The 72,089-nt window shown below is 38.9% G+C and overlaps 3 protein-coding genes and 1 pseudogene across 3 annotated transcripts; all 4 read left to right on the forward strand.

Annotated features, from left to right (window-relative positions):
* Positions 1–7,141: 7,141 nt before the first annotated feature.
* On the forward strand, positions 7,142–7,995 carry LOC137733290 (BON1-associated protein 1-like). Its single transcript, XM_068472443.1, has one exon. It carries the CDS (start codon positions 7,186–7,188, stop codon positions 7,720–7,722), a length of 537 nt encoding a protein of 178 aa, XP_068328544.1. The 5' UTR covers positions 7,142–7,185; the 3' UTR covers positions 7,723–7,995.
* An 11,144-nt stretch (positions 7,996–19,139) lies between these two features.
* LOC137734306 (BON1-associated protein 2-like) lies at positions 19,140–21,185 on the forward strand (annotated as a pseudogene).
* Positions 21,186–29,179: 7,994 nt separating this feature from the next.
* LOC137733160 (BON1-associated protein 2-like) lies at positions 29,180–30,354 on the forward strand. Its single transcript, XM_068472320.1, has one exon. The coding sequence runs from the start codon at positions 29,238–29,240 to the stop codon at positions 29,772–29,774; it is 537 nt and encodes a 178-aa protein (XP_068328421.1). The 5' UTR covers positions 29,180–29,237; the 3' UTR covers positions 29,775–30,354.
* Positions 30,355–34,794: 4,440 nt separating this feature from the next.
* Positions 34,795–35,640, forward strand: LOC137733173 (BON1-associated protein 2-like). Its single transcript, XM_068472332.1, has one exon. The coding sequence runs from the start codon at positions 34,857–34,859 to the stop codon at positions 35,391–35,393; it is 537 nt and encodes a 178-aa protein (XP_068328433.1). The 5' UTR covers positions 34,795–34,856; the 3' UTR covers positions 35,394–35,640.
* The last annotated feature ends 36,449 nt before the right edge of the window (positions 35,641–72,089 follow it).

Below are 72,089 nucleotides of genomic sequence, written 5' to 3' on the forward strand. Positions count from 1 at the left end.
GACAAGAAGGGAAAATGGCTAGACGAACTCCTCGGATATCTATGGGCATATCGCACCACCAAAAGACAAGCAACTGGTGAGACTCATTTCTCTTTGGCATTTGGTTTGGAAGCAATCATTCCTCCCAACATCATCGTGCCAAGCATCATCACTTTACTGCCAAGCATTAAACATAACAATAAAGAGATGGCCACAAGCTTAGATCTGGAAGAGGAGAAGCATGAGCAGACCATCACCCGCATCGCATCCTACCAACAGCAGCTCATTTCAAGCTACAATAAAAGGGCCAAGATCCGGTAGTTCCAACTTGAAGATCTAGTCTTAAGAAAAGCCTTCATCACTACTCGCTTAGAAGGCTCCAAAAAGATGGATTCCACTTGGGAAGGTCCATACAAGATCAGTAGAGTAGACGGCAAAGGTAATTACATCTTCGCCACCATGAACGACAAAGAGATAGAGAAGCAATGAAACGCTTACAAACTGAGTAAGTACCATGTGTGACCTCCCACTATATCAAGACACGAAGACTTAAGTAGTTTAACGGGTAACACTTCGCAAGCTGAGGACTATCCAGTTGTCATACAGTCTTTTACAGCTAAGTTATTCGTTCGCTTTACTCGTTTTCAATGAGGAATTCAAAAGTAATTTACAGCTTGGCTTGACTACATGTCTACAACAACTTATCTCTTATGCACTTCAAAAGAAGATCGCGCCCTTTCTTAGGGACTCACCATATGAATTACACCCCCTCGAATGACCAACCATACTCTCTAGTACGAGAGGGTAAACCCCAACACCCACATAGGTCTGCTCTTCAAAGCGGGAAGATAAACTCTACACTCTGAATATCCAGACATGGATGCACTTGGCTGTTCTAGTTTAACTAGATGCACGATGGCTTGCGCCGAGATTCTTAGAAGTAGCCACAATAATCCTTTTCAAGGCTTAGCTAATTGAAGGGTTTTGAGTCTCTTGTCCTAATCCGTGAGGAATCGGGCCCTAGAGACGGATAGGGCACATTACACAGTATGCTCTATGGACGGCTACCCTAGAAACTTAAAGCTGCTACCGAGTGCACTAAGGTAGCTTACGGTTTTCAGAAGACTACCTACGGCATGCCCTTCAAGCAGTAAAGCTGCATCGGACTTATACAACTGCATATTCTTGTGAAAGGCTAAACAATCTAGTGTGTATATATGAAGCCTTATCCACTGCCGACATGCTACGTAGTTGATAAGCTTCATCATTGCCAAGCACAGAACAACCTACACCAAGTCCTAAAGTGTTGTAGAACTTGCTACGCAACCTACGGAATTGGAGAAAGCCATGGTTAATAGCCCGGTGGTTACGTGGATTTGTCTGCTTTTGTAAGTAAGACATCCGACTGCCAACCCTATGGCTAACAACTTTGAAAAAGTTCTACACCAACACCTATGGCTGCGTAGGCTACGCAGGCCTGTCTACTTATAAAAAAACATCACTCCTACGACTGGCCTATAAAGTCTAAAGGTTAGGGCATGAACAAAAGAAGTGAAGATGGAAGAAAGCGAAGGAAACAAGTTTATTAAATTTTCTAGCAAAATTGATAAACAACTAGCAAAGACCGAAAGAGTTCAAGCAAAAGCAACAAGGAAAAACAAAGAAAATCCTAAAGGCTACCTAAAACACTACTCTTTAGCAGCTTGGACATTCCACGACTATTCGATCGCCACACCTTCAGCAAGTGTGATGCCTTCAGCAACGGTACCATCCGGCATTTCACCCTCAGTTGCCCCAGCCTAAGCACTAACCTTTCCGACTACTTCACTAATAGAAGACTCAAAAGTAAAAACCAGAAAACTCAAAGCAGACGGCCGCCCAAATAAATGATCTACTTAACCCAGCTTGTAGAAATCGGCTTGACTCTGAGTAAGCGAAGTCTCGAACCCAGCCTTCTCAGCATTCAATTGTTCATTCTCCTCGAGCAGGCAATCACGAACCTGCTGCAGCTCTTCCACTTCCTTCTTTAGATTGTTGTTGATCTTTAAAGCACCTTGGAGTTCCAACACTTGAGGCTCAAGCCTATTAACAACCTTCTTGAAATGGATCACTTGGCTGCAAGCAGTGATCAGTTCTTCATCCTTTGCATAAGCAGAGGAACAGAATTCAGAGATAGCACGCTAAAGATCTCGAATCTGAGGTATGTAACACTCAATCTCCTTCTTTGTACTTTCATACTTTACCTGGATCACTTCAAGCCTAGCCCTCAAATCCACGATCTCTTAGTGTGCGGTCTCAAGCTACAGAGAAGTAGGGGCGGAGATATTAGACCTCTTCAAAGCAGCAAGCTTAGATTCCAATTTCTTTCTCGGCCGAGGAGTAAGATTTGGCTGCGACGATTCTTGCCACCTCCTCAACAGCCTTGGTATCCTCTTGATGAAGAAGCATAGACTTGGCTGTTAGAATCACCGTTTTTTGCATCATTGCTAGCAGAGCAATCCTCCTATACTCAGTCGTAGGCTTTGCAAATGAACTTGGGCCAATAACTCATTTGACGCCATCAACAAACTTGGCACATATATCCAGTCCTCGAGCAGGTCTAGCTTTAAGAGCACATAAATCTCTACAGCTTCCCCAGAAATAGAGTTGGTGGATTTCTCAAGACTGCCTGTGTGAACAGTCTCATTATTCTCAGCAGACGAGCCAATCTCAGCAGCAGAGAGAACATATTTTGGCACCATTTTAGCAGGCGGGGGCACTTTATCATTCTTCATGGTAGCAAGCCTCTCCAAAGGTGAACTAGACTTAGCCCCAGACGAACGCTTTGGCATAAACTTCAGCACCGAAGACATGAAGAAACTTCTACACTGGGTAATCCTTTCAGAAATTGAGCTAGTAGCCTTTGGAACGACATACGCCACCGGCGCAGATTTAGTAGCCTCATCTTTCTCACCTTTGGAGGAAATTAAGTTAATCACAAGCTTGGGAGCAGCAGGTGAACCCTCACGAGCAGCGCAAGAAGTCTTCGATTTCTTCTCAGCAAGCATTTCTTGGGCAGGCGGGGAAGGCCTCTTTTTCCCACCTTCATTTGTAGCAGGCTCCACCACAGTGATAGAATGAGCCAACACCTCAACCTTGATTTGTTTTATCTCCTCTCTCGGGGGCATGCCACCTTTTTTCCTACGAAGAGAACTAAGCAGCCTATGCCATTCATGATACTCGGAGGGGATACCCAGAGCAACATGCATTTTCTTCATGTCCTAAAAAGTCTTAGGAGTGGAGCCGAATTCTGAATCTACAAAAGCAGCGGAAGACCATCAGAAAATTAAAAAGCAGCTTAGCACAAATACAAAGTAGCCAAAAGATTAAGCAGCTTACTTACCGGATACGAAGATTGTAGGAACATGCAGCTCGGGTGAAGAATTAGACTCCCATTCTCCACTTATCTCCAAAGTCTCCTTGGCCCAGTCATGATCTCCCTTGTTCGAATTATCAAAAAGCCTGTGGCAAGATCACAACTGCCCAACTCTCTCGATGTGGCCTATGTCAAAGAAGTACCAAAATTCATTGATGGTCAAATCTGAGAAAAAAAATTGGCTAAGATTGTGGAATTCCACCATTACACGGACCGCATTTGGAGAACATTGAGCTGGGGCACATCTTATGGAACATAGCACTTCTTGAAAAAATTGCAGCACAGGAAAAGTGAACCCCAACACAAAATAGTATGGGTGAAACTTGATGGCTCCTTGAACCCTATCACATGGCTCACGGCTACTACCATCGTTAACACACTTCACACGCACTCCCGATGGAATGGCATGCCAATATGCCTCGAGGAAGTCTCTAAACAAGTCATCAGAGCTAATCGTGAGTAGCCTTGAAGTAGCCAACCTTGCTCAAAAACCTGCCTTGACGATACAATGGCGGCATGCCATTATCATTCTTGTGGCTTGAGGATGACATGCTTGAAAAAATTCTACAAAGATATGAGAGGAATTCGTTAGAGGCTCTCGGGCTCACTCTTTTTTTTTTCTCCTTTAGGCACGGGCTCGAGCCCAGCATTTTCAAAAAAATAAAAAATAAAAAATAAAAAAACAACAATAAAGACTGAAGCCGCAGAAGCCCAGCAAACCTGCCAGGCCCTACAACCTGACTTATCCTCCCTCGCACTAGCATCCAAGTCAGATGAAGCCACACACGACGCTACCTTGTCGTGGCTTCTGGCTTCCCAAAACCACTTTTTCACACTTCCTCGACCCCCATCGAGCCAATTTCAAGCCCCGAGGTTCCCAAAAAGATTATTAAGACAGGAAAATTAATTTTTACTTAACTAGAAGCAACGAGAAGACAAAGCAAGCAACGAAAGACGATCCTTTGCACGAGTAAGATGTAGAAGATTGCTAGAGAAGGGGGAACAAATATCCTCTAAGCTCTCTATCTCTTGTAGGGTAAAATAAATCGTTCGCCAAAGTTGATTTAATAATCCACTTAAGGTAGACTTAAATAGGCTTTGAGAGAAATTTACTTCCCTTTCCTAGAAGGATCTAGTTCCCTATTAAAGAGGGAATCAACATCAAATAAGAAACAATCCAAAGTTTCCTAAAGCAAGAAAATCTCTACACTTGTTGCCCTTTTTTACGAGCAGCCTAACAGGTGTGGGGGCATTTGTGGAGCCAAAAATAATCAAGAGGCGACACATGGATTTTTGGGCGAAAAGGATAAAATTACCCTTGAGGAACACCGGAATTCCTATGTGCAAGCAGTGGGCAAACATCCCACAATCAAGTCAAAAGTGCCCAAAATAGGTATTTATTCAAAACCTATTTCATCCATCTTCTCCACAAGGTAACCCCCAAAACATTCCTTTTAAATTATGTTAATTGGCTAATTAATGGATTTATTACCTAATTAATCTATTAATGGCCAATTAAATTACCAATTACACCCAAAAAACACACAAGAGGCCGGTCACCTTCTCTCCCAAGGGAAACGGCCATGCCTTATATATTCTACCTCATTTTCTATAAAAAGCTAAGTTTTCACTTTTGATGAAGACTCAAAAAAATTCTCCAAACACTTTTCCCTCAAAATTCTAACTTTGGCATCAGAGGTTCTTCGGCCAAAGTCCCCCCCTCCCCCCAACATTCATTGTGGGCGCGTTAGGCTTTTGGCCTTACCCTAAGGTGTTATTTGTTTTATGGGTGTAATTTTGTCCAAGAACAAGGATGAAGAAATTTGCATCCACAATAGGTTCTAGGATGACATGTCACATCCCGGCCCGGGCCCCCACCACATCCCGAGCTCGACTCCATCGTAGCACGATATTGTCCACTTTGGGCCCTGACCACGCCCTCACAGTTTTGTTTCTGCATACTCACACGAGAACTTCCCAATGGGTCACCCATCACGGGATTGCTTTTGCGCAAACTCGCTTAACTTCGAAATTCCGATGGAACCCAAAGCCATTGAGCTCCCAAAAAACCTTGTGCTAGGTAAAGATGGGAATATACATATAAGGCTTACAAGATCCACTTGCTTGGGCGATGTGGGATGTTACAATCCACCCCCATTAGGGGCCCGACATCCTCGTTGGCACACTCGCACCACACAGCAAAGTGGCTCTGATACTAAATTGTCACATCCCGGCCCGGGCCCCTACCACATCCCGGGCTCAACTCCACCGTAGCACGATATTGTCCGCTTTGGGCCCTGACCACGCCCTCACGGTTTTGTTTCTGGGAACTTATATGAGAACTTCCTAGTGGGTCACCCATCATGGGATTGCTCTCGCACGAACTCGCTTAACTTCGAAGTTCCGATGGAACACGAAGCCAGTGAGCTCCCAAAAGGCCTCGTGCAAAGTAGAAATGGGAATATACATATAAGGCTTACAAGATCCACTTTCCTGGACGATGTGGGATGTTACATGACATCCTTGAACAGAGGTTAGCTAGAAATGTCCTGTTCAAAATTGAATTTTGTCCTTTGAAGCTAAATAACCCTTTCACTTTCACTAATTTAGTTCATATTAATTAGATATACTCTTCTTAGAATACCCAACACATTATTATACTCATAGAAACTTCAATGTCATTCCCCACCAATTTCCAATCAATGTTTACATACATAGTAAGCAATATGCAATTTACTTTTCAAACATTATAAAACAAATTTTGTGCAAAGAGTTTGGGTTTTCTTAACAAATCATGAAAATTCAATTCCGAGCATGACTTGAGAAAATTCTCTAACAACGCCACACGCCCCACGCCACAATGAATTTCCTCCACAATTAGTTGCAAGTGTCCAACTCTTATTCCCCACGTGATAAGTCAATTAGTCAAGTGAGGAGAGATGTGTGAATGTTTGTGACAGTGCATAAAAATATTACCGTAACATTGTATTCGTACCATAAAATTTAATTGCTTATTAAAGATCTACCGTATACTGCATTTTTAAGAAATAAAAAGTAGAAATATAGCCCTATTTTCCAAAAAATTAGTTTGGCAATTACTTATGAAAACCAAGGTTCTAAAGACGTTAGATGCTAGTTGCGCGGCGGACTGGAGCCTAGCACCTAGGCGGATTTAAGTAAACTTATTATAAATCGGATAATAAGTGTTTACCCAAGTATTCAACAAGTCTATTATAATTTATTAAAAAAAAAAAGCAAAATGAAAGTTATAATTTTTTGTCTAAGTGAGAGTCACGACCTAAGTGGGTGGTTAGGTGGGTTTAAGCGAACACCTAAGCAAATATAAGCACAATTTCTTAATTTTCAAACACTTAAGAATTAATTGGACCGGTGACCATTCGCCTATCACCTAAGCGAAACCTAAGTTATGGTTGGCGAAGACTTTTAGAACAATGGTAAAAACCATTTGCTTAGAAATTTCTGTGTCGGTACAAGGGGCACGAACCGTCCGTTAATTACATGAAAGTTTCTCTGCTGATTCCTGAACAACTCAAAAACCCATTTAGAGGTCCAAAGTCAACTTGGAAAACAAAAGTGCACTTCGGCGCGTATTTTTATTTAGTAGTCCAATTTGAATTCCGCAGAAACCAGGTGGCTGTTGCTTTCTCTTTTCTCACACCCTTCCCTCAACACTCCTATATAACCCCTCCCCACCCACACCTATTTCCTCTCATTGCCTCTCACAATTCCCCTAATCTAACACAACACCTTACGCTCACCCTTCATCCACCATGGCAGCCAATTTCCGGACGCTCGAAATCACAGTGATCTCCGCCGAGAACCTGCAATTAGATCGAAAACCCATTAAGACAAACGCCTCCGTGACCGTCCGGACCGACACCAACAGCCAGCTTCGCACCACGGACAGGGACACCGAAGGCGGCGCCTACCCACGGTGGAACGAGAAGCTCGTGCTCGACTTGCCAACGCACTCCAAGTCCATCACGGTGGAGGTCCAATGCAAGACCGCGTACGGCGTCAGGACGTTTGGAACGGCGATGGTTCCGGCATCGGATTTTGTTGGCGCTTATGTGCCGGAGGGTTACCCGCATTTTTTGAGCTACAGGCTGAGAGATTACAAGGGGGAGAGGAATGGGGTTATTAATATTTCTGTCAGGATGAAGGTTCCGGAGATGTACGCTTGTGCAAGTTCAACAACGTCGTCTCAATCGAGGAAGGGGTTTCCGGCGGCTGGGAACCATAGTTTTGGTGGTGGCGTTGCGATCGGAGTTCCAGTTTGGTACGGTGCCTATCAGAAAAATTATTGAAGATCCAAGTCACAATATTTTGTGCGTAAATATTAGAGGATTTAGACTTCTGATTAAGGATTGTGTTCTTGAAGGAAATTTTATGCAACCATTTAATTCATTGTTTTATTTATTTTTGAGAGAAAAATTCGTTGTCACAATACTTTACTTTTGTATGATGCTGATTAAGGGATATTTATGAGTAGTGTTAGGGATACTAAATTTGTAGATTAAATTTGCAAATTAAATTATGTGTTCACTAATAGCAAATGAACACATTTATCAACGTTTAAGTAATAATCCAATCATCAACTTTCATATAATTTAATTTACAAAATTTTATCTATAAATTTAATTTCCCTAAAATTATTGGATACGATATATATCTGCCTTTATACTTCTATATTATCAACTCTTGCATGCAATTGTATGACGATGATTAAAGGAAATTTTATAGTCATTTTATATTCAAATCTTGCATGCAATTGCTTTAGAAAAAGAATATAATGATACACCCATCTAAGCTGCCAAGTCAGTCAATATGTAATATGTGGTTTCTTTGGGTTGTGTAGCGTTTTTGGCATTTTATTGTTTTCGATTAATAAAGTTTTCTATTTCGTTTGTTCGTGGCATGCTTTGATTTTTAATTTGGTATCAGAGCAGTTTAAATACTTTGTGAATGAATCTACTTTGACTTGGTAAACAAACTATCAGTTTGTTTATTTCTTAGTTTCTTCCGATTTTGTTATTAGTCGTCAGTATTATCAAGTCATAAGGTCTCAAATGGATGTTGGCAGGAAACAAATTATTGGTCCTGAGCTGAGTTAAGAGAACAGAGAAATGAAGGAAAGTGATAACTGTTTTGTAGGTACAAATTCGTCAAGATTGAAGACGGCGGATGTTTGCTACCACAAAGTGGTGTTTTCATTGAGAGCCTGATTCAAACACTTGAACAAGACTCTTGCATTTGGTTCTTGGAATGTTTTGTTACGTTGAGAGCCTCATACAAATTTGTCAAAATTGAAGTGGCCACTCAACTTGCCACAAATCGAATGTTCGGGCAATATAATTCTCGGCTTGGCACTCAGGAAAATGTCTTTGCCTGTCTCAGTGTGCAAACGTTCATTCCCGACTTGGCCCACGAGTCAATGTACACTCACAGTTGGGTCTGCATTTCGATGAGCATTTCGGACATTCTAGGTGAAGCATTCACTCGTGGCTAGGCCTATAAGGAGATTCTCCTATAAAGCATTGAAGTTGGTAGCATAATGAACAGAGGGAAGCATAAGAGCAAATAGCGACACAGACGAGCAAGACAAGGGGAAGAACATTATAGACTAACAGGTTAACACCGAAGCCAGCCATAATTTCTGTTGCCCCATCAAAGGCAAATCCAAGATGAGGTACAAAGGCTTGTAGCAGAGCAGCTATGCGGATTCCAGCATATAGAAACCATCTACGAACACCTTTGGAAGAATGTGGCCAATAGGCACAGGTCACCTTTCATTAACATGATTAAGCAAACAGAACAAACCTTGCATACTCTGACGGATGCGAAGATTATTTATGTTTCACGAACATAGCAACTCAGCCCGATAATGTGTCGGGGGCAGATGAATACCGGACGATGCACCAGCCCAACCTGCATGAAAATTCCTCTAACCACCATGGATCAGGAACAGGTTTTGTCCTCATCACCCATGACGGTTCAACAATAGAGAAGCACATTGCTAGTAGCTGAGCACTATAGACTTAGTAGCCTAATTCCTTTTTTTACACATAACCTGGCCTAAGTCGTCGTCAGCTTCGAGGCTCACAGTCGCACCTGCCTGCTCGACGACTCTCAACTATGCCTATCTTGTACCACGGCTCCCCATTGCACCAACTTATGCTCCTTGGCTCCCAACCGCGCCGACTAGGCCCCCAGCATTCTATGCTTCAAAGCATCCAACAACGAAATAGAGCATGAGGCTTTAACTAGCAGCCCTTTGCTAGCGAATGACATATTGGTGAAGAAGCTTGAAATCTATTTCAATTCTCAGCTGATCACCAACCGAGCCTCAAGAGCACACAACAAAAAATCCAAGGATGGCGCAATACTTGGAGAAGGTTCGGGAGCAAGACCTCACAAGCTGAGGATTATTTCAATTGTCTAGTAGTCCAGTTTTCCCCAACTGCATTTAGAACGACTTCCATGCTCTCTAGTACGAGTAGGTAAACCAATTTGCCAACACCCATATGGGTAAACTCTCTAGTGCAGACGATTAACTAATTTCCCGACACTCATATGGGTTTGCTTTCTGGTGCAAAACTCATTCCCCGTCACCTGTCTAGGTTTTCTCTTTGGTGCAAGAAGATAAAGTAATCTCGACACCCATTTAAGTAAGCTCTTTAGTGCAAGAGAGTAAACTAATTTCCTAACACCCATCCATACCTGCTCTTCAATGCGAAAGGTTAAACTAATTCCTCGACATCCATCTAGGTCTGATTTCTAGTGCTAGAGGATAAACAAATTCCTCGACACCCATATGGGTAAGCTTTCTAGTGCGAGAGTGTAAACTAATTTCCTAACACTCATTGAATCTGTTCTTCAATAAGATAGGGCAAATTGCCCACGAATTTCCACACAGTTACACATTTTTGATGTGATTAGGTAACGATTTTCATATCCTACATATATTTATCATGTTGTGATGCAGGCCACGCAGCTCAAATGATCAAATATTTAAAGACCAGTTAAGCAACACATGGCCAGAGGGCAGCAACTCACGATGAACTCAAACAACTCAACGTTACAAGAAGCCAAAGCTTACGACCATAAATGACTCTAAGGAATGTGCCCAGCTGATGATCCTATGGCTAAAAGTTTTGTAAGACGTTTCAAGCAAGCAAAGTTTCAAGAAAAATAAAGATAGAGTAAAGCAAAGAAAGCAATTTATCAAATTTCTAGCAAATTGATAAACTTGCACGAAGGTTGCCAAAATCCAACACAAGCTAAACAAATAATACAACTCAATTAGCAGCTTAGATGACCTTGGGCTCTTTAGTAGCCATCCTGCCTTATGCAACCACTTTGTCTCAGTAGTTTGCTCATCTGACACTTCATCTTCAGTAGCTCTGATCTTGGCAGCTTTATCCTCAACTGTTCTATCTACGGCAACTGAGATATCAAACTTGAACGGTTCTGTCATTCTTAGCAAGAAGCACAAATGTGGCAGCGTACAAAGAGCAAGCTTCGACGCCTCTTTAACAGTCTAATCCACTTATCCAAGTGACGAACTTTCATTTCCACTCTTTATGGTAATGAGTCTTTTAGAAGCCGAACTAGACTTAGCTCTAAACGGACGCTTCGATGTAAATCCAGACACTGAGGGCACCATAAAACTCCTATGATAGGCAATCCTCTCAGCAGTGGTTGGGGCTACCTTAAGAATGACAGGCTTTGCAGGCTTAGACTTAATACTCTCATTCTTCCCTTTAGGAGAAGTCAAATCAATGCCAAGTTTTTCAGCAGAAGACAAGGCCTATGGGCAGCAGAAGAAGTATTCGGCTTTTTCTCAATCGATGGCTATCAAGCAAGTAATGAAGGTTTCTTCTTTCCACCTTCATTGGCAACAAGCTCCGTAGCATCGATAGGACGAGCAAGCGTCTCCTCTTTAATCCGCTTAATCTCTTCTCTAGGTGACAACCCTCATTTTTCCCAACAAAAAGGACTAAGCAGGCAACACCCTTCATATGCGGATCTCCACAAGAAAAAGAGGACATTCAGTCATTTGAAGTCAAAAGAAATTCAACAACAATTTTAAGCAGACAAAAAAAAAGAAGCAGTTCAATTACCATGAACTCTGTTATAACACGCAGCTTAGGCGAGGGGTCAGACTCTTACTTTCCATTGGTCTCCAAGGTGTCCATCTCTTACTCATGATCACCTTTGCTCGAAGCATAAAGCAACTTATGGCGAGACTTTAGTTGTTCTACACCATATGATATGCCTAACTGGCCCGTGTCAGATTCAGGTCCCTAAAAAGAGCTCAACCTCGTGCTTCGTTCCGTACTGCGCCTCAAGTTGCGGCTCCAACTAAGCCGATAGCCCAAGCTATGGCCTCTGCCATGCCACCTCATCAGCCCACGTGACTCTCAGCCCTTGCTAGCTGACGTGCCACATCACCCGATGGTTGCCCAGTGGCACACCACCCAAGAAAATACAAAGAAAATTAATTTTTTGTTACCTTGGTGCAGCGTTGAAAAGAAGAAAAACAATGAGAAACAATTCTTTGTAAAGGCAAGCGAAGAAGAAGGCTAGGGGAAGGGGAATAAATTTCCTCTATCTTTCTCTCTTTCTTGTATGGTTGAAAATTGTTTTCTAGATTTATTTAACCCCTTGCTCAAGGCAGAATTAATAAGTATTGATAGAATTGGTTTCCCTTTCCTAAAAGAATTTATCTTTAAGTCAAAGTGGAAGATCTACATCAAATTGGGAAACAACTCTCTGTTTACCTGAGCAACTTGAGACTTCTACACCTACTGCCCTTTTCTGCGAGCATCGCAGCAAGTGTATGGGCATTTGTGGAGCGAAAAATAATCTCAAAAATCCAAAAGACGACAAGTGGACTTTATCTCAAGAAAAACCAGATTGCCCTCATTAATGAGTAAGGCTCTCAAATGCTCGCACGTGCAGCTCAGTATCCCTGGCAGTTCAAGTAGCTGACTATGACTGCTCAAAACTCCCCTACTCGTGGCATGGAAAAGTCAAAGGTATTAAAGATATGGATTACGTACCAAATCCTATCTTTAATGCAATCCCAAATGAAGATCAACTCCATCAAGGATTTTCTATTCCAATCAATTAGTGATACTTCCACCATTATCCCAAGATATTATCTCCTAATTAGCCAATAGGATGCCGCCATTTGTAAGGCTACTCCCTCATACAAGCCCTAAACACTCACTTTTTTTAGAGAAACTAACTTAGACATCAGAGACCCATTGGCCAAACCCCTCTTTCCCACTTCGTGCGCGCTTGAGGCATTGGTCTTTGATCAAAGGTGTTGATTGTTTTGTAGGTACAAATTCATCAAGACTAAAGATGGTGGATTTTTGCTACCACATGTAGGCCATTCCATCGTATGTAAGACTCTTATATTGATGAATATGCCCACAAATAACACTTGAAAAACAAAAGTAAATAGATACAAATGAAATGTGAATAAAAGACTTATGAAAGTTAATTGATAACTGTGCAAATCAAAATGAAATAGATTAAAATGAAAAGTGAATAGAAGAGAGACAAAAGTTAGTATATACCTCTGGTAAATTATGGATACGAAACTTTAGAACTGTATATGACTCAAGCTCTTCAAAGCTATCACCATACTCCATTTTATCTTGGTCACCAAATGTCTCAGAACTTTGCATCATTTCTCTACATAAATCAAAATCTAACGCAATTTTAGATCATGATATGTCTTGTTTGTAATCATGTACAAAACAAACTAGCATTATGTCTCTTTTATAGTTAAGAGGAAAGATCTAGAATATCATTTTTGAAAAAAAAAAAAAAAGAAAAAGAAAAACAATCGGCATAAATCTGTGTGCAGTATTAAGTGTGGAATTATTAAAGAGACGAGACAAAAACCCACTTCCAACAATACAAATCTTGTCCCCAACTTATTAATTGCCACTTGGGCAGTACTACATGTGTGGGGTGCTATCACAAAGGGCCCCGATATTAGTTAGAGTGGGTTAGGACATTTAAACTCTTCTTGTCTCACAGATAAGTTCAATGTGATATTTCAACATTAGGTTTTCATACGCTTTATTTATCTGGTTTTGTTCCATTAGACACGTTTGGAAATGATCCATCCTTATCTTATATTAATTACTTGACGGTGAAAGAAATCTTCACGAATATATCTTACATGCATTTTCTATAAAGAGATTCAGCCACGAAAAAATAGGACAAATAAAAAAAAATGAAATGTGACATAATTTAGAATTAACATACTATACGTAAATGTAATGTAATATCTTTGTAAAAAAATCCTAATGTTTTTTAGGTCTTTCTTTTATTGAGGGTTAACTACATTTCATACCCTCTATGTTTAGGGTGATTTTCAAAATGTACCACAAGTTTTCAATTTTCTCACATTGCTTCCTAATGTTTTAAAATTTTAGCAATTTAGACCTTTTGTCTAGTGAATCATTTGAATTTTCATTAAATTAATTACATGGTGAGTGTAAAACCCATAAATGAGTTGATATGTAAGCCACATTTATTGCACATTGACTAAAAAACTCATCGATTAATTAATAAATAGACATTTAAATATACTAAATGTGTATATTGATACAATTTTAAAACCTTAGGGGGCGATGTGAGAAAATTGATATTTGATGGCCCATTTTAAAAATTAGCTCTAAACTTTGAGATTGTAAATTGTAGTAGCCCTTGTATTTACTTTGTTTCTAGAATTTTTTTTAACAAATGATAGTGTTAGTGGGTTAAGTTGTTAATTGTTAGGGGAAGAGGGATCGGTGGGATCAAACTCGCACCAGGGTGTATAAACATGATTGTTTTCTGCTACTGCATTAAATCGTCATCTACGTTCTAGAAAATCTTTCGAACGATTCTTAGATGCAATTCGATCCTGACTAAATGTATTTGTGTGAGCGAAAAAGTTGATCAGTAAGCACCTTGCAACATCAGACACAAGAACATGAATAAAAAACCTCCTTCTCTCCATAATCTAACGTTTTGAGTCCAGCTCGCTGCAGCTGTTCAAGTGTGAAAATCTATTTGATCTGTAAGGATCATTTTAATTGACCGAGGATTTGTTACCGTTTTAACCTGGAGAAAGAATGTTTCAAGCTTTGAAGATGCCCTCCAAAGTGGGAAAGAAGTTCCTTCAACTTGCAATGATGGTTTTTCTCCTCAAACCTTATTTTCAATTCGTAAAGATTGAAATGAAATTTGATGGTCTTCCACCAACATCATCAATATTGTCCTAACTTAACTACTTATTACTAGGTGTTGAGTTTTACTACAAAAACCTTGGTGATATCAGAAGTAGAATCTCCCATATATCACCTATATTATTTTATTTTATGCCATTGTATGATCCTATTCTTTAACTGAATCCATATTATCAAGTCATAAGGCTGCGAATCGATGTCAACCCCGTTTATTTTTTGAAAGAAGTAAGTTTTAACTTCATCCCTTGCATGTTGTAGCTCTCTTTTAATCCGTCGTACGTAAGGACTGAGTGACAGAATTAAAAAGGAAAAGCAAACAAACATCCACTTTTAAACTTAGAAAAATTAATTAAAATCGATTAGAATCGAAACCAAACACAACCCTCCACTGAAAAAAGAAAAAAAAAATCAAACCACATCATTCAAGCGTATCTGAATTCACATGAACGCAAGAGATTCAGATTTGTTATGATAGCCAGACATTATAGAATCAGCCTCTTGTGTAGGTGTAGAATCTCATCCTTCTTGCCATAAAACACGAAGCGACAAAGCAACTTCTTAAGACATTATAATGAAGGATAGACCAAACCATAGAGAAAGTAAACGTATCTTCCAAGAAATAAGACAACCACAAAGTAATATACTATAAAACCTAGGAATTTCCAGGAAGTGTTTGAGTCCCAATTGAAATTTTGAGTATGGATAAAAAAAAAAGGACTAGAGGCTTTTGACTTGCCTCCATCCGAGGTTTGTTCATTATTTATTGACGGAACCAATGACACAAAATGGAATAGAAGAGCATGTTCACTGTATATGCGCGAGGGAATCTGACAGCAGAAGAAATAGGTAGAGCAGAGTAAGTATTAACCTTACTCTGATACCATGTAAATTTAGGATCGGCAAAGAAAGTATTTAGCAAGAATAATTACTCTGTTAATGATAGAATAGTTATATACAGCAAAGAAACTATAAACTAGGAACTAAGTTCACTACAGCTATGCAATAAAGGGAAAGAAAATCAATCAAACAATCGCAATATACATTATACATGCCATTGCCTATTCTGTACCTTGATTGCAAGGGATTCTGATTTCTTTCTAACACTCTTCTCCTTTCCATCTTCCTGTCCTCGTGCTCTTTCCTCTCACCATGAAAGGCCAATGTCATGTACTTTAACAGGGGTGTGGGAGGCTGTTGCTTGAGCACTTGAGCATCCTCATCTTCCCCCTGTTGTCCTACATTTCCTTCCTCACTCCATTCATGACCAATGCAATGCTGTTTAGCAGGGGACAGTAACGGCGTCTGCTCAAGAACTTGGACCACTTCGTCTTCTCCCTTGCTCTTGTTGCACAACTAGGACTTGCCGATTGTTTTTGGGGCCCTGGCGAACGATCAAAATGTGCATTTTTTACAATACACGAACATATATAAAAAAAGGAAATATATAAATAGGGCTGGAACCCAGTTGAAGCTGGGGAACGCTAAGCCTTCACACCTATATTATATTACTTGAAGAAAAAAAAATACAATGAAGGGACATAGTACCTATACCCTGATGCGAAAGTATAATCATATACAACCACTCCAAACAAAACTCCTTAAAATTTTAACATTTAAGAAATTGTCTTTTTGCATTTTCTGAAGCAAACTCATCAATTAATTATTATTTTGGTGCCTTGAGGGCCTAAGGTAGACCTGATTCGAAATTACAAATGCTTTCCCAAAAAGTGGTTTGTGTATAAGACTCACTTATATTAGTGAATATGTCAACAAGTGTGATAGTTTTATGGATAGATAAAACTTGAAAGCAAAAGTAAATAGATACAAATGAAAAGTGAATAGAAGAGTTGTCAAAGTTAATAGATAAACCGTAACTGTGAAAATCAAAATTAAATATATTAAAACGAAAAGTGAATAGAAGAGCGATAAAAATTAGTATACCTCCAATAGATCATGGATACGATTATTTAGAACTGCAAATGATTCAAGCTCTTCAAGGCTATCACCATACTCTGCTTCATCTTGGTCATCAAATGCCTCAAAAAATTTCATCATTTTCTCTACATAAATCAAAATCTAAAGCAATTATAGATCATGGTATTCTTGTTTGTAATAATGTACAAAACAAATTAGCCTTAGGTCCCTTTTATATTGAAGAGGAAAGATCTAGAATATCGTTTTCAAAAAATAGTAGGCATAAATCTGTGTGCGGTATTAAGTTTTGATACGCTTTATCTGGTTTTGTTCCTTTGGACACGTTTGGAAATGATTCATCCTTATTTTATCTTAATTATTAGACGCTGAAAGAAATTTTCACGAATTAACTCTTCTGTTTCAATAAAAACAATAAATTTCGATTACCGCTTGAGGGCTTTACTCACTCTACATAACATATAATTGAAAAAGAGGGGTTGTGCGTGAGTCGATTAACGTATGTGGGTGGATCGAACTATCAACTACAAGGGCTTTGTTCCCCTTTTCTTCTTGGATCACCGTTTTGAGTCTTAAGGCGACAGAAGGCTAAAGACGGAAAGTCACTCTATTTACAATTACAAAAAAGAATTTAGGCACAACCTTTTCCATAGTCACGGAAGAGAAGCCTTTGTCTCGCTTTGGAATGAGCTAGAAGCGAAAAAAAAGTTTACATTGGATGTTTGGACTGCTTCATCTTGATTTTGAACATGGAATTTTTTCTTCTGAGGTAGCAGAAAGCTGAGAAATACCAATCTTCGAATTAGGCTTGACAATCTTTATGAGCAGCTACCAGTGTATTTAATGATTTCTGGTGATGAATATATTCTAGCTGCCTTTCTCCGGCTGACACGTATCCGTTTTATTGTCGAAATCTCTATGAGTTGAATGATGTCACTCGAGTGTTGAGCTTTCAAAGGCTTTTCAAGACCATCCAAGGTCTTCATTTTACCTAGGGCTAACTACTTATGACACCCTCCATATTTAGGGTGATCTTCAAAATGGGTCACGGATTTTCAATTTTCCCACATTGCTCTCTAAGGTTTAGCAATTTAGACCTTTTGTCTAGTGAATTATTTGAATTTTCATTAAATTAATGACATGGTGAGCATGTAACCCGTAAATGAGTTGATATGTAAGCCACATTTACACCACATTGACTAAAAAACTCATCGATTAAATAATAATTAGACACCTAAATATACAAAAGGAGTAAATTGATACAACTTTAAAACTTTAGGGGCCAATGTGAGAAAATTGATATCTCATGGCCCATTTTAAAAATCACCTCAAAACTTGAGGTGTAAAATGAAATTAGCACTTTTATTTACTTTGGTTCTTGAATTTTTTATTTATTTGACAAACGATAATATTGGTAATTTAAATTGTTAGTTGCTAAGGGTAAGATGGATCGGTGGGAATCGAACCCGCACCAAGAACTATAGACATGACTGTTTTCCAACATTGCAGTAAACCACCATGTATGTTTCTTGAACAAAAATTTGAACAATTCTTTGATGCAATCCAATGATGACTAAATGAATTCGTATGAGTGAAGAAGATCAGTAAGCACCTCGCAAAATAAGACACGAGAACATAAATAAAGAACCTGCTTTTTTCTCTCCATAATCCAACTTTGTGAGTTTGATCCACTACGGCTATTCAAGTGTTAAAATCTATTTGATCCATAAGATTCATGTAATTCTCCGAGAAGTTGTTCTTAATTTAACCTGGAGAAAGAATGATTCAAGCTTTGAAGAGGCCTTCCAAAGTGGAAAAGAAGTTTCTTCAACCCACAATGATAGTTTTTCTCCTTAAACCCTTTATTTTCACTACGTAAGGGTTGAAGTGGAGTCTGATAGAGAAAATCACGAGCATCTACCTCTGTCTTACTTGTGGACACCTCGCCTAGGCTGTGTTGCGTCTCGATCTACTTAAGGAGCTGAATCACCAAAGTCATATGTTGGTGAGGGCGCTGGTTAGGTCGACAACCTGCTGGGACGGGTTTTGTTCACAATTTCGGGTGGAAAAGCTCAAGTGATGGGCATCTACATGAGTAAAGTGTAATGAACCGCAGGGGCAAACTTGGACTCTAAACGGGCAAACCTGCAGGAAAATAGGGTGAAAATATCTTTGGTTCAGACGTCGGTATGATGGCCATAATCGGTCTTGGACTGGTTTGGGCCATGGAGAGAGTAGTAAGAGCGAGTCGTGGAGCGGGGCAACCAGCCTGGTTGGTTGGGTCATACGCTAGGCTCGCGCGTAGGCCACCTACCTGTGGGTCTGCGTTGTAATGGCTGTGGCTTGAGTTTAGGCCTGCTGCTTGGGTTATTTGGCCTGCTGCTACAATTACTGCAGTGGACTGGGTTTCCTGCCTTAACCTGCTGTGGCAGCTGCTCCAATTTGGGCATCTCGCCCTAGGTGGTGATGGCAATGGCAGCAAGGGCTACAGCCTGTGGCCACGTGGTGGGTGCTACATTGTAGTCGTGGTGATAATGGCGCTCTGCAACGGTGGAGCTTCTGTTGCCGTTGTATTGAACCTCGAGGACAGTCTTCGTGAGGCCATGTCCTCGTCTCCATTCTCCAATCCAAATCCTTAAACTATGGGGTTCCGTTCGTTGTGGTTTCAGAATTTCATTGTATCTTTACTCCAGGGACTAATCAAAGAATTTTTCTAGGAAAATTTTCAATGACTAGGAGCATATGAGAAATTCAACATAACAGAAAATTCCAAGAACCAAATGTGAGAGTCTTCTTCGAGCGTTTGAATCAGGCTCTCAATGAAAGCACCAATTTGTGGTAGAAAATTTTTGTCGCCTTTGATCTTGACGAAAATGTACCTACAAAACAATCAACACCTTTGATCAAAGACCAAAGCCTCATGCTCAATTTCGATTCCGTGTTTAGATACAGAAGAAGAAATTAACTTTTCAAATTATATAATAAACGCATTTATGCGAAGAGTTGAGTTTCATAACAAATCGTGTAAATTCAATTCCAAGCATGAATTGAGAAAATTCTCCAACCACGCCACACTATACAATTGGATTTCCTCTACAATTAGTTGCCACTTTATTCACCACGTGATAAGTCAAGTGGTGAGGAGAGGTGTGTGAATGTATGTGTCTATCACATAGATGTTACAACTTCAGTGATCGTACTATAAATGTAACAGTCATACCAAAAAATTTCTCCGCACAATTATTTAAAAATAAGTAGAGATTAATCCATATTTTCAGAAAGTTTATCTCCACAATAAATTGTAAGAACAAGTTGCTTGAAAGTTTCCCTCCGCTGTAAGAAGCGTGAACCAAGTACGTGGATGTTTCTCTTAAACAACTAAGGGCTGGTTTGGTATTGCTGTGCTTTGAAAAAAAGCTGCTTCTGATGTGCTGTGAGAATAAGCAGCTGTGAAATAAAGCAGCAAAGTGTTTGGTAAACTTTTTTGTAAAAGTGCTTTTGAAAAAAAAAAACAGTATTATAGTGTTTGGTAAATTTTTATGTAAAACAAATGTGAAAAAAAAGCCAGTTTTTCAAAGCTGGGTTTTGCAGCTTCTTGTTTTTGGCTTTTTTTCACACAAAACTGTGAAAAAAAGCTGAAGCTGAATGTTTACCAAACACAAAAACAGCTCCCAGCTTTTTTTTATACTAGTTTTTTTCAGAATCATCTCAGTACCAAACCAGGCCTAAAACTCCTTTAAAGCCCAAGAGTCAACTTGGAATCCATTCAACATTCGGCTCGTATTGTATTTCATCGTCCAATTTGAATTCCACAGAAACCACGTCGGTTTTTCTCTCCTTTCTCACACCCTTCCCTCAACACTCCTATATAACCTCCTACCCACACCTCTTCCCTCTCAACGGCTCTCACAATTCCCCTAACCTAACACAAGCAATTCATCAAGCAATTCCTGGACGCTCGAAATCAAGGTGATCTCCGCTGAGAATCTGCAATTAGATAGAAAACCCATCAAGAAAAACGCCACCGTGACCGTTTAGACTGACGGCAACAGCCAGTTCCGCTCCACGGACATGAACATCGATGGCAGCGCCTACCCACGGTGGAACGAGAAGCTCGTGCTCAACTTCCCAACGCACTGCAAGTCCATCACGGTGGAGGTCCAATGCAAGACTTCGTCCGGCGTCAGGACGATCGGGACGGCGACGGCGTCGGATTTTGTTGGCGGGTATGTGCCAGAGGGTTGCATGCTTTTTTTGAGTTACAGGCTGAGAGATCACAAGGGGGAGAGGAATGGGATTATTAATATTTCCGTGAGGATGAAGGTTCATGAGATGTACGCTTGTGCAAGTTCAACGATGTGGTCTCACTCGCAGATGGGGTTTCCGGCGGATGGGAACTAAAATTTTGGCGGCGGCGTTGTAACCGGAGTTCGGCTTTGGTGTGGTGCCTATCAGAAAAATTATTGAAGATCCAAGGTACAATTTCTTGTGCGTAAATATTGCAGGATTTAGACTTTTGGTTGAGGAGAATACAAACTCAAGGGCTTTTGTGTTGTTGAAAGAAATTTGATGCAACCATTTAATTCATTGTTACAATACTTGATTGTTTTTGTTTTGATTAAAAGAAATTTTCTCAATATCTTATAGTGATTGTAATTATATATTATCAACGCCCACCATTTCCTCAATTTTTCTGCTTGCACATCACATTTACAATGTGCCGGCACCAGGCAGCCAACAATAGATAGGGTGAAGTGCTTATTTAGTCCTTAAACTCTCACTTCAGTGAAAATTAGGTATCTGAATTATTTTTTCGGTAAAGTGAGTCCCTAAATTCAATAAAAATTGTTAATTTGATCCCTACTATTTTATCCAATTTTTTGTCAACTTAAATCACTTGACACATTTTATGATGTAATACCGTCTTTTTCTCACCCATAAGCCCTTAACATGTCATATAGGTTGCGAATCTAACATCTAATTTACCTTCCAAAGTTAACTCTGACACACTACAACTCGGAATGTCCACTAGGACCTTTAATGGAGCTGTGCTGGCCGACACCTGGAAGGTGACGAAGCCATAAAGTATAGTGATGTGGAAAATGGAATAAATTTAAACCTAAAAGTGCCTAAAGACAAGAGTGCGCTGTGAGCGGGAATGAACCCATTTCACATGCGACGGCAGAGTATAAGTAAAGTACAGTAGTGTGGGTAAGGATCATATCCTCAGAGGTAGCCACCTATACTGAGATTCACCAAGAATCCTCGTCGATACGAATTTTCAGCAGTTAAAACCTAGAGGGGCAAAAAACAGAAAACGTGAGTGGGCAAAAATAAAGCTTTTGAAACCATTTCTTTTTCCAAAATAATAATAACCCATCACCGTAAAACCCGTAATACTTCTAAGAAAATAGTTATACATACATATGTAGAAATCATGCTCGAGAGTAGTGAAAACCAAGTATATACTATGTCAAGTATCTTAACAATGAAATAAGTAAGTCAGGTGAAATAAATCAATATAAATGATATGTCAACCAGAGTCACCTAACGTGACCTGTACGGCTTAACCTATAGCTCATCAAATATGCCTGCACATAAGTCGGAACCACCTATTGTGGTCTGTACGACAGGGCTGGGTGTAAATAAGTACGTTCAAGTGTTACGATCACAAGTAGGTTGTGCGAATAATCGCGGGTCACCTACGAGTCAGAACCACCTAATGTGATATGTACGATAGGGCTATGCACCAAACTTGGATCCAAGGTGAGCGTGCAGTGCGGGAGGTGAATATCATGTGAAGAACTGTGCCCTGACCACGGGCAGGAGCACTAACATTGAGGTGCAGGATAATGAGCACTAAATGCATCTAAACATAACCATACACCCTGCAATTACTATCATCAATATGCACTCACTTGAAGCTTGCCTGGGCATTCGCAGCGTCATGCAATAATATGTATATTTATACTAATGCATATACTAAAATGTAATGCAATTGACATGGCATTTAAAAACTTAAATCCATTTAAAACAATTTTTGGAAAAATGGAAAAGATATATATATGTATATATAGAAAACCAAAAGCCCACTCACCTAGAGTCTGCGTTACAATTCCCTAGTACAAACATCGAGGCATCACGAATGATCGCCGCCTAGAACAATTATCAACCCACATCTCATAATATTTATCAATATAACACATAACTTACATAAAACAAATCCCCAAGGACGTTCTAGAATAATTTGAGACCCATTGACCAAAAGTCAACCATCAGTCAATGGTCGACGGTAAGGCCGACAACCCTATGTAATTCGATCTGGAAGATCTACTTCTCGGATTTATGATCCATAACTTCCAAATATACATATTATGCTTCTAGAATAACATACTAAAATTTCATTACGATCCAATGGTTGGATCTCCGCTAATTGCAAATTCAAGTGGAGGTCAATGTTTTATTTTACAAACTTACAAGTCTAATTTGGAAAGATCTATAGGTTGGATTCCCGATCCATAAGTTCCTATGGTCCTCAAATATTATGTACTAAAACCTACTAAAGTTTGGTGACGATCCAACGGTCGGATCATCAATTACTATTCTAATCAAGTGGCGGACCTTGATGGAACTTCGTCGGATTCTGCAGATTTTGCAGATTTCCTGGGCAATCTTTAGAGCTGCATATCTCACTTGTTTCTAAACCAAATTCGACTCATAATATACCAAATCAAAGCTAGACAAGTGTAGAACAAAATTATACTGCCTGGAGTCCAAATGGTCGCCGGAAATGGCCTAAAAGACGGTTGTCCGAGGGAAAACATGGAAATTCGCCAGAATTTCTGGGCAACCTTTCAACGTCCATAACTTTGTCAATACTCAAAAAAATCAATTGAATAAAAAATGAAAATCATAGTTCTCGATGAGACAAAGAGATTGGTACCTTTCATAATGGCTATCTCGTCGTGGTTTGGCCGAAAAATGCCTCGAAAATGGCCGAGGTCGCCAAAAACTAGGTAAACTTTAAATCGTTATAACTTTCTCATTGCACCAAATTAAACGATCCAAACATGAAAAATTATCTAATCGATGAGACAAATCGAATTATACCGTTTAGTGTTCAAAATATGACTAGAAATCATCTGAATCACGCCTAGAAATCTCGGCCCAAAACCTTGTTCTTCGAACTCATGTTTTGGGTTCATTTTCAATGAAACAAAACTCAAAACTGAGTTTATGGCAGTGAAGACATGCAGATAATGGTGGTTTTGATGTTCAACAAGCCGAAAGATTTGGTGATGATGGTGGTTTGTTTCATGCGAGAAGGGAAGAACCGAGAGAGAGTTAGAGAGTTAGAGAGAGTGAAGAGTTGCGGGAAAGAAGAGGAAGGAGAGAAGGTTCCAGATATTTTGGAAACCAATCTGTGGGTCCCACATGTCACACTACTCCAGATACAACATGTGTTTCAAATGGAAAATTACCAAAATGCCCTCGACGTTTAAAGGTAATCTTCATTATAACTCTAAATTATATTCTGTTTGCACCCACGCGTTCATAGCAATGAGTACTACGAGAATACGCCAAGAAAATGAGTCTTACATGACACAACACATCAGTCAACAAGAGTCAACACTTTACCTTGAAGGGCATTTTTGTAAATTCACATGTAAAAATTATAAAAATCATAATTTTTAGTGACGGGTCGTTACAATATACCCCCCTTAAGAAAATTTCGTCCTCAAAATTTAAAATAACTTGCTAAAAGAACAGTCAAGAATTTGAGGGCCAAAACAAGTCCATCAAATTTAAAGTTCAAGATATCTAGATTGATTGCCAGCCATTGCACTACAAAAACAACTTCCGGAATATTCAATCACCAACAGTAATGATCCATTCGACGAAGTATTTGAGAGGTGATTGAAGAATTAATGATCACAACCAGATTTCAATATCCAATCAATTCTTCTGAATAATCTACTTGTCTTTGAAATAATACGAACTGCAATAGAATAGGCATGTACCCAAAATTGACTAAAATGTCTTTACAGCACAATTTGGTATCAGAGCCAATCCCTGGCCGAAAGTGTACTGAAGAGGACGTCGGGCCCTAAGGGGGGTGGATTGTAACATCCCACGTCGCCCTAGGGGAGTGGATCTTGTAAGCCTTATATGTATATTCCCATATCTACCTAGCACAAGGTCTTTTGGGAGTTCACTGGCTTCGGGTTCCGTAGGAACTCTGAAGTTAAGCGAGTTCGTGCAAAAGTAATCGCATGATGGGTGACCCACTGGGAAGTTCTCATGTGAGTTCCCAGAAACAAAACCGTGAGGGCGTGGTCGGGGCCCAAAGCAGACAGTATCGTGCTACGGTGGAGTCGAGCCTGGGATGTGGTGGGGGCTTGGGCCGGGATGTGACAAACTCCATACACTATTTCTTTATGAAAAATTATCAATCTACCTTTCAATGTGTATCACATGCAAATAACGTGACTTAAATTGACGGAACATTGTTCGTTCTCTCCATGCATGCCTCAGAAATCCTGTTTCTTTCTCTCCTCTCTCTTCAGCTTACCTTCGTTATTTTTTTTTCTTTTGAGATAAAACAATCAAACCTTAAACAAAGATAATTCTTCAGTGGATGATGATGAGGTTTGCTTGCTGCTCCTCTTTTCATGTTTCTTGGGTTTTGTTTTGCTTGATTGGTGTGTGATTCTCAACGAATTAGTCCAACCCATCAATTGGTTTTGTTGGTTGGATCAGATTTCATCATTTCTATAGCAAACAAAATCAATCAAGAAATGTTAATCTAACAAAACCAGCCAACAAATTAATGATTAATTTACTAAATTGGATTAATAGTTAATTGCAGGTTAAATTAACTATTAGGAAATGTTAATAGGGTAATCTAGAAAAAAAGATGGAATGGGTTAACGGAAATGTTAATTTTGGGCTTAAATCCTAACGGAACTTCACCACTAGGGTTTAAATCCGAATTTTTTCACCACGGGGGTTATCTTCCTTTTAACCTATCACCACGGGGACCATTAATCCAATTTAGCCTAAAATTTTAATTAATGAACCAAAACTCTAATTCCACTAAAACTTAGGGACCAATCCAAATTTTCTTTTAAAAAAAAAATTCTAGTTTACCCTAAATCTTCTTTTTGAAGTCCTAATCCTTCATGACAAATAATCCCCCACGCATTAACTAAGCATAGTAATTATCTATTCTATTTTCTTATTTAGCATTACAACAAGTTAGTTTACACTAACTTTATATAATATATCGATTTTGGTTTCCTTAGTATCAATTTAGGTTTGTAATTGAACATTAAAGTTTCATGTTCACCTCAAAATGGCCTGGCATAAGCATTGATTAAACACTTCAATTGATCGCTCGGTCATTGATCATACATACCAAACTCTCAACCCTTAACTGGGCCCATGCACTACTTTAGCTATGTTAATCCACCTGAGGCTCATGTCACCCAATCCTATTTGAGCATTACAGTTGGTAATTGGGTACAAACCTAAAGTTTTGTACTTACGTGTTTTGGATGAACACTTTATGTGCCAGTTGCGCCGCCGCAATGTACAACTATAGGTCTTCACAAAGGGATGTGAATCAATGTCGATTTTGATTCTCGTACACCGTTGCAAGCGATTATGTCACTTCAATGAGAACATCATAAATTCTTGAAGAACGAAGTGAATTTTTGTGGACGTCCCACCATGTCTCATCTCGATCCCTAATCTAGATCATCAGAGTGGTACCAGACACTTTCTTTGATCTAGTAAATGTGACAAGATTGCATTTACTAGCTGCAAACATGTTTGCAATGATTTATGTATCTAGGTAGGCCGCTTCGCCTAGTGGTCGGCCTAGTACATCTGTAGTTGGCCTAAATCGCAATAGATCACTCGATTTGAAAGATTCACCTTATCAGAAGTGGAGGATCATGGCACAAATGAATCCCTCCCTAGATCGCTGTCTTAATCATTTCCATCTCATGAGACTAAATCTGGATTACTCCCGAGACTTAAAGTTCTTGGTTTAGCATACTAGTTTAGAGGAGCTACAGAATTGGCATGAGATTATCATCAATGGCGTTTCAATTATATGGTACATACTAACATAAATGAAAAGTAACGATATCGAACCACATTCCGTTGATTACTAACAATGTAGAACTGATTGGTCGATTAGAAATAAACAATCCATGTCAAAGGAGATGAATGAAATAATGCGGTATAACACCGCCTTATGGCGCAAGACTTCTCTCATACGCCATGTGATTGATTGTAGCAGATAAACATGGTTGTAACGTATCTCTGGAATCATGATACAAAATATACATGGAAGTTTTAGAAAGACTTACATGTACTGATTCAAATAATATCTAGACCATAGAACACCCTCTCGGTTTTGAGTATTTCACTTTACGGATGCAGAACAATCTGGGCAGATGTGGTATACTCGTCTAAGTGAATATTTGATCAGTTAGGGATAATGCCCCTGCATGTACAAAATGCAAAATTGCTAGAATTGGAGTTTATGTCAATGACATGAATCTCACTAAGACTTTAGAAGAGCTTAAGAAAGCTAACTCGCAACTAAAGTCGGACTTTGAGATGAATAATCTTGGGAAAACTCGATGCTACCTCGACCTAAAGTTTCGAGCATGGTTCTAACAGATTTTTGGCCCATTAGTCGAACTAGACCCAGAAGGTATTGCTTCCGAGTATAATCTTGATCATCTGTACACTAGATGCAAATGAGACCTTTATGGAGGTTATGGTGCATAAGGTTTCATATCGAAACATGTAACACCATATCTGAGTGCAATTGGCGTGTATTGTACTTAGCTCTATGCACTAGATTGGACATCTTAAGTGCTAATAATCTTTTGGCAAAAAGCACCACGGCGCCTACACACCACCACCAAATTAAGTGTTAACAACGTTTTTCTGTTACTGCGGATTTGGGCTTACTCTATCCTTATGCATCTCAGAATAGATCACACCCACTTGATCTTCAGAATGATGCCTACCTTATGGGAGTCAATAAATCAAAATCTTTATCTGATCCGCACAAGGTACGTTCCCAAATGGTTATGCCTTTACCGTTAAGGAACATGGCAAGATTTTGGAGGTCAACTAGATAGGCCTAAGTTGCGAAATCTTTGAATCGTTCCAAGACTCATTGTATATCATCACGTGAGAGTTATAGTTGAGAACTCTTGTTAAGCATATTCGAAGTCCCTGCAATTTTCATCTATCGTTAAGTCCCAACAACGATCCATGAAGACAATATCATATGTATCGATCAGATCATGATACATCTAACATGTCAACGCCAAGCATATTGTACCTATATCAGCATGAGCATCAGAAGATTAAAGTCAACCAGTTCGATCCCAGACAACATTGCCGACCTCTGCATGGATTCACTGCTGAAGTCTACCTTCTAGAAGCTAGTATGAGGAATTGGTATGCATAACCTTTGCATTTGCAATGCATGTAGTTTCATTTGGAAATTCTATTGAACTGAGAGGGAGTATACAGAAGTATACTCACTTGATCTTAATGTAATCATTTTTTCCTAAGCTTAGGATCACTTTTCCCATTGGATTTTTGCTACCAAACTAGGTTTTGACGAGGTACTCATCCTGGGCTGGTCATACCCTTATTTACATTCTACTTATATCCTGAAGACTTATAGTTTTGACTTAATGCAACTTCTCACTTTTCTCCTTTGACTATGGGTTTCTATCCCACCTTGGGTTTTGCTATAGCGAGGTTTTGTGAGTTTTACCACTTCTGTTTGTTTTAAGACTCGCATTTGCTACTTGTGCGGACTAGATGAGATGACTTCATCAACTGTTCTACATTTGCCTGAAAATGTGATGTGTCATCTACTTGTGTATTTGCACACTCAAGGAGGAGCATTGTGATATACATTCTAATACATATTGTGATTATGTAAATCCTAAGTAGAGATAGTTTAGGAATTCCTTGGGATCTAGAAGATCTTTGCTAATAGACTTTGTATTACTTGGAAATCAAGTTTCTCTCCTCCTTATTACTATAAATAAAGGCACAATGACTGGGGAATAACATAAAATTTCTCAAGCTTATTCCCCACTCTTTTTGTCTCTATGTCATGCCCCTTTATTCTCCCTCAGTTAAATATAGGCCACAACAAAGTAGAGATATATCTATGTTTTCAAGAGGTTCAACTTCGCAATAAATTGTAAGAACCAGTTGCTTGAAAGTTTCTCTACGTTATAAGAAGCGTGAACAAATTACATGAAAGTTTCTCTTTAAAAAACTCATAAGTCATTTAAAGGCCCAAGAGTCAACTTGGAAAACCACTCCCAACTAGGAAATTAAATTATACTTCTCCCACTCACTTTCCTATCCATTCAAAATTCGGCGCGTATTGTATATTTCAACGTCCAATTTGGATTCCACAGAAACCACGCGGGTGTTTCTCACTCCTTTCTCACACCCTTCCCTCAACACTTTTATATAAGCTCCTACCCACACCTCTTTCCTATCAACGGCTCTCACAATTCTCCTAACCTAACACAAGCTGTTCATCAAACACTTACGCGCACTCTTCATCCACCATGGCAGCCAATTCCCGGACGCTTGAAATCAAGGTGATCTCCGCCGAGAACGTGAAATTAGATCGAAAATCCATCAAGAAAAACGCTTCCGTGACCGTCCGGACCGACACCAACAGCCAGTTCTGCACCACGGACATTGACACCGAAGGCGGCGCCTACCCACGGTGGAACGAGAAGCTCGTGCTCGACTTGCCAACACACTCCAAGTCCATCATAGTGGAGGTCCATTGCAAGACTTCTTCCGGCGTCAGGATGGTCGGGACGGCGACGGTTCCGGCTTCGGATTTTGTTGGCGAGTACGTACCGGAGGGTTACCTGCATTTTTTGAGTTACACGCTGAGGAATCACAAGGGGGAGAGGAATGGGATTATTAATATTTCTGTGAGAATGAAGGTTCCGGAGATGTACGCTTGTGCAAGTTCAACGACGTGGTCTCACTCAACGATGGGGTTTCCAGCGGCTGGGAACAAAAGTTTCGGCGGTGGCGTTGTGACAGGAGTTCCGGTTTGGTACGGTGCCTATCAGAAAAATTATTGAAGATCCAAGGCGCAATTCTTTGTGCGTAAATATTAGAGGATTTAGACCTTTGGTTAAGGAGAATACAGACACAACGTGTTTTGTGTTCTTGCAGGAGATTTGATGCAACCATTTAATTCATTGTTACAATACTTGATTGTTTTTGTTTTGAATAAAAGAAATTTTCTGAAATACTATAGTGATTGTAATTCTATATTATGATCAATTCTTAGATGCAATTGATCTGGTAAACGAAAACGAGGAATTATACTAAACCAATTTACGCAGAAGAAGATAGGAAAACTGTGGGTCAAATTCATTGTGATATTTGAAACTGCTGACAGCAGCAACAGTTACTTGACCACCCTTGACATGATTAACGTGGGGGAAACACGTTATTGAAAAACCTAACCATGAAAGCAATCTACCACTTTCTAGCAATATTCTACCACTGATCGTTTATTTACTAGTTACTTTGTATAAATTTGTGGACCCAATAAAATTGTTGATTCTGATCTAGTAATTAGAATTGTTATTAACACTTCAAAAATCTCATTGCGCACTCCAAACTTCCTATAATTAGAAAGAAAAATACACTTGTGAGGAGTATAGAATGAGATTTTTGGAGTGCTAATAACAGTTCCTTTAAAAATTCATGTGTAAATGTTCTTTCATGTAATACCATTAAAATTACGTTCAAAATTTAGAGTTTAAACGGAAATAAGGTTGAAAGTTTTAACAGAATTACCCAATGAACCATTCCGTTGCATTGCATTGCCTTCTAACAAGTTCAAAGATCAATGGTATTAAATTTTTTATTAATGAACCAAAGCTCTAATTTCACTAAAACTAAGGGACCAGAATGGGAATGTCTAGGTTTTTTAGTGCACCGATATTTTTACACTAAGGGAAGGAGGAGTTCGGGTAAGCCACACAATGGGTAGCCTAATTAGGTATCGAATTCGCGATCCATGAGATTCGAACCTAAAGCCTCTCACTTCCAAGTGAAGAGAAATATCACCATACCATAATACTGAGTGGCTAATGAGAATGTATAGTTTACCCTAAATCTTCTTTTTTAATGCCCAATTCTTCATGAAAAATAATCCTCACGCATTAATTAAGCATAGTAACCATCTATTATGTTTTCTTATTTAGCATTACAACAAATTAGTTTACACTAACTTTATATAATATATCGATTTTTGGAAGATGTAGCGCTAGGCCGAGCATGGAAAAAATCAAGTTGGCACCATGATGTGGACTCATATTCAGCATTAATAATTACAATTCTACAAAAGTGATGATAGCTCAAGAAACCCGAACGGCCCCAAAAATAGGGGGTCATCCATAGCGAGTGTAACAAGTGGTGAAATCTAATATTATCAGAATTTTGAATTTTTGAGGTTGAAAAGTTTATAAATTTTTTTTAAGATAACACGTCTAAAACTCAATTTAATAAAAGTTAACAAAGCGCAATCAAATTACTACATAAAGAAATTATAGCTCTATATAGTGCTCAATCTATGTGTGTGTGTGTGTATATATATATATATATATATATATATATATATATATATATAGCTCCTCATTGGGAGAGTTTCTTTTTCAGAGCCCTAAAAATTTGTCGGGGCTCTAAAATGAGTTATATCCACTACTTTTCCAGCCTCATATGCAGCTCTTCATTTTTTGTTTCTTTTGGATAATATATAGAGCGCTTCATTGAGATGCTCTTAGGTGGAGAGACCTGAGAATGAGATTGGTAGCAGTAATTATCTCAACCAAAAGTTTTGAACCCAAATGTTGTACTCCCTAATACACGAATTCATATGTACACAAGGTCACACAAAAAAAAATTCATCCAAGTAACCATGCAATATCAAAATTCAGTACGACAATTTTGTTCATTGTTTAAAACTTGAGGTGAACTTAATTTTTGTGTATTACTTGTTGAGTTAAATTTTACGAACATTTTAACCTAAAAGGTTTAAATTCAAAGAAACTTTACAAACCATAATTTTTTATTTATTTTTTATTAAAAGTACAAGATTATATTGAAAATAGAACGAGTACAAAGTAAACTTGAGTTTAGTCAAATTTGTTAGAATAGTGTACTTAACCAAATTTATATTTTAAAAAAATTCTTGCTTAGTTTTTACCTCATATTCGAGTTTTTGGATTTGTACAATGTTATTAGTTCTCTCTATTGGATTTAGGGTCTTTCAATTTTATGTAAATTACTCCAATCTCTCATATTTTTAATTCAAATTACCTATATTTAGGGTCTTCCATACTTATCGTGGTTGTGGCTGTGTTTGTTAAACTATCATTGTAGAATACACATTAGGTGAACAACTCTTTGAGTATGCCATTATATAAACTTACCTTCCATGAGCTTTGCATGTAACTTACAAATTCCCACCTTTGTCATTTGTGTGTCGTCAGCTTTCATGGCGTAATCACGTTTACGGTTGAAACAATAACCAAATAATAAAAACTAAAAAATAAAAAAGTCTCTCTCATACCATAAAAATATCCCCAGTTAGTGCGTAATCCTCCTTATGCCACACAATGATGATAAGGCTAAGGAAAAGTTGATGGAATGAGAAGTGAAGATTGCACCTCAATAAGAATGATAAAGAGGAAAATGTGGCTTGGTCTGGAATACAAAAGAGTTTGGATCGAGAATTCATGTATATAGTGACTCCGGCGGCCATGACCATGACCACGCACACGGTCTTTGATTTAAAGCACTAAGCCAACGTACTTATACTACGGGTAACACTTGTAGTCACATTCAGTGGAGAAATTTCAAAGTAAGATGTTAATGTGATAAACAAAAAAAAAATAGAGGCGCATAGGATTAGCATGGGCAATACGGGTGAAAAGGAACTGTGTGCTTTAAAAAGTGGTTGGGTGAGTCAAATCTTTTCTAAGGCATGACACATGGATGAACTATACAAGGATAACAACTTTACATGAACAGATTTACAGTTATGTAGCATTTGATCCAATAATATATTGTTCTATGTTGAGAAATTTACATACATGTTATTATGCCAATGAAACTGAACGTTACAGTGATTGTGAATTCATTCTATGTAAGTCTTTCTCCTATGCAAAAGAGATAAATCGTGAACATTCAATTTACAACTACAAGAGGTATTTGAAGAAACCGAGTTTTGGAATTTTATGATGAAAAAGCTTTGGTTTGCGGGTGATTCTCTTCTCGTCATTTTAACTTTACGTCAAGTTTCTCCCAAATGTAATTTTGAGATTGGTCACTTGATGAGTTTTTACTCATATTCAACATCATGTTTTCTCTCAAATTGATGTCTTTTGCAACTACAATAAGTACTCTCTTTCTTCCTGCTGTTTTACTTGAGCATTAATGTGTGTGTGTATATAGGGGGAAGGGATCCCCATTTTCTGAAAAAAATAGAGATTAGTTGTCGAATCTATTCCGCATCAAACTTTAACAATCCGAACCGTCTATTTTATAAATCTTGATTCAAAGATCATTCTTGCAAAACTTCTATTCAATCTGAAACCATTTGCCTATTTAATTATCACAATGAAATTTCATTGTTTTTTATAGAACAAAGTATTCGTTAATTTCTTTAAACCTAATTAGATATCTTAAATATTTCCAATTTAGCTAATATTTTGTAAAGATGATCAATGAGGTGTAACTTTCAAAATTTTGTTGTTCTAATAGTGTGAGAGGCTAGGTGTTGCAAAGTGTTAAGTGCCTAGTTTTCATTGGCTACGAATTTCTTTTAAAAGTTAACCATTTAAGAGTCAGGGCTAAACTGGCCCCCTGAAGAGTCCGATGCTATTTTAGCTTAGGCTAGAAATGTCCTGTTCAAAATTAAATTTTATCTTTTGAAGCTAAATAACACTTTCACTTACACTTATTTAGTTTGTATTAATTAGATATACTCTTATTGGATTTACCCAACGCATTATTATACTCATAGAAGCTTCAATGTCATTCCACATCAATTTCCAATCAATGTTTACATACATAGTAAGCAATAAGCAATTTACTTTTCAAACATTATAAAACGAATTTTGTGCAAAGAGTTTGGGTTTTCTTGACAAATCATGAAAATTCAATTCCAAGCATGACTTGAGAAAATTCTCTAACAACGCCACACGCCACAATGAATTTCCTCCACAATTAGTTGCAAGTTTTCAACTCTTATTCCCCACATGATAAGTCAACTAGTCAAGTGAGGAGAGATGTGTAAATGTTTGTGACAGTGCATAAAAATATTACCGTAACATTGTATTCGTACCATAAAATTTAATTGCTTATTAAAGATATGTCGTATACTGCATTTTTGAGAAATAAAAAGTAGAAATATAGCCCTATTTTCCAAAAAATTAGTCAGGCAATTACTTATAAAAACCAAGGTTCTAAAAGATGTTAGGCGTTAGTTGTGCGACGGACTGGGGTCTAGCACTTAGGTGGATTTAAGAAAACTTGTTATAAATTGGATAATAAGTGTTTACCCAAGTATTCAACAAGTCTATTACAATTTATTTAAAAAAAAAAAAAACTCAAAATGAAATATATCTATTTTTTGTATAAGTGAGAGTCACAACCTAAGTGGGTGCCTAGTCGGGTCTAAACAGACACCTAAGCAGATCTAGGCATCAATTTTTAATTTTCAAATTCTTAATTAATTGGACCGATGACCAATCACCTATCCCTAAGCGGAACCTAGGTTACGGTAGGCGAAGACTTTTAAAACAGTCGTACAAACCATTTGATTAGAAATTTCTCTGTCGGTACAAGGGGCATGAACCGTCCGTTAATTACATGAAAGTTTCTCTGCTGATTCCTGAACAACTCAAAAACCCATTTAAAGGTCCAAAGTCAACTTGGAAAACAAAAGTGCACTTCGGCGCGTATTTTTATTTATTAGTCCAATTTGAATTCCACAGAAACCAGGTGGCTGTTGCTTTCTCTTTTCTCACACCCTTCCCTCAACACTCCTATATAACCCCTCCCCACCCACACCTATTTCCTCTCATCGCCTCTCACAATTCCCCTAATCTAACACAACACCTTACGCTCACCCTTCATCCACCACCATGGCAGCCAATTTCCGGACGCTCGAAATCACAGTGATCTCCGCCGAGAACCTGCAATTAGATCGAAAACCCATTAAGACAAACGCCTCCGTGACCGTCCGGACGGACACCAACAGCCAGTTTCGCACCACGGACAGGGACACCGAAGGCGGCGCCTACCCACGGTGGAACGAGAAGCTCGTGCTCGACTTGCCAACGCACTCCAAGTCCATCACGGTGGAGGTCCAATGCAAGACCGCGTACGGCGTCAGGACGTTCGGAACGGCGACGGTTCCGGCATCGGATTTTGTTGGCGCTTATGTGCCGGAGGGTTACCCGCATTTTTTGAGCTACAGGCTGAGAGATTACAAGGGGGAGAGGAATGGGGTTATTAATATTTCTGTCAGGATGAAGGTTCCGGAGATGTACGCTTGTGCAAGTTCAACAACGTCGTCTCACTCGAGGATGGGGTTTCCGGCGGCTGGGAACCATAGTTTTGGTGGTGGCGTTGCGATCGGAGTACCAGTTTGGTACGGTGCCTATCAGAAAAATTATTGAAGATCCAAGTCACAATATTTTGTGCGTAAATATTAGAGGATTTAGACTTCTGATTAAGGATTGTGTTCTTGAAGGAAATTTTATGCAACCATTTAATTCATTGTTTTCTTTATTTTTGAGAGAAAAATTCATTGTCACAATACTTTACTTTTGTATGATGCTGTTTAAAGGAAATTTATATGAGTAGTGTTAGGGATATTAAATTTGAAGATTAAATTTGAAAATTAAATTATGTGTTCACCAATAGCAACTGAGCACGTTTATCAATATTTAAATAATAATCTGATCATCAACTTCCATATCTTTTAATTTACAAAATTTTGTCTATAAATTTAATCTTCCTAGCATTATTAGATACGATATATATCTGTCATTATAATTCTATATTTTCAGCTCTTGCATGTAATTGTGTGACGATGATTAAAGGAAATTTTAGTCATTTTATATTCAAATCTTGCATGCAATTGCTTTAGAGAAAGAATAAAATGATACACCCTTCTAAGCTGCCAAGTCAATCAATATGTAATATGTAGTTTCTTTGGGTTGTGTAGTTTTTTTTTGGCATTTTTTGTTTTCGATTAATAAAGTTTTCTATTTCGTTTGTTCGTGGCGTGCTTTGATTTTCAATGGTATTAGAGTAGTTTAAATACTTTGCGAATGAAATTACTTTGACTTGGTAAACAAACTATCAGTTTGTTTATTTCTTAGTTTCTTCCAATTTTGTTATTAGTCGTCGATATTATCAAGTCATAAGGCCTCAAATGGATGTTGGCAAGAAACAAATTATTGGTCCCAAGCAGAGTTAAGAGAACAGAGAAATGAAGGAAAGTGATCATTGTTTTGTAGGTACAAATTCGTCAAGACTGAAGACGGCGGATATTTGCTACCACAAATTGATGCTTTCATTGAGAGCCTGATTCAAACACTCGAACAAGACTCTTGCATTTGGTTCTTGGAATTTTCTATGACGTTGAGAGCCTCGTACAAATTCATCAAAATTGAAGTAGCTGCTCAACTTACCAAGAATCGAATGTTCATGCAGTATAATTCTCGGCTTGGCATTCAGGAAAATGTCTTCGCCTGTCTTAGTGTGCAAGCATTCATTCCTGACTTGGCCCACGAGTCAGTGTACACTCGCAGTTAGGTCCGCATTCCAACGAGCATTTCGGACATTCTAGGCGAAGCATTCACTCGCGCCTAGGCCTACAAGGAGATTCTCCTATCAAGCACTGGAGTTGGTAGCACGATGGACAAAGGGAAGCATAAAAGCAAATTGGCTCAAGTCCAACTGGCAGCCCACGCCAAGTGCAGTGAGCACCTCGTTCACTAACGAACCACGTGCACCGTAACCCCGACACAAAGGAGCAAGACAAGGGGAAGGGCATTATAGACTAGTAGGTCAACACCGAAGGCAGCCACAATTTCCATTGCCCTATCAAATGAAAATCCAAAAGGAGGTACAAAGGCTTGTAGCAGAGCAGCTATGCGGATTCCAGCGTATAGAAACCATCTACGAAGGCCTTTGGAAGAATATGGCCAACATGAGTAGGTCACCTTTCATTGACATGATCAAGTAGACAGAACCACCCTGCATACGCTGATAGATACAAAGATTACTTATGTTCTCACGAACGTAGCAACTCAGCCGGATAACGTGTCGGGGCGGCAGACGAATACCGGACGATGCACCAGCCCAACTTGCATGATAGTTCCTCCAACCACCATAGATCATGAACAAGTCTTGTCTTCATCACCCATGACGGTTCAACAATAGAGAAGCACATTGCCAACACCCGAGCACCATAGACCTAGTAGCCCAATTCCTCTTGCTACGTACAACTTAGCCTAAGCCATCGTCAGCTCCGAGGCTCACAGCTACACCTGCCTGCTTTATGGCCCTCAACTATGCCTATCTTATACCATGGCTCCCCACTGCACCAATTTATGCTCCGCAGTTCCTAGCCACGTCGACTAGGTCTGTAACACTCTATGCTTCAAAGCATCTAAAGACGAAATAGAGCACGAGGCTTTAATCAGTAGCCCTTTGCTAATGAATGACTTAGCAATGAAGAAGCTTGAAATCCATTTAGATTCTCAGCTGATCACCAACCAAACTCAAGAGAGCACACAACAAAAAAATCTAAGGATGGCGCAATACATGGAGAAGGTTCGGGAGTAGCTCACTACGCTCCCTACTTACACCCTTACGCGGGTTCCACAGGTAGTTCGAAGTCTCAAGTAGATCACCTCACAATATGAGGATTATTTCAGTTGTCCAGTAGTCCAACTTTCCCCAACTGCATTCAGAATGACTTCCATGCTCTTCAGTGCAAGTAGGTAACCCATTTACTGACACCCATCTGGGTAAGCTCTCTAGTGCAAGACAATTAACTAATTTTCTGACACTCATCTAGGTCTGCTCTCTAGTGCAAAACTCATTCCTCGACACCTATCTAGGTCTACTTTTTAGTGCTAGAAGATAAAGTAATATCGACACCCATTTGAGTAAGCGTTCCAGTGCAAGAGAGTAAACTAATTTCCCAACACCCATCTAGGCCTGCTCTTCACTGCGATAAGGTAACCTAATTCCTCAACACCCATTTAGGTCTGATCTGTAGTGCCAGAGGATAAACTAATTCCTTAACACCCATATGGGTATGTTTTCTAGTGCGAAAGGGTAAACTAATTTCCCAACATTCACCTGGATCTACTCTCTAATAAGAGAGGGCAAACTGCCCACAAATTTCCACACAGCTACACGTTTTTTATGTGATTAGGTAACGATTTTCATATCCTACACATCTTTATGATGTTGTGATGCAAGCCATGTAACTCAAATGATCAAATATTCAAAGACCAGTTAAGCAACACATGGCCAGAGGGCATTAACTCACGACGAACTTAAACAGCTCGACGTTACAAGAAACCAAAGCTCACGACCACAAGTGACTCTGAGGGATTGTCGGCTTTTTTTCAATGCAACGTGCCCAGCCGATGATCCTATGGCTAAAAGTTTTGTAAGACATTTCAAGCAAGCAAAGTTTCAAGAAAAATAAAGATAGTGTAAAGTGAAGAAAGCAATTTATTGAATTTCTAGCAAATTGATAAACTTGCACGAAGGTTGCCAAAATCCAACACAAGCTAAACAAATAAGACTACTCAATTAGCAGCTTGGATGACCTTGGGTTCTCTAGTAGCCATCCTGCCTTATGCAACCACTTCGCCTCAGTAGCTTGCTCATCCAACACTTCATCTTCAGCAGCTCTGATCTTGGCCATCTACGACAACTGAGATATCAAACTTGAATAGTTCCTTCATTCTTGGCAAGAAGCATAATTGGGGCAGCATACAAAGAGCAAGCTTTGACGCCTTTTTAACAGCCGAATCCACTTTTCCAAGTGACTGACTTTCATTTCCACTCTTTATGGTAACGAGTCTTTTAGAAGCTGAGCTAGAATTAGCTCCAAACGGACGCTTCGATGCAAATCCGAACACTGAAGGCACCATAAAACTCCTATGATGGGCAATCATCTCAGCAATGGTTAGGGTTACCCTAGAAATGACAGGCATTGCAGGCTTAGACTTAATACTCTCATTTTTCCCCTTAGGAGAAGTCAAATCAATGCTGATAGGAATTTATGCGCCTTAGTTTGCTTGTTTTCTTGCATTTATGTTGCTAGTACTTAGTAATTTTAGTACTTTAAGCTATTTTCGTGTGTTTGTAGGTCCAAAGGGCTAAAGGAGCAAAAAGATGCATTTTGGAGACTTTTGGAGCATTTTTGGGCTAAGGATGGATAGCTTATGCTTGGAGCCAAAATGTTGGACGAAATTGAAGACCTAATTAAAGACCAAAGTGTTGGAACCTTGTTCCCTTTAGTTTTAGGACATTTAAACCTTTCCTAATCCCAATCATGCCATGCATAACACACCAACAACAACCTAGCCGTGCATCCCATTCAACTTTGCACATGCATTCATCATCATAACCTAGCTGTCATTCCACTTTAATCCACATGCATTCCCTTCATAAATCAGCCACATGCATACTCAATCACTCAACCCATCATTGCCATGCATCCCCTCACCTTCCAACCTATTCCACATGCATTTCCAACCCACATGCATTTATTCCTCCATCATTGCACCACAATCCCAGCCATTTCCCTTTGTGCCGTGCACTCCCATCCCATTTCAGATTGCATTCCATTCATTCCAGCCAAGCTACATGTAATCCCTTTAATTAATTCAACCTAGCTGTCAAAGCACATGCACATTCACCCTAATCACTCACATACACAACCTTTCATCATTGCACCACAATCCTCACCCTTTGCCGTGCATTTCCCTTCTAACAATCAACAATTCACATGCATTTCCAACCCACATGCACCCTTTAATCATTCACCCATCCAGCCACACATTCACCCACATGCAATCTTAAACATCCACCACATATTCCAGCTCATATCTCCACCCTCTTTGCCGTGCACATGCACTTCCCACTCTTTAATTCAGTTTTGCACATGCATTCACTTTCCTAGCTGTTTTGCACATGCATTCACTTAACCTAGCTGTCATGTTCCCTCTCCTATCCATTCATCTCCCTATAAAAACCATACACATTTCACACAACATCGATTCACTCTTCCATTTCAGAAAATCATCCATACACACCAACTTGTGCCGTGAGTTCCCTACTAATCCAAACACCACCAGAAATTCAGCCATTCACCACTCACTATCCTACCACCCCACTCCATTCTACATCATCCATAATCCCAAAACTCACCTTAGACCTTGTGTTACAACAAAGAGGAAGAGAAGCGGGCCTAAACGTTCATACAATTCAAGTTTGAGTTGTTGGAATGTTTAGGTGTTTCTTTTCCTTTGAATTCAATGTTTAATTTCAATTCTCTTTGTTTTGTACGTATGAGGAACTAAAACCCCCCTTGGCTAGGGGGGAATTCGAAATATATGTTTATGCTTGCATTTTGATTTGATTACTTCTAATTGCGTTTCATAAGTTGTGGATTCAATTTGTTTAACCGTTTGATTGATAACTTATTTATGTATGTTTATTGAGAGTGCACGCTTAATTTTCATGCATGAATATGACGCTAGAATATAAGTGAGTTTCACCTAATAGTTATGAACTTATATTCACAAGTAGTGGAGGTTGCTTATAAACAATCGCGTTAAACGAATTCTTGGCATAAGTTTCATGCGTATTCCATAGTTATGAATGCCTAGTCGATGTTTATGATTTCCGTTGAACTTAATGATCTTTGTTAAATGTCTCTATCATGCGTATTCCATAGTTAGGGACTTTAATTAGGAATAATTTGGTTGTAATGCGTATTCCATTCAATCCAATGAATCTAGGGAAATCTGAAAGTTAATTTAAGCGGACCTAATTAACTTGGAGCATTGAGAATTCATGGTTTATTGAAATGCAATTGGAAATCATTTTATTATGCAAGTGTAACATGTATGGAGATGAACCCCTTAGCTAGCTTCCCATCCATTCAATTCTATCACACATTCACATTTACATTTTGCTTTAATTTACAATCTGTTCATTTAGTTTAATTTCGTCAAAACCTAAATCCCCCTTTACTTTATTGTCCAATTTAATTAGAAAGTGTCTTAGTTTGTGTTTATAAGAGTTTTGATTAAATTTATTTACCAAATTCGTCCAAATTCACCAAAGTGCTCAAAACTGCCCAGAAAGTGTTTTTAAGGCAGTTTTGAGTGTTTTGGGTGATGTTTGAGTCTTTTGGTTTGTTTTAGTGTTTTAAAGTTTAGTTTTGCATTCTTTGAGTCTAGTATAGTGTTTTATATTGTGTTCTTACGTTTTTGAGTCAAATCCAAGTGATTAACAATCCCTCCTAATCCCCGGTCCAGAACGATCCCTACTTATACTTATACTACAATTGACAAAAAGAGGGTTTAATTTGTGTGCGTGTAAATTTCGCATCAAATTTTGGCGCCGTTGCCGGGGATTAGCAAATTTGCTAATCTCTTGGATTGTTCGTTTCTGTTATGTATTTTAGTTTTAGTTTTTTATTTGTGTTTTGTTTGTTGAATTGAAGTACTAGAGAAGAACAACATGGCACTTGATAATGCTTCTCTTTTGTCACAGCTCATGGAAAGGTCCCAAATGCAAAGCGTTGATATATTTGATCTTCAATCAAGGAATAACGTATTTTCCAATACTTACAATTCAGATTGGAGTGATCATTCAAACTCTATATGGTGGGAACCTCAACATGTTCAAGAAGAAGGATATTGGCAGCCATATGAGGAGTTCTATTCAACACCTATGCAGCCACCACAACCTCATATTCAATATGCCCAACCAAACTCAAGTTCGTCAATAAATTATAATCAAAAGCTTAATGAATTAATTTGTTTGGTGCAGGGCTCACAAAATCAAGTCAAGGAGGCTTAACAAAGAGGATATTGGCCGCCATATGAGGAGTTCTATTCAACGCCTATGCAGCCACCACAACCTGCCCAAAGCAATGGAGTCCAAACAGAAAACAAAGAGAGCCAAAATCAAGACAAAAGGTTGGACCACTTGGAAAAGCAAATTGGGCAGATCGCGGAGTTCGTAGGACAGTTTCGAGACCAAGGCGAACTCCCTAGTTCAACCATTGCAAATCCGAAGGGAGGATTTGAAACTGCCAAGGAAATCATCTTGAGAAGTGGCAAGGAGGTTGGAACGGACCCTCAACCATCAAATCACAAGGAAGAGGAATACACCTAAGCCACGGAAAGGGTGGAAACACCTTTGCCGGAGGCACTTATTGCTCCTACGCCATCTAATTCAGGTAAGGTTGTTCCAAATTTCATTATTTCTAACCCCGTTCCAACAAATATCCCTATTCCTTGCAGGTTCATGAATTCCAAGGGCAAAGTTCCTACAATGTTCAAAGAAGATGTGTTTATCCTTGAGTTCATGTTGGAGCACATAAGTAAGCCACCTCCTCCAATTTCAATTTTCTTTTATACTAACATGTTGTTGATGATTCAGGCACCCAATCTTGAATTTAAACTATTACCGGAGCATTTCAAGTATCACCTTCCATTCAAAGATAAATTTTATGCCGTGGGCTTCTAAAAAAAAAAAAAAAAAAAGAAAAATAAAAGAATGTAACTTTCACAAAGGTTGTTTGCTTGAAGCCCCACTACTTGGCAAAACTCTCAGAGCGGGAGGCATCAAAGAAGAGGCCACAATACTTGGTGGAATGCTAGATGACCCAGGAAAAAGGTGCCTCTGAAGATAAGCAGCAAACCTTTGACGGTCACTTTGAATCCGACCTTCAGATTCTTGCAGCTCATCAAGCTTCCTCTTCATGCCCGTCGAATAATTGTTGGCAAGCACGTGCAAACTTCTATTCTCGTGCTTAAGCTGTTTGATCTCTTGCTTGAGACTTTCCACCTCTGCCATCAACGATTCAACCTGACGGGAGCGAGCAAGTAGGTGTTGGCCCATGTTGGACACAGAGCCTGCACACTGAGCACTGAGAGCGAGGGACTCTTGAACGGCCAACTCATCGGACCGTCCTGAAAGCAGCCTACTATCCTTAGGAGTGAGGAGGTTCCTAGCTACTATCGTAGCTGTTGTTGCATCCGTCATCATAGAGTCTTCACTTGTAAGAGGACCGTTAGAAGATAAAAAAGAAGGGCGCCATACATTACCTTGACGGGGCACAACCGGATCGCTGCTGAGACTCAAATCCAAGCAAAGGTTCGATGGGTTAGTCATTTTTCAAAGGTGTTTAAAGATAAGGGTTGGATGGAGTGAAATTTCAAAGGGCCGGAGACGATTTTCAAGAATGGGCAGTCTTCAGAGTGTGCATGTTGGGGTGATTGATACCTCTATAAAAAGCCAAGGCGCCACGACCACCGATTCAAAGAGCCGGATTTTCCTGTGTAAAGTTCGGCGACGATATCTCGGCTTTTCAGAAAATGCGTTCAACTTTGTCAAAAGATCTCTGACAAAGCTGAAAACACGTGGAGGCCATCATCGCAACGACACACTTTTGCCAATAAGCGCAAAGTTCGGCGACGCTTTCTCTGCTTTTCAGAAAACGCGTGCGACTTTGTCAAAAGATCTCTGACAAAGCCGCATCCGCACTACTACGTGTCGTTGAGAAAGCGAAAGGGCGTCGTTCAGAAATCGAAGGGGCGCCTGCTCAGAAATCGAAGAGGCGTTTTCAAAGATCGAAGAGTCGTCACTATTTCAAAAAGCCGGATTGGCGGGATCAAAACGTTTGTCGACAAGGGTAAAAGAACAGTACCACCACTTGCTATTGGGAAATCCCTATATATGTCGACCTTCATCTTTTATGGCAAGGCAGACCTGAAGAAAATGCCCAACTCTCCCTCACCTCTGAGGGCGCACTCCCAGCAAAGCCTTTCGAAATACTCAATTTTTTCTTCTTCCCCAAAGATGATACCAGATGCCTGGAGTACAGATGACCCAGGAGGAAACGCTAGATTGAAGCATGTGCTGATTCATTCACCGCTTCTTCAAAAGCAAAGGTATCTCATATCATCAAGGTCAAAAGCAAAAGTATCTCATATCATGCTCTTTCCCTGTCTTTTTCTTTGTCCTTGTTCTTACTCACATGGCAAAGTGAAAGAAGCAATCAGCCGGCACTTGGAGTCAGTCTTCCGATTTGGATCCGACTGCCTGGAATCTATTCCCTGGTTGCTTACCTAGCGTTGCTCTCGAGTAGTCATCTTCAACGGTTGATACACTTCCAGAGAAGGGACCACTTCTGCAAAGGGGAGCGAGTAAGGCAAGTGAAAATGATACATTGAAGCATGTGGAGACAAGCAACAACTGCATATGCTGAGCTATCCTCTAACCCTCTTCAATACGAATTGGAAAGATTGAACAAAGAAACAGATAAAAGGAGGAAGCTCAGACCTTCGAGGGAGACCAAAAGAATCCTGCTGCCCAGTTCAAGAGTAGCACAAAGGAAAATCAACGAGTGGAGGAGACCAAAAGAATCCTCCAGCCCAGTTCAATAGTAGCCTGTGGAAAATCAACGATGGGAGAAAACCAGTTCAAGATTAAGCCTGTGGAATCACCAAGATCAACCCATGCATTCAACAAAGGAAGACCGAGAAAGCACTCCAATTCCAGATTTGCGTCTCTAAACTCTTCTCTTTGTTAGTTACATTCTGCCATGTTTAGTATGTATAAATGTTGTTTGTGTGTTTACTTATGTTTCATGTAAATCTATGCTTAAAACATTGAGGACAATGTTTGATTTAAGTGTTGGGGGGGGGGGGTTACTAAGTATATTTGATGCAAATTCGTGGGATTTTATCACCCATAACTTCAAATGTTGTTCCTTGCTGTTTTAAGGTGTTTTTAAGTTGTTTTAGAGTGTTTTAGTATGTTTTGTTTTTATAACTCCGAAAATCACATAAAAATTTGAAAAACATGTTTTGAAAAGCCTAAAAAGAGTGTTTTGAGTCGTTTTTGTGTGTTTGTGTCTTAGGGTACCTTCCAACACAATGATAAGGATTTGGTTTGTAATTGCATGACTGTTAAAAAAGTTATAAACATAGAGAAAAGTTTGATTTACTCTTGGTATATGCTTGGTTATGGTTATAATGTATGACTTCACATGCAATCATAAAAGAAAAATTCATTTTTGTAACATGCTTGAAGGAAAGAACTCAAACAAACGCTACAACCCTGTGAGACTCGAGCCATTACCTTCTTTGGAGAGTTATAATCTGTGATTCTTTGTTTTCTAAAGTTGTTACATGATCTCATTATTCCTTGCTTGGTTGCTACTTAGAATGCAATTGTATCATGACAGAACTAAATGCTAGAACTTATATCCGTTTCATTCAAAGCATGACATTGAATTGCATAACATATATCAAGATGAAGTTGTGTAGTTGCCACCATAGCCAAATAGCCTTACTTCCCATATTTCGTATATGTTGTAAGTTTTAACCCCGTTGAGCTTTGTTTAGCCTTTATTCATTGTTAACCCACATTATCCTAACCTAGCCTAGTTTAGGACTGTCCACACCCTTGTTCTTAAATGATAGTGAGCATGACTTAAATGAATTCCTTTTGAGTACATTATGAAAGAAAATGAGTGTGGGGGAGAGAATGTTTTGTTCTGAAGTGTTTATGTATGTTTTGAGAGTCAAAAGAAAAGAAAAAAATTGTGAAAAACATATAAAAAAAAAAAAAGAAAAACAGAAAAGAAAAGAAAAGAAAAGAAAGAAAGAAAGAAAAAAAAAAAAGAGCTTGTTCTCCCTTTTTGTTCAAAAGTTGAGTTTTCATTCAAAAGGGAATTCTAAGTGCCTAATTCAATACTTTGCTCACTATTGCTTTAAGAATGTTTGTTTATCCTTCACCTTTCATTGTTAGCCAATACCCTAGCCCCGTTACACCCCTTTGACTTCTATCTTGATCGTTATGTGTTCAATAATGTGGAGTTTGGAATTGATATGAGCTTATGGAATCACTGGTTCTCATTCTAAGTAGTAGCATTCCATTCATGAGATCATATTCATGTCATTATCGTAAATCCAGAAAATGCTTTCTTTGTTATAACATATGTGAGATACTAGTCTTTCATGTTTACATCAATCTCTCACATATAACTAGTGTAGGGTGTGTAGTCAGAAAATCTATGTGAAAATAGAGTGCATTCTAGTAAGGAATTGAGGAAATTCTCTAAGGCATGTTACTACATTCGAAATGTGTTTTAAATGCTTAATTGTGAACTAGTATGTGGTGACTATGATTAAGAATGTACTTAAGTGTAAAGATGGCAAAAATCTGTGGGAATAATGATTTTTTAACTTGTCATGTGCATTGGAAATCCCTGAGACGGTTGTTGGAAGGTTTAGGTTGTGTTTTACTTGTTCAGTGTCGTTTTGTTTTTGGTTTCTTTTGTTTTGTTTTGCTCGAGGACTAGCAAAAGCTAAGTGTGGGGGAATTTGATAGGAGCATATTTATGCGCCTTAGTTTGCTTGTTTTCTTGCATTTATGTTGCTAGTACTTAGTAATTTTAGTACTTTAAGCTATATTCGTGTGTTTGTAGGTCCAAAGGGCTAAAGGAGCAAAAAGATGCATTTTGGAGACTTTTGGAGCATTTTTGGGCTAAGGATGGATAGCTTATGCTTGGAGCCAAAATGTTGGACGAAATTGAAGACCTAATTAAAGACCAAAGTGTTGGAACCTTGTTCCCTTTAGTTTTAGGACATTTAAACCTTTCCTAATCCCAATCATGCCATGCATAACACACCAACAACAACCTAGCCGTGCATCCCATTCAACTTTGCACATGCATTCATCATCATAACCTAGCTGTCATTCCACTTTAATCCACATGCATTCCCTTCATAAATCAGCCACATGCACACTCAATCACTCAACCCATCATTGTCGTGCATCCCCTCACCTTCCAACCTATTCCACATGCATTTCCAACCCACATGCACTTATTCCTCCATCATTGCACCACAATCCCAGCCATTTCCCTTTGTGCCGAGCACTTCCATCCCATTTCAGATTGCATTCCATTCATTCCAGCCAAGCCACATGCAATCCCTTTAATTAATTCAACCTAGCTGTCAAAGCACATGCACATTCACCCTAATCACTCACATACACAACCTTTCATCATTGCACCACAATCCTCACCCTTTGCCGTGCATTTCCCTTCTAACAATCAACAATTCACATTCATTTCCAACCCATATGCACCCTTTAATCATTCACCCATGCAGCCACACATTCACCCACATGCAATCTTAAACATCCACCACATATTCCAGCTCATATCTCCACCCTCTTTGTCGTGCACATGCACTTCCCACTCTTTAATTCAGTTTTGCACATGCATTCACTTTCCTAGCTGTTTTGCACATGCATTTACTTAACCTAGCTGTCATGTTCCCTCTCCCATCCATTCATTTCCCTATAAAAACCATACACACTTTACACAACATCGATTCACTCTTCCATTTCAAAAAATCATCCATACACACCAACTTGTGCCGTGAGTTCCCTACTAATCCAAACACCACCAGAAATTCAGCCATTCACCATTCACTATCCTACCACCCCACTCCATTCTACATCATCCATAATCCCAAAACTCACCTTAGACCTTGTGCTACAACAAAGAGGAAGGGAAGCGGGCCTAAACGTTCATACAATTCAAGTTTGAGTTGTTGGAATGTTTAGGTGTTTCTTTTCCTTTGAATTCAATGTTTAATTTCAATTCTCTTTGTTTTGTACGTATGAGGAACTAAGTGATTAACAATCCCTCCTAATCCAAGTGATTAACAATCCCTCCTAATCCCCGGTCCAGAACGATCCCTACTTATACTTATACTACAATTGACAAAAAGAGGGTTTAATTTGTGTGCGTATAAATTTCGCATCAAATGCCAAGTTTTTCAGTAGCAGACGAGCCCCATGAGCAGCAGAAGAAGTCTTTGGCTTTTTCTCAACCAATGGTTCTTGAGCAAGTGTTGAAGGTCTCTTCTTTATACATTCATTAGCAGCAGGCTCTACAACAACAATTGGACGAGCAATCGCCTTCTCCTTAATCTGCTTAATCTATTCTTTAAGAGACAAACCACATTTCTTCTAACAAAGAGGACTTAACAGGTAGCACCCTTCATATTCAAATCTCTACAAGCAAAAGAAGACATTCAGTCACTTGAAGTCAAAAGTAACTGAACAACAATTTCAAGTAGACAAAAAAAAAAGCAGTTCAATTACCATCCATGAACTCTATTAGAACACGCAACTTAGGCGAGGGGTCAAACTCCCACTCTCTGCTGGTCTTCAAGGTGTCCATCACCCACTCATGATTACCTTTGCTTGAAGCATGAAACAACTTATGGTGACACCTCAACTGTTCCTCACCATCTGACATGCCTAACTGGCTCGTATCAGATTCAGGTCCCTAGAAGAAGCTCAAACCCCATGCTTCGTTTTGTACTGCGCCTCAAGTTGCTGCCCCAACTGAGCCAACGGCCTAAGCTATAGCCCCTGCCATGCCACCTCATCGGTCCACGCAACTTTCAGCCCCTGCTAGTTGACGTGCCGTACCACTCGATGGTTGCCCAGTAGCACACTACCCAAGAAAATTCAAAGAAAATTAATTTTTTCTTACCTTGGTGAGGTGTTGAAAAGAAGAAAAACAATGAGAAACAATTCTTTGTAAGGGCAAGCGAAGAAGAAGGCTAAGGGAAGGGGAATAAATTTTCTTTGTCTTTCTCTCTTTCTTGTATGGATGAAAATTGTTCTCCAGATTTATTTAACCCCCTGCCTAAGGCAGAATTAAATAAGTATTGATAGAATTGGTTTCCCTTTCTTAGAAGAATTTATCTTTAAGTCAAAGTGGAAGATCTACCTCAAATTAGGAAACAACTCTTTGCTTACCTGAGCAGTTTGAGACTTCTACACCTACTTCCCTTTTCTGCAAGCATCCTAGTAAGTGTAGGGCATTTCTGGAGCCAAAAATAATCTCAAAAATGCAGTAGATGACACGTGGACTTTATCTCGAGAAAAACCATATTGCCCTCATTAAATGGGCAAGGCTCTCAAATGCTCGCATGCGCAGCTCAGTATCCCTAGCAGTTTAAGCAGCAGACTACGATTGCTCAAAACTCCCCTACTCGTGGCATGGAAAAGTCAAAGGTATTAAAGATATGGATTAATTACCATATCCTATCTTTAATACAATCCCAAATAAAAGATCAACTTTAGCAAGGATTCTCTATTCCAATCAATTAGGGATACTTCCACCATTATCCAAGATATTATCTCCTAATTAGTCAATAGGATGCCGCCATTGGTAAGGCTACTCCCTCACACTATGGTCGGCCCCCTCCTATAAATAGCTCCATCTGTACCGAATTTTGGTAATCTTTTTGCTATGCATACAAGCCCTAAACACTCACTCTTTTTAGAGAAACTATCTTAAGCATCGGAGATCCATTGGCCAAACCCCTCTCCCCACCTTCCCCCCTTCATGCGCACATGAGGCCTTGGTCTTTGATCAAAGGTGTTGATTATTTTGTAGGTACAAATTCGTCAAGACTAAAGATGACGGATTTTTGCTACCACATGTAGGCCATTCCATCATATATAAGACTCTTATATTGATGAATATGTCCACAAATAAAACTTGAAAAACAAAAGTAAATAGATACAAATGAAAAGTGAATAAAAGACTCATGAAAGCTAATCGATAACCGTGCAAATCTAAATTAAATAGATCAAAATGAAAAGTGAATAGAAGAATGGTAAAAGTTAGTATATATCTCTGGTAAATTATGGATACGAAGCTTTAGAACTTTATATGACTCAAGCTCTTCAAAGCTATCACCATACTCCATTTCATCTTGGTCACCAAATGTCTCATAACTTTGCATCATTTCTCTACATAAATCAAAATGTCTCTAACGCAATTTTAGATCATGATATGTCTTGTTTGTAATCATGTACAAAACAAACTAGCATTATGTCTCTTTTATAGTTAAGAGGAAAGATCTAGAATATTGTTTTTCAAAAAAAAAAAAACAAAAAAAGTCGGCATAAATCTATGTGCAGTATTAAGTGTGGAATTATCAAAGAGACGAGCCAAAAACCCACTTCCAACAACACAAATCTTGTCCCCAACTTGTTAATTACCACTTGGATAGTACTACAGGTGTGGGGTGTTATCATCAAAGGCCCCAGTATTAGTTAGAGTGGGTTAGGACGTTTAAACTCTTGTCTCATAAATAAGGTCAATGTGATATATCAACTTAGGTTTTCATATGCTTTATTTATCTGGTTTTGTTCCTTTAGACACGGTTAGAAATGATCCATCCTTATCTTATATTAATTACTAGACGTTGAAAGAAATCTTCATAAATATATCTTACACGCATTTTCCGTGAAAAGATTCAATACACGAAAAAATAGGACAAATTAAAAAAAAATTGGGGTGATTTTCCATATGTGCCACAAGTTTTCAATTTTCTCACATTGCTCCCTATGTTTTTTAAATTTTTGCAATTTAGACCTTTTTGTCTAGTGAATTAATTGAATTTTCGTTAAGTTGATTACATGGTGAGCATGAAACCCGTAAATGAGTTGATATGTAAGCCACATTTACACCACATTGACTAAAAAAATCATTAATTAATTAATAAATAGATGTGTATATTTAAACAACTTTAAAACGTTAGGGGGCAATGTGAGAAAATTGATATCTCATGGCCCATTTTAAAAATCACCTCTAAACTTTGAAAGTGTAAAATGTAATTAGCCCTTGTATTTACTTTGTTTCTAGATTTTTTTTTTAGTGTTAGTGGGATAAGTTGTTAGTTGTTAGGGGAAATAGGGATCGGTGGGATCAAACCCACACCAGGGTGTATAAATATGATTGTTTTCAATCACTATGGTAAAGCGCCGTCTTGTCTCTAAAAAATCTTTTGAACGATTCTTAGATGCAATCCAATCATGAATAAATGTATTTGTATGAGCAAAGAAGTTGATTAGTAAGCACCTTCCAAAATCAGATCATGACTAAATGTATTTGTATGAGCGAAGAAGTTGATTAGTAAGCACCTTCCAAAATCAGACACATGAACATGAATAAAGAACCTGCTTCCTTCTCACCATAATCCAACGTTTTGAGTCCGGATCTGCTGCGGCTGTTCAAGTGTGAAAATCTATTTGATCTGTAAGGATCATTTAATTCAAGGAGAACTTGTTATTGTTTTAACCTGGAGAAAGAATGATTCAAGCTTTGAAGATGTCCTCCAAAGCGGGAAAGAAGTTCCTTAAACTTGCAATGATGTTTTTTCTCCTCAAAAGAAGTTCCTTCAACTTGCAATGATGGCTTTTCTCCTTAAACCTTTCATTTTAAATCCTTAAAGATTGAAGCGGAATTTGGTGGTCTTTCACTAACATCATCAATATTGTTCCAATTTAAGGATTTGGATTCTCTTCTGAGCCCAAGGAAAAGATCCTCCTGACTAAGCAATGTGAGCCATTGGATATTTATCCAACGGTTACAAACAGGAAGGTCCCTTTAAAGTTATATTAATTATAGTCATTGCATGAAAATCCAACGGTCCACATTGCTTGGTTTTCATCCAACGGCCCATGCTGCTTGGTTAGGAGAATCCTCTCCTTGAGCTCAGGAGAGGATCCAAATCCCCAATTTAACTACTTATTACTAGATGTTAAGTTTTATTTCAAAAAACCTCGGTAATATCAGAAGTAGAATCTCCCATATATTATATATATTATTTTATCATATGCCGTTGTAGGATCTTATTCTTTAACTGAATCCATATTATCAAGTCATAAGGCTGCAAATTGATGTGGGCACCGTTTATCTTTTTAAAGAAGTTTTAACTTCATCCCATGCATGTTGTAGCTCTCTTTTAATCTGTTGTACGTAAGGATTATGATGAACTTCAATCCGTAAGGATCGAGTGACAGAATTAAAAAGGATTAGCAAACAAACATCCACTCTTAAACTTTGAAAAATTAATTAAAATCGATTAGAATCGAAACCAAACACAACCTTCCACTGAAATAGAGAGAATAAAATAAAATAAAATAAAATAAAACCGAACCACATCATTCATGCGTATCAGAATTCACATGAACGCAAGAGATTTAGATTTGTTATGAAAATCTGACATTATAGAACCAGATATGGTTTGCATGCCGTATGTTAGACCTTTACTTTTTACGTGGTTAATTTCTTCCGAGGTTTTGCTGGTCTTAGTGGTCCTGTAGTTTCGGCCTGGACTCTGCTTACTTGTCCATACCAAAAATCGTGCTGCATCAGCAACCCAGTGGTAGGAAAATGAATCTGCGAATTGGAAACTGAAGAGGGTAAGTAAGAGCAAATGAGAAGGGATGAAGCCACGGCTTATCAAGATCAAAATCTATAACCACAACGTTTACAGTGGAAGCTATGCAAGAAGGATGAGCTTCTACACCTACACAAGAGGCTGACATCCTGCCATAAAACACAAAGTCACAAAGCAACTTCTTAAGACATTATAATGAAGGATAGACCAAACCGTAGAGACAATAAACGTATCTTCCAAGAAGTAAGACAACCACAATGTAGTATACTATAAAGTCTAGGAATTTCAGGAAGTGTTCGAGTCCCAACTGAAATTCTGTGTGGATTAAAAATGGACTAAAGACTTTTGACTTGCCTCCTTCCAAGGTTTGGTCATTATCTATTGATGGAACCAACGACACAAAATGAAATAGAAGAACACCTTCGCTGTATAGGCGTGAGGGAATCCAACAGCGGAAGAAAATAGGAAGAGCAGAGTAAGTATTAACCCTGCTCTGATACCATGTAAATTTAGGATTGGCAAAGAAAGTATTTATCAAGAATAATTACTCTATTAATGATAGAATACTCGTATACAACAAAGAAACTATAAACTAGGAACTAATTTCTCTACAGCTATATAATAAAGGGAAAAAAAAAATCAATCAAACAATTGCAATATACAATATACATGCCATTGCCTATTCTATTCCCATATTGCAGGGGATTCTGATTTCTTTCTAACATTCTTTTCCCTTCTATCTTCCTGTCCTCGTGCTCCTTCATCTCTCCATGAAAGGCCAATGTCATGTGCTTCAACAGGGGGCGTGGGAGGCTGCTGCTTGAGCATTTAAGCATCCTCATCTTCTCCCTATTGTGCTACATTTCCTTCCTCTCTCCATTCATGACCAATGCAATGCAGTTCAGCAGGGGACGGTGATGGTGACGGTGTCTGCTGAAGAACTTGGACCACTTCGTCTTCTCCCCTTGCTTCTTGTTGCACAACTAGGGCCTGCCTTGAGTTTTTGGTGCCCTGGCGAACGATCCAAATGTGCCTTTTTTTCAATACACGAACATGTATATAAAAGAAATATTTAAAGAAGGCTGGAACCCAGTCGAAGCCAGGGGGAATGCTAAGCTTTCACGCCTATATTATATTATTTGAAGAAAAAAAAATATAACGAGGGGACATAGTACCTAAACCTTGATGCAAAAGCATAATCATATACAACCACTCCAAGTAAAACTCCTTAAAATTTTAACCTTTAAGAAATCATCTTCTTGCATTTTCGAAGCAACTGCATCAATTAATTATTATTTTGGTGCCCTGAGGACCTAAGATAGATCTGAAACGAAATTACGAATGCTTATCTAAAAATTGATTTGTGTGTAAGACTCACTTTATTAGTTAATATGTCAACAAGTGTGTTAGTTTTATGGATAGATAAAACTTGAAAACAAAAGCAAATAGATACAAATGAAAAGTGAATAGAAGAGGTATGAAAGTTAATAGATAAACCGTGAAAATCAAAATTAAATATATTAAAATGAAAAGTGAATAGAAGAGCGATAAAAATTAGTATATACTTCTGGTAAATCATGGATACGATTCTTTAGAACTGCAAATATTCAAGCTCTTCAACGATATCACCATACTCCACTTCATCTTAGTCATCAAATGCCTCAAAATTTTGCATCATTTTCTCAACATAAATCAAAATCTAAAGCAATTATATATCATGATATTCTTGTTTGTAAGCATGTACAAAAAAAGCTAGCTTTTGGTCCCTTTTATATTGAAGAGGAAAGATCTAGAATATCCTTTTTGAAAAAACAATGGGCATAAATCTGTGTCCAGTATTAAGTTTTGATATGCTTTATCTAGTTTTGTGTTGTGAAAATTAGATAACCAAAATTAAACTCATTAAGTCTCGAATTTTAGTGCTCGCAAGTATACGAATTGGATGATTGTATAGCATATAAGCACGGATATCATCCCACAGAGATCAAATTGATTCTAAAAGTCTTACTAATTAAATTGAAACAAATTATAGTTGAGAACCTTTAACCAAAAAAAAAAAAAGAAAAGTTAAACATGATTTGAATTAAACTGAAATGAAATGCAACTTAAAAATAAAATCCATAAAATAATAAGATTAAAATATAAGAAAAGAAAACCTAAGAAAGCTTTTCCCTCTTCCCTTCCTTGCTGCAACTCCCTATCTAAAATATGATTTTTGGTTCTGTTTTTGGTGGCTCTCCAACTTAACAAGGAGAAGTAACCTCCTTATATAAAACCCATGGCAAGAAGGCGTTCAAGAAAGAAATAACAATTAAAACCCGACTAAAATCCTATCACTAATTAACTTTAAGTCCTTATTAAAGAAAAGAAAAAATAAACAGAAATAATAAAAACTAGAAATTAAGTTCTCTCCTAAAGTCCATTGAATAGCATTCTCATGTCTATTTGATTCCAAAACCGCTCTGTTTCATCTTCTTATTGTAATGCACATGTCTTCGCGCAGCTAGTTAGCCCCATGCTCCACTAGAATTACTCTACACACCCAAAAAACTTATTTTTCACTTCATTTCTACATAACTTCAAAATTGAAAGCCTATAAATTAAAATAATATAAATTAGTGCATTTAACCCTTTCATATATACAAAATCCAAGGGAAGTATATGATAAAAATATATGAAAATATGCACACATCATTTTGTTCCATTGGACACGTTTGGAAATGATCTACCTTATGTTATCTTAATTACTAGACGCTGAAAGAAATCTTCACGAATTAACTCTTACACACATTTTTCGTGAAGAGATTCAATGCATGAAAAAATAAGACAAATAAAAGAAAAGGAAATGTAACCTAATAGAATTAGCATACTATAATAAATATAATAAACCATCTTTGTAAAAACTCTTGTTTTTCTTTTATTTTTTATTTTTTTTTATTTTTTATTTTGTAGTCTTTGTTTTATCTAGTGCTAACTACATTTGACACCCTCCATGTTTACAGTGATCCAAAATGGGTCACGAATTTTCAATTTTCCCACATTGCTCTTTAAGGTTTAGCAATTTAGACATTTTGTCTAGTGAATTATTTAAATTTTCGTTAAATTGTTGATATGGTGAGCATATAACTCGTAAATGAGTTGATATGTAAGCCACATTTACACCACATTGACTAAAAAACCTCATCGATTAAATAATAATTAGACCCCCAAATATACAAAAGGAGTAAACTGATACAATTTTAAAACTTTAGGGGTCAATGTGAGAAAATTGATATCCCATTTTGCCCATTTTAAAAATCACCTCAAACCTTGAGGTGTAAAATGTAGTTAGCGCTTTTATTTACTTTGGTTCTTGATTTCTTTTTCTTTTATTTTTTTTATTTTTTTTTTCAAAAAACGATGGTGTTACTGGTTAAAATTGTTAGTTGATAAGGGTAAGATGGATCAGTGGGATCGAACCTGCACCAAAAAGTATTGACATGATTGTTTTCCGGCACTGCAGTAAAACTCCATCTATATTTCTTGAAAATCTTTAGAACAATTCTTAGATGCAATCTAATCATGACTAAATGAATTTGTATGAGTAAAGAAGTTGATCAGTAAGCACCTCGAAAAATCAAACACGAGAACATAAATAAAGAACCTGCTTCATTCTCTTCATAATCCAACGTTTTTAGTCTGATCCATTGCGGCTGTTCAAGTGTGAAAATCTATTTGATCCATAAGGATCATGTAATTCTCCGAGAAGTTGTTCTTAATTTAATTTGGAGAAAGAATGATGGTTTTTCACCTCAAACTTTTATTTCATTCAACCCACAATGATGGTTTTTCACCTCAAACTTTTATTTTCAATTCGTAAAAGTTGAAGTGAAGTCTGATGGTTTACTGCCAACATCACTGATATTGTCCCAACTTACCTACTTATTACTAAGTGTTGGGTTTTATCACAACAGACACCAATGATTTTAAAAGTAAAATCTCCCATATGTTATGAGTTATAGCTCGTGGGCCTAGTCGGGAATGAACGCTTCTCTAGGCACTTGGATGAGAGAAGACATATTCCTGAGGGCCAAGCCGAGAGTGCACACTTCCCGAATGCTTGATTCATGGCGGGTTGAGTGGTTGCTTACTAAGTCGTTGACGGAAAAAGTCATGATCAGTCTTTGTCCTACTTTTGGACACCTTGTCTAGGGTGCGCTGGGTCTCGATGCGCTCAAAGAGCTAATTCACCAAGATCATCTGTTGTGCAAGGGCACTGGTTAGGTTGACGACATGCCGGCACGGGTGTTGTTCATCATTTGGGTTGAAAGAGCTCGAATGATGGGCGTCTACATGAGTGGTGAAAGTTTAATGAACTGAATGTGTAAACTTGGACCTGAAATGGGCAAACCTGGGGAAAAATGAGGTGAAAATATCTTTGTTTCAGTCACCGATCCGGTGACTAGAATTCGGGCTGGCTGAATCAGTCTTAGACTAGTCTAGGCCACGGGACGAGTAACTGGAGCAAGTCATGAAGCGGGCCAACCCGCCTGGTTGGCTAGGCTATGCACTAGGGCACGCTAGGTTTATACGTGGGTTGCCTACCCGTGAGCCTATGCTGCAATGGTTGCGACTTAGGCTTAGGCATATGCAACCTGGGTTGTTTGCCTGCTGCTGTATTAATTCTTGCGGTGGGCTGGGTCTCCTGCCCTTAGCCTGCTATGACAGCTGCTCCAATTTAGGATAATATCTTGGGATAATGGTGAAACTATCACTAATTGATTGAAATAAGGATTACTTACTTGATAGAGTTGATCTTCAATTGGTAATGTATTAAAGATAAGATTTGACAATTAATCCCTATCGTTAAAACGTTTGACTTTTCCATGCCATGAGCAAGAGAGTTATGGACAGTCTTAGTCAGCTGCTTAGACTTCCAGGGATGTTGAACTGGGCATTGAAGTATTTGAGAGCCCTGCCCATTTAATGAGGGCAATCCTGTATTTCTTGAGAAAAAGTCCACATGTCATCTCTATAATTTTTGGAATTATTTTTTTTCTCCACAGTAACCATCTAGTGTACTTTCTTATTTAGCATTACAACAAGTTGGTTTACACCAACTTATACATATACTTGGTTTCCCTAACATGGATAATTAAGATTGCATGAAATACAGTAGAATATACCAACATCAGTTTATTCGTACAAACTTGAATGACATTCCACGCAATTTCAATTCAGTGTTTAGAAAAAGAAGAAGCAATTAACTTTTCAAATTATATAACAAACGCATTTGTGTAAAGAGTTGAGTTTTCGTAACAAATTGTGCAAATTCAATTCCAAGCATGACTCGAGAAAATTCTCCAACCACACCACAATTGGATTTCCTCTACAATTAGTTGCAAGTCAGGTGGTGAGAAGAGATGTGTGAATGTGTGTCTATCACATAGACGTTACAACGTTTGTGTATTCGTAATATAAAAATTGATCACTCGTGAGAGACTATCCTTATGCTATATTTATGTACAATAATTTATTCACACAAGAATAAGAAGGATAGAATAAGGATTACATGTATTGCTAGAGCACTTTCATGTGTAGTAGCCGTACCAAAAAATTTCTCCACGTGATGATTGAAAAATAAGTAGAGATAATCCATATTTTCAGAAAGTTCAACTACGCAATAAATTGTAAGAACCAGTTGCTTGGAAGTTTCTCACCGCAATAAGAAGGGTGAACTAGTGGAAGTTTCTATTAAGGGTACAAGTCAGCAATACAGTTAGAAATACAGTTAGAAATATAGTTAGCAAGTTTTTTAGTATTTGCTTAGAGTTGTTAGGCTTACTAGTATAAAAACAAAGTGTGTAATCTTCATTCTTTCAGTCAATACAAAAGCATATTTCTTTCTCTATACTCTCTCTCTCTCTCCCTCTCTAAAAATCTCTGTGTTCATCCTTTCTTCTTAATTTTCCCTTCAATTCTCAAATATTGCAATGTAGTTAACATGGTATCGGCTATCAGAGCCATCAGACTCACACCATGGATTCTGGTGGTTCTGTTTTTTTTTTATTTATTATTATTAGATTTCATCTTCTAGTTTTATTTTCTCTTCAGATTTTCTTGAATTTTCCATCAAGTTCTTCGGTGTTTCCTTCTTCTCTTTGATCCCCGAATCAGAGAAGGAAGCAAAATCAATTTCTTACGCAGTTTTTTGTGGATGCGAATCGGCTGAGAATGAGCGTTCTTGTGGAGATCCTTGGTGCCACCAACATGTTCAGGCGGATCTATTTCTTGAAGGTTTGGCCCAATTTCTTGTTGTGTTCAGAGACCTAAGTTACTTGCTTAGTTTGATCTCTGCAAATTGCCTCTCAGGAAGCAAAATCGCTTAGCAATTTGATATGGGTTCATTTTTTTCAAGAGAAATTGCAACCCAGACGACGACATCAACAACTTTATCCACATGGAGATCAAATTCGGGTTCCTAAGAGATGAAGCTTTGATCATTCCCAACTGGGTTTTGGAAGTTCGATCAGAATCCATCACAAGGGCTCTCAAAAGAACAACAACATTTGGGTAAGAAAGACCTGAAATTAGATTGTTTTCGGTGTCCTGCCTATCGTTGGCTACCTGGACGGAAAGGATGATGCTCCCACCTATGTCACAACACGAAGACGAAGATTATTTCTTTGCAAAGAGATCTATTGTAGAAAAGGCATATGGGGTGTTGACATCATTAGGAAGGGAGATGGATATAATCACACCTTTCGATATTGTCTGCGAATTTGATCTGTGCTCTGCTTTCTGGTGTGGAAGAAAGTTTAGACTTTTGTGTAGTCTAAATGTTTGACGAAATGCCTAGCTCAGAATTTTCTTGTGAAGGTTAAGTTTTTTTAGCCACTTCTTCTTAATTTCTTACTATGATTCTTTCAGTATTTTATAAATCAGTTAGTTTGTTGTTGTGGGTATGAAGTTATTCAGTTGATATGTTGAGATTCTTCCAGTTGAAAAGGGCTTGTTTGTGATATTTGCTTTCAAGATTCTTCATTGTTTCAAGATCCATGTTTGTGATATTTGGATTCAAGAATATTGGTCATTGTTGGATTGTGCAATTTGTATGGTGGTGTCCAGTTCTTTCTCTGCTTCATTGATATTCTGCAAGTTTATTGGGTTTTGATATTTCTATAACTCTTGATATATTTGGAGAAATGGGTGTGAATTCTTGCATTCTGGCATGTATAATTTTGTGGTTATTCAGATTATGGTTTGTGCCAAAATGAGAAGTGTAATGTCTGAGAAGATTGTTCAAGTGCTTATTGAGGAGTTTGTGCAATATGTTTTCTTATCACAACTTATAATGTCGAGTCTAACCAACTCAGTTGTTAGCATGTATCTACAGTAAGTCCAGTTATACGATGAAGTTTGAAGAAGTTGATAACGGTAAATCCCACGAAGGGTAATTCCGTGATGTGAATAGGTAAAACCCACGAAGGGTAAAAGAAGTTGTTAACAGTAAATCCCACGAAGGGTAATTCTATGATGTGAGTAGGTAAATCCCATGAAGAGTAATCCTACATAGATGTTGATTTTCTGTTGTTGAAATTGTGAAGGCCAATGCCATTGTTCAAAAAAGTTGTTTTTTGGTAAAATCCACAAAGGGTGATCCGGTGGTGCTATATAGTTAAGGTCGATGCCACACTATAGTTGTTTTTGTAAATATTAAAGGCCGAAGCCAAGTTGAATGAGATTGTTGACAGTAAATCCCATGAAGGGTAAACCCGCAAGAAATTGTTATAACTGGCATGAGGGTGTGTTACAACTTTATAAGAGGATGTTCTTTATGAAGCTCTTGTCAAAGGCAGAGGAATATTAGACTTTTGGATGTGTGGACAATCACTTATGTTTGAAAAGGGTTCGATTTGAAAAGGGTTCGACTATTGGACAAGATGCTATGAACAAGGCTAAAGCATTTGATGAAAAGCATTGGTTGGCAGCAAGTGCATCAGAGAAGCTCATTTCCTTTAACAGGAAAGTGGGGCTTGCAGAGAAATTGACAGTAGGCATTTCTGTGGTTAATGAGAAAGTGAAGTTTGTTGATCAGAGGCTTCATGTCTTAGATAAAACAATGGTAGCAGTATTTGCAATAGAGAGAAAATTGAATGATACGCGGTCAGCTGTCAAAAAAATCAGGTATGTGACCGTTTGAGCAGCTTGGTTAAATGGTGCTTTTGGTAAAGGGGCAAAGGCAGGACAAGTTGCAGGTACCTAAAAAAAAAAAATAAACAAGAGGAAAGTTTCATATGGCTGTCTCAAATTTGCAAGATTGCAGATGGTTCAACTCTATGTTATGTTTTCTGGTTTCATAGTAGTGATTACAGATGTTCTTCCAATCTCAAACTGAGTTTCCCCAGTTGAGATTAAGGGGGAGTATTACAAGTCAGCAATACAGTTAGAAATATAGTTAGCAAGTTTGTTAGTATTTGGTTAGAGTTGTTAGGCTTACAGTATAAAAACAAAGTGCGTAATTTTCATTCTCTCTCTCTCTCTCTCTCTCTCTCTCTCTCTCTCTCTCTCTCTAACTCTGTGTTCATCCTTCTGTGTTCGTCCTTTCTTCTTAATTTTCCCTTCAATTCCCAAATATTGCAATGTAGTTAACAGTTTCTCTAAAAAAAAGTCAGACTTATTTAAAGGCCTAAGACCATCTCCAAAGGAGATGTCAAATTTAAACAAAAATTTTAAATTTGATAGCTTATGTGGCACTTTGACATTAAATTTTTTTTTTCTCCACCTGATATGTCAAATTAAATTATTATTTTATTACATTATTTTCTTTTCTTTATTTTTGTTATATATATATATATATATTTGTGAAGATCTGTTTTATATTTTAAAGAAACATTAAATTAATAGAAAAATAGTAGTTTGAAGCAAAAGGAACACCTTCTGCAAAAATAATAGTGACATGGCCTTTTACTTCAGTGGGCATTTCACCGAAGCAAATCTTGAGCAAAAACTCTTCGAGTTTTTGTGCAAGATCGACTTCCCAGTTGGATTCTAGGTCACGCTCTGATTGCACTCTATGAAATCCGCCTCCACTGTTGTCATTGCTTCCACTTGGATATGATTTGGATTTTTGTGCGAGATTGAGTTCCCAATTGAATTCTAGGTCATGCTCTGCTTGCACTCTTTGAAATCCACCTCCACCATCGCCGATGTTGCTTGCACCCACTTCGTCTCTAGCGTAAGTCATCTTTTGTGAGTTGGATTGGGCATTGGCGCATTGTGGAGGTGCTGGATTCACATTTGGTGGAGACTAGGATTTTTCAATTTGGAAGTTTTCAAAAGCGATGATTTTTTAGTCAAAATTGGTCCACATAGTGTGTGATGGATGGGAAATCAAAGATTTTCTTTGTAATTGCAGTTCGTGAGCTTGGTCTTGGTTCAACAAGAACATGTGTAGAGTGAGAGAGGGTAAAAAATTTAATAAAAAAGATTTAGTAATTAATTAAAAATTATTTGAAGCTGACGTGGGTCTTTCTCTCCTTTCTCACGCTCTTCCCTCAACACTCCTATATAACCTCCTACCCACACCTCTTTCCTCCCAACGGCTCTCACCATAATTCCCCCAGTTCATCAAACACTTACACGCATTCTTCATCCACCATGGCAGTCAATTCCCGGACGCTCGAAATCAAGGTGATCTCCGCCGAGAACCTGCAATTAGATCGAAAACCCACTAAGAAAAACGCCTCCGTGGCCGTCCGGAGTGACATCAACACCCAGTTCCGTACCAAGGACATGGACACCAAAGGCGGGGGCCCACCCACGGTGGAACGAGAAGCTCATGCTCGACTTGCCAACGCACTCGAAGTCCATCACGGTGGAGGTCCAATGCAAGACTTCGTCCGGTGTCAGGACGATCGGGACGGCGACGATTCCAGCATCGGATTTTGTTGGCGGTTAAGGGCCGGAGGGTTACCTGCATTTTTTAAGTTACAGGCTTAGGAATCACAAGGGGGAGAGGAATGGAATTATTAATATTTCTGTGAGGATGAAGGTTCCGGAGATGTACGCTTGTGCAAGTTCAACGACGTGGTCTCGCTCAACGATGGGGTTTCTGGCATTGCGACCGGAGTTCCGGTTTGGTATGGTTAATGTTTTGTGCGTAAATATTAGAGGACTTGGACTTTTGGTTAAGGAAAATACAAATCGATGCAAACCATTTAATTCGTTGTTACAATACTTGATTTTTTTTTTTTTTTTTCATTTTTTGTTTTGATTAAAAGAAATTTTCTCAATATATTAGTGATTGTTATTCTATATTATCAACGCCCACCATTTCCTCTATTTTTCTGCTTGCACAACACATTTACAATGTGCCGGCAGCAGACAGCAGTATTACAGATATATATATACACTAAACCAATTTACGCAGAACAGGAGAGGGAAACGGTGTCAAATTCATTGTGATATTGGAAACAGCTGACAGCGGCATCCGTCGAGTAACGCACACCACCTTTGACTTGATTAACCAGTGGTTGGGAGAAACACGTTACTGAAAAACCTAACAACTAAGGCAATGCACCACTTTCTAGCGATATTCTACCATTGGTCGTTTATTTACTATTTTTTTTTTAAAAAAACAATATTTTTTATTCTAAGGGAGAAGGGGTGAGCTTAACCTCACAATGGACTACCAATAATGTGGTTCAAAATAGCATGTAACGAGAATCGAACCTAAAACCTCTTACTTACAAGCGAAGATGAATATCATTAGACCGTAGTACTAACTGGCTACTTACTAGTTACCTTGTAAAAATTTGTGGGCCCAATAAAATTGTTGATCTCTGAATTAAAAATTCAAAGTAAATGTTCTTTCGTGTAATACCATTACAATTACGTTCAAAATATTGAGTTTAAACGGAAATAATGATGAAAATTAATTTTAATAGAATTACCCAAAAAAAAAAACCATTGCATTGTCTTGCATTGTGACAAATTCAAAAACCAATACACAAATTTTTAATTAATGGACCAAAGCTCTAATTCTACTTAAACTTAAAGGCCAATCCAATTTTGCTTTTAAAAATGAAAATGTCTAGTTACCTTAAATCTTCTTTTTGAATGCCTAATCCTTCATGAAAAATAATCCCCCACGCATTAATTAAGCATAGTAACCATCTATTATATTTTCTTTTTAGCATTACAACAAGTTAGTTTACACTAACCTTATATAATATATCGATTATGGTTTCCCTAATATCAATTTTGGGTTTGTAATTAAATATTAAAGTCCTATGTTCACCTCAAAATGGCCTGGCAGAAGCGTTCATTAAACATCTTCAATTAATCGCTCGGTCATTGCTCATATTTACCATACTCTCGACCCTTGCCTAGGACCATGCACTATTTTAGCTATGTTAATCCATAGCTAAAGTAGTGCATGCTTCAAATAGGATGGGGTGGCGTTCATACTTATGTGCCAATGGTCCTAGGCAGTTACAGTTGGTAACTGGGTTCAAAATAGGATTGAAGCGTTCGTTAAACATCTTCAATCCTATTTGAACGTTACAGTTGGTAATTGGGTACAAACCTGAAGCATCATACTTATGCATTTTGGGTGTACATTATATGTGCCAATTGTGCTGCCGCAATGTACCACTATGGGTCCTCACAAAAGGATATGAATCAATGTCGATTATGATTCTCCTACGCCCTTGCAAGCGATTATGTCACTTCAATGAGACAATATTTCCAGCATTAGGGGGAGATCAGAACGTCAACGTTCCTAAAAAATGAAGCGAATTATCGTGGACATCCCCACTATGTCTCATCTCGATCCTTGATCTAGATCATTACAAAGTTACTAGACACTTTCTCTAATCTAGTAAGTGTGACAAGATCACATATACCGCCTGCAAACATGCTTGCAAGGAAAGACATGTTTACTAGATTAGAAAAGGACGGGACGCTACTAACGTGTATCGGACATCCCCTGAAGGTAGGTTGACCGCACCTAGTGGCCGATCCCAGTAGCCGCTAAATCAACTAGTCATCTGCCAAAAGCGCAACAGATCACTCAGTTCAAAGGATTCACCTCCCCCAAAGTAGATGAACATGGCACGAACAAATCTTTCCCTCGATCACTGTCTCAATCATTTTCATCTCATGAGATTAAATCCAGAATATTCCTGTAACCTGAAGTTCTTGGTCCAGTATTGGGTTACATGAGATATGGAATTGGAATGAGATTATCATCGATGATATTTCAGTTATATTTTACCTACCAACATAAATGAAAAACGACGATATCGAACTGTGTTTCATTGATTATTAACAATGTAAAACTGAGTGGTCAATTAAAAATAAACAATCCATGTCGAATTAGATGAATTAAATAGTAAGATATAACGCCACCTTATGGCGGAAGACTTCTCTCATACGTCATGTGATTGATTGCAGCACATAAACGTGGTTGTAACGTATCTCTAGGATCATGATATGAAATTGTTAATCCTAAAAACTACTAAGCCTACGTGGTGCATAGGCCGAATAACTAATAAGCTAACTATGTCATTCGATTATGTGCAGGGAGTGCCAACTCCATGGCCGAGCTCGGCCAAGCAGTTAAATGTGTTCACTTTGCTGACTTCTTGATCTTGCGACTGTGGTCGAGGAAGGAATACATCTCGGCCTTTGGGTTCTAAAGCCTGAAGACAAGGCTGCTAGTTCTGCGAAGTTCAATTTCAAATTTAGCTTTCAATGTGCCAAATGTAGTAACCTGGTAATACCTCACTTCCCCGAGAAAGCTAATGAAATGACCTTTACCAACAAGGACTCGAAAATACTTGTTAACCGAGACTTGGATAAATAACCAGTCGGTCTTGAAGCAGTGCAGTCTATCCAAACTGAAGTTGCTCATCGATCGGCTAATTCTATAGCTTCAGTGTTGTTTATCCAAACTGAAGATGTCGCCAGTTGCTTTCACAATGTTGTTTATCCCAACTGAAGATGTGTTGGCGGGAAGAAAAGAGAGAAAGATAAAATTTTCAAGGTTGTTGAATTGGAGGGGGCTTGAATAATGCACTCCCTTCTCTATTTATAGTAGCCAGCCCCCTCATGGTCGAGCTAGAATCGTATTCGGATTATAACTCCTCAACCTAATCTAATTAGGTCTCGTCAACCTGACTCTAATAGGACTCTGAACCAAGCTTTAAAACAAACTAGATTCATCACCTAATTCTCAGCATCCTTAACCTTATGACTCCCCATTGCACTGGGTTTCGCCTGCTTCACTTTTATCTGAATCAATTCCCTTTGCAACAGGATTTGGCCAACCTTAACTGAATGGCCCACAAGAAAATTCTAGATAAATGCCATTGGGCCAAGAACTAAACATTGGCCCCTTGCTTCTGAGGTCTTCGGCCTGCAAGTCCTGACCGAGCCTCAACCTTGAAGGAATGAAATAATCCTTTAGCACATTCCTAATAAACCAGATAATACCAAAGACCTCGAATGCTCCAACCACCCAGGCACATTTATTGAGCATAATTGCACGATTTCTTAAACATGTGAGATTCCTTTCCACGTGGCAGTTTCTCAGCTTACCTGTTTGTCTTTAATAATGACATTCGAAGCGTGCAAACATCAAAACGTCCCTTCACCATAAACCTCGCCGTCATACTCAAACGTGCATCCTCAATCTGTGAACTTTTCGGTTTCTTCATCTAGATTCTTTGGATATCCGTCATGATTACAAAATTCTCTGGTCGATTTTACCCCTTATTCTTTTAAAACTAAATTGTTGATCTTCCTCCCAACTGCTTATAAATACTCAACTCATTTTCATTTGGATTTTTACGCTTTCAAAACCTCCAAACACTCTTGCTATTTACTCTCAACCCAGAAAAGAAACCAAACTTCAAAATCCAAAAACCTTCAAACCTTCATCAATGGCTACCAACACCTTCATTACTAAGCTTGCCGAGGAATACAATAAGTACAGGGACTTTATCAACTGAAACGCCATCAAGTCCTTTTAATCCAAGGGTGATTCAAGCGCCCTCCACCAAACTCTAGGACCACTTTTCAAGGATAACATCCTAAAGTCAATTACTAACATGCTGAAGGCCCACTGCTTTAAACCCATATTCTAAGGGTACGATTGGTCAAAGTGGGAGTGGGCCAGACCTTAAGGAGATTGGCCTTCGACCACTACAGCCTAGGTAGCCTAGGTCACTCGCATGAAGCCACACTTCGACGATGAGTAGAAAGCCCTTGGAATTTTTGACGCCATCAAGCTTTCGACCCGTGAAATTATCATGGATCGAGAACTTCTAATGGCGACCTTAAGCTTCTGCTGCTCGGCCACCAACACGATGGTTATTCTTCTCGAGCCTATCGACCCTACTGTGCTAGATGTTACGACCATACTTGGCATCTCCCCTCCCCCCCCCGGTCTCCTAGTCGACTCTACTCTCTCGCAGTACGAATTCGACCTCAACTTGAAGGCAATTTTTGGCGATTGTGCCGTCGAAGTCTTGACCAAGAAAATCCAAAGGTCATTGAAAGAAGACGTGCAAAAACTACATAAAAAGTTCTTCAAGTACAAAACCTTGATCAACCACTTCGTTGGTTTAGAATGGGACGGCCTTAAGAAGGGAAAACATGAGGCATTCTTGTTCTATTAGTACAATAAGTTTATCTTTTGTACCAAGTTGAACAAATGTTTGGCCGAGAACATGCCAGTAGCCGAAGCCTTGGCTAGCAGTCACGTCTTGGCTCTCAGCTCGGCCATCCTTGCCAGCTCGGCCATCCTTGCCAATCTCACTCAGCGCTTGGTCGAAGTCTCTACTAGAAGGTCGACCGACACCAAAACGGCTTGCTATGGGTCTTCTAATTCTGGCTGCAGGTCTACTTCTGCATGTTGATGCCAGAGATACCAAGTTTCAACTCTTTTGAAGCGAAGGGTCTTCAAATGGCCTCGCACCCCATTCATTCTCACTCGATCGAAGACGTATTCAAATATTTTTCGGCCTTGAAGATTTATCTAAAGAGGAGTTTTTGGTTTGCCGTCGCCAGAAATATCCATCTTCTATCAGGCTCCCTGCATAAGTGTGGTGAAAAGCAGAAAACGCAGACCTTCGACAGTCTTGAGGGTCGTTCAACTTAGCTCGCAACCTTCCATTCGATTGCGATGCTCGACGAGCCAGTTGAGAGGTCTACCATCCTCACTTCATGGCTTGTCAACTAGGCTACCTCTAAGGCTGTCATATGCCACTACTTACTTCTCGATCGATTCTGAGCAAAGAGTGCCTCTTTTGTTCCTCAGAGAGGGAATACAAAGAAGTTGAGAATGAGTTCCAATAGTGGTGTTCTAAATTCCACCTTCAATTGTATGTCCCAGATACCGACTATACTAGCACCTTTACCGATTGGTGGGATGCCTACATCAAGGATTTTGGTATTTCGGCCAAGGAAATTTCAAAGAAGCTCGTTGACGATTAATCGAAGAAGACCATCACCCTAAAATCCAAAGACCCGGCACAAGTATATACCTTTTTCTTCTCTTGTTTATCTATTCAAATTCAAACTTTATTATGACTCAAACTCATTTTTTCTAGGCGGCCACTCAATAAAAAGAGCTGATGTGGTCACAATGGTTGGGGCTAAGAAGAAATTTGCCCCTCATTCCAAGAATGATGTGACCATCGCACCTCCCTCGACTGATCTAACTCCAATAGCCACCCCTGCAGCACCGACCGAACTAAGCAAACAGCCTCACCCGAAGGTCGAAACGACTAGCATCGTTGCCTGACCCCAGAAGCACATTAAGAAAAGGGCAAAGAAGGAAGAGCAGGAGATACACGTTATTTCAAGCCAAACCACAAGGGCAACTACTTTTAGTGTCCTTCTCCTTTCTCCTGTCGTCTAGGCCTCGACGAGAGTACAGTGAAATCGTCCAAAGGATTAGGCAGCTGAAGTTCATCCTACCACTTAAACAGTGGTCGAACCAGCCGTCGCCCTATTGGTCGAGGGTCCTGCAACTTCAAGGTCGACCATTGCTTCTGAAGTCGGCCTTATAGCTCCTACTTTAGAGAAGATGGAGACCACGACCGAGAGAAACCCTCGCATAAATCCAAAAAAGAAATCAATGATTGTCTTGGAATAAGAGGTAAAACCATTTTTGTTGACAATTTTCCTATCTCTTTAACCGAATCTCCCAACTAACTAACAATCCTGTTTTATGCATAGGATGACGAGAGCAAAAGACACCTGTTAGTCAGGCACCCCCGACCGGCCGAATTGCCAACTACCAATCCTCAGCCGACAATCGAGGCGGCTGGCCAAGTCGACCCTCATGCGGCCAAAGCGAGTTTGGGATATAAAGCGATGCCCTTAGTCAAGCCAGAAGCAACAACAGAGACGCCGGTTCATCCCTAAGACCAAAATGTCGACATCCCTCATCAAGAGGTTACCTCGGCCTTTGTAAGTCTTGTCCTAGTTTTCTTATATCAATTTCCAAACCTTAAAAGAACTCTAAACCAAGAAACACATTAACTGTAAGGTGCACAATCGTTCGTTTCACCAAAAATTTTATATGCCGGAGGGCGTTATTTATATTTCTTGGCCACCCCAGTGGCCATCAAACGTAGATAACCTTCGTCAGCTGCATGAATTAAAAGGCTACCTTAAACACTGGGCTCGGCCATTAAGCTCTCTGGGTTCGAGCAATAAACCAACAGACATGGCCAAAGTCTCTTCGTAGCAGGTCTAACACAACTTCCTTATTTGTTGTTCTTTTAATTTCTCTTTTCTAACAAATTTTTTATATATGTACAACCTTCCTGGAAAGTCAAGCTCGACGCCTTCCTTTCTAGCACTTCAGGGACGCCTGCCTTCACGGCCAAGCCTTCTGTGACTGCGGTTGAGTCTAATGCCTTCATCAAGCTACAAAAGTTGATGTCCCTTTCGGCCTTGAAAATCCTTCAATGCAAAGGCCTCAACTCCGTAGGGGAATCGAATGCCTAAATGACCTTGCAATCAACGACTTTGTTAAGCAACGAGAATGTTGTTCACCTGTCTGATGTCCTAGAGCGAACTCGGTAATACTTCATTATTTTTTAGAATACTCTCAGGGCAGAGGATGAGCTCAAGGCTGCAATGGTCACACATGAAGCTATCCAACCGGAGCTCAAGGCAATAAAGGCAAAGTAGGAATGACTGGCCGACCTTGATTGTCAAATTACTAAACTCTAAAGCCAAAGGTCGGCCATTGCTTCGAAGCTTAAAAAGGATTTCAAGTCGAATAAGCCTCGACTAGCAGAATACATGGTTGGCGTGAAGCGGATACATCAACTACACCTTGATAAAAGGACAAGGCAGGCCGAAGTCATGATATAAGGTGGTTAGAACTAAGAGCCATTCTTGAAGCTTTCATTCCTTCAACCCCTTAGGATTGTTTTTAGCTGTAAGCTGGTTGATTTTTGTAATTCTCTTTTACACCCTTTGAAAATCAATAAAAATTCTTTATTCCTACATTTCCCAAGTGATTGGACAATACTTCTTTAAGAATTATCGATTGATTGGTAATTTGTGAACCAAACCGATTCAATCCCTGAGGTGGTATGCCCTTCTTGCCGAGGATTTCGTGGACAACGAATGGTCATTCCTAATTCGGTGACCATTTTCCAAATCTGGAATCTTTAATCCCTACTGGTAACATGGTTTACTATACTAAGTCACCTTCGCCAAACATCTTTTGCCTATTCGTCGATTATAGGCTCGCTCGGCAATCTTTTTCTATGCTGCTAGAAAATTACAGGCATCAAGCCAAGCTTCCTCCAAGTCCTCTGACTCTTGCCTCATGGCCTGACTATTTTCGGCACTGAACAAACTACTTTGTTCAATAACTCGTAATGAGTTTATGCCTAGCTCCACTAGTAGCATCGCGTTGTGCCCATAAGCCAATGCGTATGGGGTCGTCCTTGTTGCTGATTAGAGTGAGGTTCGATATGCCCATAATGCTTCATTTAACTTCAAATGCCACATCTCAGGCTTTTATTTTATCATTTTTTCAAGGATACCAATTAAAACTTTATTACTTGCTACGACTTGTCCGTTTGCCTGTGAGTAATATGGCATGGACTGATCGAGCTGAATTTTCAAACTCGCCTCGTATTCTCTAAACTTGTCGGTCGTGCAAATCATGTCGTTATCTGTTATGATCATTTTTGGTATGCCAAATCTGGTCACAATGTTTTCTTCCACAAAATTACAAACTTCTTTAGACGTTAATTCAGCGTAAGATTTCGCCTCGACCCACTTGGTGAAGTAGTCAGTTGCTATGAGTATCCTCGCATGCTTTGGTGATCTGGAAGACGGCATAATCTTGCCAATTACATCCATGGCCCGTCCTCTGAACGGCCATGGTTTAGTGACCGAGTGAAGTAACTCGGCCGGGACCTTCTGTATAAGCCCATAGATTTGACATTGTACACACCTCACATGTATCCAATGCAATCTTTTAACCAACTCGACCATAAATGTCCATCTTGGTGGAGCAATCAATGCGTTTTGCATCCGGATTGATGCGCCCCGCATATTCCTTCATATACCTCTGTAATTGCTTAGGTTGCTTCTTCCGGGCCGAGACATAATAACAAGAGACTGTCTTCACCCTTTCGATACAACTCATTTTGATACATAATGTAATTTGTGGCATGCACCCTTGTTTTGCAATCATGGTTGCCACTGCGATTATCAAGATATTGCATAATTGACATTCTCCAGTCGTCGGGTAGTGTCTCGACCAGGTAAACATCTACATGATCTTCTCGTTCCAACAACGAAGGTAGGGACATAACTCGTATGTGGATCACATGGTCGTGTTGGAGAACTTGGTGATTAACCAAAACCGAGTATGGTCGTCACTACTGGTATGACCCAACCTAGCTTGCCCTCCAGAAGTTGTGCTCCAGAGGCTATTTGGGCCAATTCGTCTGCAACAGTGTTTCAAACTCATGAGATGTGCTTGAATGTGATGCCTTCAAACGATTCGACCAAATAGCTGGCAACCATGTGATAGGGCGCCAGAGGCAACTCATGCAACGAAAAGTTCCATTGAGTTAGTTAATCACAAGTTCTAAATCACCAACGATAAGCACGTGAGTTGCCCTCAAGTCGTGAAGGACGTTAAGGCTGATGATAAGGGCTTTGTACTCAGCCTGATTATTCATACAATCGAAATCCAACTTGAGAGCAAAATACCATTGGTAATGATTCGGGGATTGGATGACTATCCCAACACTAGCCGAGGTCGAAGTACTGAAGACATCAAAATACATCATCCAATGATTATCATGTGTTTCCACCATGCCAATTTCAATGTCATTACCCCAAAATCGTATGGGGAGGGATATTGGGCTAAGAAGTCATCTAGTGTCTGTCCTTTTACGGCTCTCTCGGGTACGTATTGCAAACTAAACTCGGGCGGTGCCATTGTCCATTTTTCGATTCAGCCTTTCACTATCAGCCGAGTAAGCATATAACGAATAACATATATTTGAGCAATGACCTACGTAACAGAATGGAGCATGTAATGTTGTAACTTGGACACAGCAAATAACAAAGCCAAACAAAGTTTCTCAACAGGTGAATAATTTATCTCAGCCGAGTTAAGATTTCGACTAAGATAGAAAATGGCCTGCTCCCATCATATGTCGTTATCTTATGCAAGAAGACAGTCAACAGGTTCTTCGGTGACTGAGATATACAACTTAAGAGGCTTGTCGCGCCCAGAGGGCACATTGACAGATGGGGTAGTGAGAG

The sequence above is a fragment of the Pyrus communis genome, chromosome 5 (genome assembly GCF_963583255.1).
Source record: "Pyrus communis chromosome 5, drPyrComm1.1, whole genome shotgun sequence".
In the NCBI taxonomy this organism is placed as follows: Eukaryota; Viridiplantae; Streptophyta; class Magnoliopsida; order Rosales; family Rosaceae; genus Pyrus; species Pyrus communis.

Excerpts from the sequence above, each read along its gene's own strand:
- LOC137733173 (XM_068472332.1), top strand. The coding sequence starts at position 34,857 with ATGGCAGCCAATTTCCGGACGCTCGAAATCACAGTGATCTCCGCCGAG.
- LOC137733290 (XM_068472443.1), top strand. The coding sequence starts at position 7,186 with ATGGCAGCCAATTTCCGGACGCTCGAAATCACAGTGATCTCCGCCGAG.
- LOC137733160 (XM_068472320.1), top strand. The coding sequence starts at position 29,238 with ATGGCAGCCAATTCCCGGACGCTTGAAATCAAGGTGATCTCCGCCGAG.